The following is a 70229-nucleotide window of genomic DNA, read 5'->3' as shown; positions in this document are numbered from 1 at the left end:
TGACAGGAGAGCATGGGCTGCTATATTTTTTTTTTAACATTCTGTCCGGCATGCAGAGGTAAGGTGTGGCTTAGTCTGGCTGAGTATGGGTCTGTCATGGTCATTATAATAGTCTAATGTTGTTGTCTAACATGCTGTGACAATATAATATTGATTGCTTTGTTGTGTTATGCAGGAATTGACAAAAAGGAGGCTGCTTTTCAAGGTTTGAAACTGTCATGGACAGATTGTGTGTCTCTGGTTGTGTAGGGCTGCCGGTGGAAGGCTGGTATAGTTTATGGTGTAAATACTGTGTAGCATTTAGGAATTTGTATATACAATATTTAATATATATTTGAGATGTATTTTGCAAGTAGTATTAGGTAATTGTATGTATGTTTGCAAGTATAATCTTATGTATAATTGTTGTAAGGAAAATTTCTTGTAATATATATTGTAATTTTGAGTTGTATTGATTTGAGAAGGGACTTGGTATTTCTTGAATTAATGTTTAAATTATATTCTCCTCATAGCTTATGTTTAATCGAAAAAAAATAAAGTATTAATTTTCCAAATCGATTTCAAATTTCGCTTAAGAATTTATACTCGTAGGCCTATAAAATCGAATTCAATTCACTTAAAAATTGCATCTTGTCGCGTGAGTATCGTGCGTAGAAATTCGAAACTTCATTTAACGTAATTATCGAAAAGATACGCGCATTCTAAACGTTCGAAATTATTATTTAATCTGAAGTTAACGACGCGTCGACATCCACTACACGATTATCTAAGTAATAATTATCGAGTCGTTACACAGGGAAAGAGTTGATGACTATTGATGGTTACAAAAACTACATGTAGTTCATCATTATATTTCTTCATCGTTAATTCGACAATTCTGAGATCTTCTCCTTCATTATATTTCTTCATCGCTTCTTCGACAATTCTGGGAAGAACCCAATTCATTAGAAACTTCTGATACATCTTCATCAGACCAAGCTCATTTTTTTGGTGGAGAACCAAAGTTTCAGTCTCCATTCTCTCAGAATCTGGGTTGCTTCCTTCAGACTCTGTGTTGCTTCCTACTCATTCATTCCATTCATCCTTTTATTTTAAAGGATAATGGAAAATCACATGTGGGCATCAAGAGGTGTACTTACAGCTGACTCTAGCTGATCTAAGACCTCATGTTGATCCCATTCATCTTTTTGTTGGAAGACGGAGTAGTTGAGCTCATTGGTCCTTAACAAGAAAAGGATCAACGTGTATTATTGACCCCCCTTCTTGTTGTTGAGAACCTAAATGCTGGCATACAAGAAGACCTACAAACTGCATGGGGCAGTTACAATCAAGTGTAGTATCGGGATACATTTGGCCAGCGAAAAAGAAGAAACTGATGATGTAGTGACCAAACTTTCTCGATTAGGTCAATTACGCGAAGGAAGATATTGGGATGAGCGGTAAAGAACACATGGATCGGAATGGAGTATTGGTGTACATTTGGAAACATCACACAATTCACTGACTCGAAATGTGAAGTACCATAAACTGGGATGATGTCTCCAAATGTACGCCAATAATTCACTCGACCTCTGCATCCTTTACCACCCATCGCCATACCTTCTCTTAGCGTAATTGACCTATTCGGTCTGATATTACCACGTCACTGTTGCTTTCGCATGGCTATAATGATAGAAAAATGACAAGAAATCAGTGCCAAGATATGTGAATTGGAGATAAAACCTAATCAATCAGGTCCAAATGAACCAACTGTCTTACATCAGAAGGCAAATTATGCAAATGAAATCGAAAAACAGAAAGAGGTAAAGTCATTTGAGCAAGGGAATGTGCCACCTTGTTCAAATCCCTCTTTACAAAATTATAAAGAACAGAAGTAAAACTACTTGAAGCCTTGGACTTAATGTCCTCAATGAAATCACTAGCAGGCGAGAAACTTTCAGTAGTCGAATTTAGTTCAACAACCAGCGCCTTGGACTTAGTGTCCTCAATGAAATCACCAGCAGGCGAGAAACTTTCAGTAGTCGAATTTAGTTCAACAACCAGCAAACGACAATCTCCTTCCAGTATTATATGCGGTAACCAAGTTCTTGTGCCAAATCCATAGCTTTTACAGCTGCAAGTGTCTGAACTTGGAAAGCACTTTCAACACGACCCAATGCACCTGACACCGCCGCAACCAAATCACCATTATGATCTCGTGCAATAATCCCATACCTATTTGTCAAAGACCCTGGTAGGAAACTAGCATCAAATTCAACTTTATCCAACCCAAATCAGGAGGTTGCCATTTAACACCACTCACCTCAGTCAACGGACCATGATCAACATGCACAGATAAGTCAATCAATCTTTGGCTCTGCATCCATTTGCGAAAACCAGACACCGAACAAGAAGGGATACCACACTTTCCACGAAAGTCACTGTCATTTCGGTTATTCCATAGCCACCATGCCGCTGAAATAAAGACCCTGAGATGACTTAAGGTGATGAAAAGTTACTCCCTCCGTTTCACTTCAAGTGTCTCGTAATAAAAGTTATAAATCTTAAGAAAACAATTAATAATATAAAAAATTAATTGTCTGTCATTATAAATTATTCAGAAGTAAGGGCAGTTCAGGAAAAAATAGTTCAAATATGCATAGATTTCATAAAGAGACACTTAAAGTGGATCAAAGCAAATTTCATTACGAGACACTTGAAGTGGACCGGAAGGAGTACATTAGGCTTCATTCTCATGAATTTACTGTACAAACATTACACTAATTATAAGGCTGCTAATTCAGTTCATACTACTCAGAATCAATTCATCAATAAAATAGAGAGATTTATTTACTCTGTTTCTTGCAAATGAAAATGGAGCTCACCTGAGCTGTTTCCGATCATCGTTTTCTGAAATTCCGTTGCTTCTGCCCTATTTTCAGGCAATTCTGACTTCTTGGAAAAACCAGCCATTGACTCTTATCTACAAATATTACACAAATAAGATTTGACTTGGCCACTCAAGTAATAATAATCTAGACCTTTATCAAAGAAAAAAAGCATACTGCAATATCAATTCGGTACGCAAATAACTAATTTGATAGTTGTAGTTTAGAAATGATTCATAAATCCTAATTTAAAAAATTGTGGGTTTTCTACGTCCTTTGTTAAGTCGATTCTTTTAAATGCTTTTATTAAACAAAGTTTATAACTATCTGAATTGATTTTTGGCATAAAATTGCTTGCTAAAGAAGTCATGAATTTTGGCTTACAAGCGACTGAAGATTCCTGTTGCAGTTACAGAAGCCGTAGATGGATTTAAGTTAGGAAAATAAGTCGACATGGTGCATGGTGCTGATGTATGAAATTTCTTCAACGACTTGGAATGAAATGTTGCAAAATAGAGAGGTTGAACGAGGGGGCATTAACCATAGGATCTGATCTCATCAAAGCGATTGAAGATCCGAAGCTCTCTTTCCGACACAAGGAGCTTCGAAGAACTTACTTTATTTTTTATATTTATTTTTTATGTAAGCAAAATTCGAAGAAGTTGCTCGAAAAAGAAGGTCAACTAAACAAAGACAAATGGAGAAAAATAAACTAAACATTTTCTAGGAAAGTTGTTAGGAAACATTTTGTTAGCTTGTTTTAGAATTAGTAATCACTTTCGGAGAATATGACTTTAAAAATGTCAACTAAAGGAAGACAAATGAAGTCCTTGCAACTGGCAATCTGGTATGTTGTTTTAAGAAGAAATGATTGCAATGGCTTCCCACCAGTTCCATTCAATCTTCTTCTATATCCTTTTGAAACGGCTGATTTTGGCTGAACATAACAAATCTACAACTCGAGAAGATCGGGAGTCTGCATACAAGGTTACGACTCGGGATGCGCTAAACAATACTAAAACTCTGGACGGAAGCTCTAAACAAGGTTACAACTCCAGAAGATGTAAACAACCCTACAGCTCGGGAGTGGTTAATTTTCCTACAACTCGGGAATGATCTCAACAAACGTACAATTCGAGATTCTATGAACAAGCCTATCTAAGCTATCCACGATCATGATCACAATTCACAACTGTTCTCTATCTAAGCTTGGAATAGGAAAACCTAATTGAGGATACACTGCCGATTTGGAAACTGGAGATTTTGGGAATCAAATTGAGTACATAATTAAGGGTTCAGCTGCTTTACAGACGAAGCAAAAAAAGGAAACAAAAATAATCCCAAATTATATACCAAGTATCAAATGAGGAATTAGAAGAACCAAAGCTTGAAGCTTTACAGTACTGGATTGATTGATTAACTGATAATGAACGTCGCTTTAAGTTGTTTGATGATGACGATATGTGGGGCCCAATGGATAGAGCTGCAGCTGCCATTTTCATTACTATAAAAATAAATAATGAGTTAATGTTTCTGCTTTAGGAATAACTCAGGATGCGCTAAACAATCATATAACTCTGCTAAAAGTTATAAACAAGCCTGCATAACATAACGATCCTACAAACCGAATACTCTAAACAAGCCCTCAACTAGGAAATGCTGCTCTAAACTAAACGATAACTCGGATACAAGCTCTTACATCATGAGTTGTCTTCATTTATTCATAACACAAGATTTCACACACCATGCAAAACCCTCAAGAGTCAGAAGTGATCAATGTGATTTGCAATGTTGATGAGCCCTAATTTAAAAAATTGGGGGTTTCGTAATTTCTGCGTCCTTTGTTAAAATTGAGTGTCAGCAAACCGGAGAATGGGCTGTTAAATCTGCAAGTCAGGCAAAAATATACTAGGTCCCTTGTATGAAATATATTAGTCAATCAAGTCCTCAAACAATTTTGTCCCCTTATATTATAATCTGACACTGCCGTCGTGTTGAAAATTGTTTTAAAGAAAAACGGACGTTGACCTCTGCTTCTAAGAACAAGCGGACGGTTACTTACAACTCAAACAGAGGTTCTAAACAAGTTACAACTCGAGAAGATGTAAACAAACCTACAACTGGGATGCTCTGAACAAGCCTACAGCTCATGACTAGCTAAACTAGCTTATAACTAGGTAATGATCTTAATAAGCATACAACTCGGGATTCTACAAACAAGCCAAACATGGAATGATTTAAACAAGTTTACAACTAGAGATTCTCTTAACAAGCCTACAACTCAGGAATGATGCTCTAAACTAAACTAAAACTCGATTATAAGATATACAATTCTACAACTTGGTAATTCTCCATCCCGAGTTGTCGTTTGTTCATTCATAATAAGACGAGATTTAATGCGAATTCCTCAAGACTTCAGAGAAAAAGAAATAAGCCCCCACAAAATTAAAAGATAATTGAGGATACAATGCCAATTCGGAAACTGGGAATTTGGGGATTCCCGGCCACTAGGGAATCAAATTGGGAGAATAATTAAGGGTTTCGGATTTGTAATTTGATTGGATAATAATGAAAAGGGGATTGTGAATTCTAAACGCGAGGATGTATCGGAGATGAATTCAATTTCTTGCATAGGAAGGAAGGCCTCAAATGTTAGCTAGTGACACCATTTTTTAGCCAAATTACTGGATTAATCATATTCCTAGTGACGGCAAATTATTGAACATGCTAACATATAATTTTAGGTTTCTTCCATTATATCATACGTACATAGAGAAGGAAATTTACCCGCAAATTCATTGGCTCGCTTTCGGAACAATTAAATTTGCTAAATATATTAGCGATTTCCACGAATTCATCCTGGTTTATAATATATTGCCTGCCATCCTGAAAATGGGACCCATCACTTTGTTTATGTTACGAAATTTATTAAAAAAAAATACGAAGTTGTCAGGAAAATGTATGGAAATGGAGAAATTGCTGACGACCTGTGATTGCGATGTTTATAATTTCAACGGTATTGCAATCGCTGAATCAAACCCAAGGATATCTGTAAATACTTCCGAAATCGCAGTATACGAAACATTCTCATCATTCACTGTCATCTTCATCGCATTTTCCTACAGTGACATCAAAATAAACACACCAACATAAAAAGGACATATTTAGATTAAACAGACTAATTGCCCTTGATTTGACTATAACTTTGAGGCGCATAAACTTTGCTTTCCAAAAGACTAATCGTCCCTGTTGGAACCTTCCTGAGACCGTGATCACAGGAAGAAGGACACTGCCAATCACAGCTCAGACAAACAAAAGACAGATGAAGCTGTGCTCACAGGAAGAGCAACACAGAAACTGAAACAAGGACAAACACAACCCAGAAAAACGAAATGAAGAAGACGAAGATTAAGAACACTGATACACCAAAAACAGAATTGTAATCATATCCATTTGTGAAACGATTTGAAGCTAAACTTAATTCTAAGGCTTAACGTTGGTATCTAAATTGTTTGGGTCCTAGAAAACTAATTTGGGTTTCTGGAAATCTATGGTTTCTCTCACCAATGCAACCAAGCTTTTAAAACTGTAAAAAGAAGAAAAATGGCGATTTTCAATTTCTGATTTCTATTGATTCGCACACTTAACTTTTTTTTTTCAAATAATAGAATGACCCTATATATATATAGTCGAACATACTCGACTTTCCTAATTAAAAGGTAAAGCAAATTACAGCTTGGATTTTGGAAAACCAGAAACCATTAATAGTAAAGTAAAAACTAAAAGTGGTATTCTCCCACACGATTTCATTCCTCTTTTCCTATCACAACTGTATTTTTACTCTAGACTTAGTCATTAACGCGTCTTCGAGTAGAGTAGCACTGTAAAACTGTAAAAGCGCAATTTGAACTTCATCTTCTTCCTTGCGACAAAAAACTCCATTTTTGTTGACTTTTGGTTTGACTTTTGTTCTGAGCTCAATCATGGCTGAATCTTCTTCTAAACTTCATCTACCTACTACTAAGAACTTCATTGAACTTTAACTTGAAAGAAAACAACAATAAAATTTGAATTTCGCCGTTTACTTGACGGCCAAGCTTTCTCTTAGCTACAGACCCATTTCATAATTGCTTTAGAACTTCAATGTAAACCTTCAGTCTCCTTCAATGGAGTATTCTCATCATTTTTCAGTCAATGGATTCAATTGCCATGCCTTAAATCGGAAACGCCCAATTTCAGTTCTTCAGTGGACAACTCGAACACACATTGCGACTTTCAGATCATCCCAGACCAAATTGAGCATACCAACTTCTTCGTTTCATCAAGACGAAGCTTCCCATCACGCTAATTTATTGAATACTGCAGAAATTAACTATTTAGACTGAAATTTAAGATAGAACCCTAACCGAATTGGGGCTTTTCGATTCAGGGAATTGCGAGTCAATTGCTCGAAGAGGTATTGTAGATGACATCCTTCTGAGCATTTTGGTATATGCCACGACCTCCGAATTTGCTCCGGCCGGTCCGCAGATCGTCTGGAATGATTTCCGTCGAGTGACTTTCTGAAACGTCTTTTGAGTCCCCAACCTTTCCAACAGGTACATCCAAGTCCTTCTGTTTTTGACGATGTGCTGTTTCGTCCTTTCTGCAGAAACGCTTCTTTTCAAAACTGTTCGACCTTCCCGTGCACAGTTTTGCTTCATTCTTCTTTGAAAACTCGACTAACATCTTGTAGAAGCTTTCAACGATCGAATTGTCAAAGGCAGGTCCTTCTACAGTTGGCTGCTTCTTCTTCAAGTTTGGTTTCTTTTGCTGGAAGTTATCTACAGCCTTCAATTTCTTCTTTTCTTTCTTCCCAGCTACAACCTGTGCTTCAATGACCTCAAGCTCCTTGAGATGACCTACTCCAACAGTCCCCACAATCCTTATCATGACCCAAAATAACTTACACGTAAATACTATATAATTAATTTACAAATTCTCTAGATTGCTTTAGGGCTACTATTGTCATTTGCACGCTCATCTTAGGCAGGCTTTAGAACACTTTTTATGTTTCTACAGGTAGAGAATTGCTTTAGGGCTATTATTGTCATTTGCACGCTCATCTTAGGCAGGCTTTAGAACACTTTTTATGTTTCTACAGGTGAAGTACGTAGAATATCTTAACCCCTGTTGTATAGGTTTTCCTTCTACATATACACAATGAACTAGTAGGGCGAATCACAACGAATGTTTTGAAAAAAAGACAGCATTAAAGAGGTCAGGTACAGGAAACATGTAGCGTAAAAAAGAATTCTAGTTAAAGCATAAAAAAGGGAACCACTAGCTCGGAGAAGAATTCGAATCAATGCTGTCGACATGTAACAATAGCAGCAGAAAATCAGTGATCAGGTTCCTCACATACAGATATCAAATTCTCAATCAATAACACCAAAAAATCAAGCCCACCCTAATTCGAGATCGCTGACCTAGTGCACGCCCCTACACTAGCCAACAAAAGAAAAATCCTAACAATGTAGTCTACCCGGAAGGCCGAAACATTGTTGGATTAGCTTGTTTCAAGAAGCCCGATATGCAAGAAATAGTTGAGAGCCAAGTGCTAAAGAAAAACCAGAAAAAGTCTAGCTTGAAGAAGAAAGAAAATGGAAGGGAGCTATATGTGTTGGAAAATCAAGCTGGAAAATGGCTCATGAAGGTTTTAATGGAGCTAAACAAAATTGTGGAAGCAAAACTATGTGACACAGCATTGAGCAGAATTGATTATGGGTTCTACAGCAAAAACATAGACTTGGATGAAACTGCACGCATGAAAAAGGTGATGGACCTTGCTATAACTAGTTTAAAAGACGGGGACACTGTCAGAATTGAGACAAAGATGCTTGCCGGAGCTACAGTTGTGGCAGAGCTCATATGACATATGGAAATGCTCGTGATGATGTCTTCTATCCATCCAAGACGTCTAATTACATTGCAATTCATCAGAATGAAAAGCCCCAAATCGTTAGGGTTCTAATGGTTGTTTTCTGCAGTTTTGGGAATCTTATATCTCCTTCGTTTCTTGATGGATTGAGACGATTAAAAGCTTCATTTAGCTTGAAAATGATGCTATAGGTCTAATTTTGAAGTCAATTTTATCGTTTAACTACTCTAGAATAAATTGGCTGTTGAAATTATCGATTGTTCCTATGTGACTGCTGCGAATTGGGGTTTTCTACTATATCTCGTTTTTTATTGGGATTTTCATTCAGTAAATAGTTTACTTTACATGAGCACAACATAGCCTGATAACAAAGTAGAGGTTGAGGGTTTCAGTTTCATAATTAAGAGGAAGTGAGATGATTAATTTGTAAAGCTCTTTTTATGTTCGAGCATCTTCGGATTCACAAGGACCGTACGCCGTGTGGCGCCATCCCTCCACCACTGCCTGCTCATGCAGAAGAAGTTGATGATGACGTCAATGTGTGATGGAAGTGCAGGTTGTGCCTAGACTCTTAGAAATTGGCAATAATATTAAGGACACGTCCCCTTCCACCCCTTCAAAGAGATCACTTGACTTGAACAAAATTCCCTCTAATAAGGGCAGTGATGGTAAATATCATAGTGCTTAGTTATTGATTCATCACAACATACTTGTTTTTTTTTTTTTTTAAAGAATTATTTTCAATTTGTATTCCTTCTATGAATTGTTGTTGAGATTTTATCACAATACTTGTCACGTGTTTTAAAAAAAGAATATGAATTTCTATTAAAAATATTACTATGTTGGATGTTGGTTGTACTATGGTATTTATTATGAGATTTAAAATAAATATGAAATGTCATTGATATTTTATGTGGTGATGGTGATACTATTGGTTTTCACTGTGGTATTGTTTATGTGAATTAAATAATAATATAAATTTATATTGAATTTTACGTTTTGAAAATTATGTTGGTTGTCATATGGTGTTATCCATACGATTTATAAATATGACTATCATTTTTAATGAAGTTATGAGCCATTAAAAGTGTTTTAGTTGTACAATGCTATTTTTCATACAACTTTATAAAGAATATAAATTTCGATTGAGATTTTACATATATAGTGAATCATTTTTTTTTCCTCAAATCTTCAACGAATATCGTATAGTCAATGGTGTGGTCAATCATTGCTACGTGGCAACGAAATAATGGCATATACCCAAATATTAAACGGCTCAAGTTTAAGTGACCATATTACGTTACTTAGTATATGACCAACATAATATATATATATATATCAAGATTTAAAAGTATTTTTTGCACCGCCGTAGCAACATAATATTCTAATTATATCACTTAGACATACTAATATTTTCATGATAAGTATAAAATGATAATTCATCACAATCAAAAAAGGATGAAGAGATTAACTAACAAATTAATGACCACATATTAATATTATACGTTGATTCTCTTATCTTTATTGCAATATGAGTTAAAAGTTAATATGAATTTCATTTCGTATTTATGTTGTGAAATTAACATTGGTTATGGTTTGCTATTTAAAATACGACCTTAAAAAGAAATTATATGTTATTGAGATTTACATTATGATTTTATATTGATTCAACTCTTCTCCCACTCCAAGCTTGTGGTGGGAGAGGAGTTGGTGCCCATATTGGTGGTTGTGGTGGTGGTAGTGCCCATAGCACTTGAAATGGTGGTGGAACTAGTTTGTAATTATCCCACAATAATCGATGTTAGTGATAAGACTGTATACCATCTTTAAAGTTGTTATGTATAAAAATTTATACAACACATTTATTCGTGGTATGTTTATGTATTATTAGCTTAATACTTTCAAAAAAAGAAGATATAGCGAGTCTTGACTATTGAACTGTGTCAGAGAAACAGCAGAGGAAGATTTGGACAGGGATGTTTCAGGACTGAAAAATGAACACGCCCGTTTGTACCAATTGGTACAAATCCGGCGATAGTTGGACAACTCTTCGTTACCAACATCGATAGAGATCAACAACCCCGCATTCTCACTACAAGAGTACAATTAAAGAATTATTAAGTCAATTAAAACAAGACATTCCAATGGGAAATGATTTGTCAAAGAGTTTTTGACATAGACACTGATGTCCCAAGACCCGTTCCAAGGATACCACAGAGGAAAGTCCCAATTCCCTGAGAGAACAAACATTTTGTAGATCCTTGAAGAGCTCCGATTAATGTTTGAAATCATATTAGCTTATGCTAGTATATACTATACATTCATTCTAAGGGTTGTAAACATAAAATTGAATAAATATAAATACAATACATTCTATTACTTCATTTACTACTCATCTTTTTTTTTTTATATATATTTTACATACAACACATTTATTCATGGTATGTTTATGTACTTTTTAAAATTATTTACACCATTTGTACATTAATTTTATGTTGCTTTTCAATGTTTTTTATTTTGGCAGGCGAGGGACACCTACTTGATTGGAACATCACGATGAAAAATGTCTTGGGTGAACATGACAGAGTATACATGCCCGGAAAAAATTATTTTTCTTCTTCTTCTTTTCTTCTTGTAAGTTGTTTCTTCACATAATATTTCGACAATGCCTGATGCACCATTAAGCCCCAAACCTTCTTCTTCAGAACATGTCAATTTTCATTCAGGGGATTTAGGAAGAAAAATAATTAATCTTACATTTATTTCTCCTCTTTTGTTGCTAACATATTTGTATTTCTTCTATTTTAGAGAAGATTTCAACAAAACCACCGTAGAGGAGAATTCATGGATGCTTAATTCTCTTCCTATTTTCATACCAACAACATATCAAGAGAAGCTTACAATTCAAGAGAAGCTTGAGGAGGTTGAGGAGGATAATGAAGAAAGAGGAGAGGAGAAGAAGAAAAGATTCGAGAGTGAATTGGAGAAGCTCTTAGAAATAGAAAAGAGAATTCCTCCCGCAGAAGAATTTGAGGTTAGGTATGGGCAGTGCCGGCTCAATCATTTTAGAGGCTCTAGACGAAATGAAAGAGGTCTTTTATTATATAATTTTTTTTATAAAATATGTATTAAACTTATAAGGTATAAAATATTTGTACGTTTGTACTATACTAAAATAGTGATAAAGTCTTACTTTATACATTTTATTACTCCAAAAAATAATAATTAAATTTTAAATTATTTAACTAGAATGTTATAGTAAATTTTTATCCAACATATATATAAATATATTGATAAAAAGAAAGAGAAAAGCCCTCAGCTACAATGGCCAAAGAGCAAAATACAGGGAAAAAGAACCAAACTAAAACAATGAGCAAAACCACGGCTGCTTAAACTGTGGCCATAGTTAAATTTTCGCCACGTTTTTTTGGCCGTGGAGACATATGGCGTGGCGTTAGCCCTGTTTTTTACTATTTAAATTATCCTGAAACAAGATCCGAGCCATCAAAGATGATATCTTCATAGAAAAAATGAAACATGATGCAAGATTTCAATAGGCCTAGGACCAACTATATATATAATTTTTTTGGGGGGCCCTAGGCTATCATCTATCTTCACTAATTCAAGTCGACCTTGGTTATGGGGTTGAGATTGATAACATATGTATGTGGGTTATTGAGATCAATTGCATAAGCTTGGATATGTTTTTTTTGCACCTTAACTGCTGTTATGGTGTCCGCACTATGCAAAATTTACAAGCTCGAATATAGTTTATACTGTTGTTGCAAGGTTCACTTCTGATATTCCTTTTACTGTCCAAAACAATGTCAATGGCCAGTAATTATTTCAACTTGTTTATGCAACTTCACAGGAACACTTTGAAGAATTTTTTTCCTTCCAATGATTGTGGCCAATGGGTTGAAGCTGCATATAATTTGGAATACATTTGTAGATGGAAATAATTAATTAAAGCTGTACATTCTACTCTACAAATTGAAATACATATATGTGCCTTGTTAGAGGAAAAAATAAAATAAAAATTTCAATTAACATACACTTGTTAGTTTTTATTTATTATTATTATTATTCATTTTTCACTACACAGCGGGATAGTCCTCCCTACTCATTAGAATTTCATAATGCATATCGATCCCTCAACTTTTAAGATGAAAACAAAAACTCGTCCAAATAACTATTTGGCCACCTACAATTCGGTGTTGTCAAACAAGCCTACAAAAGGATGATCCTAAACAAACTAACTCGGGATGATTTCAAACAAGCTATAAGTCAGGATTGTTGGAGTAGGTCATCTCAAGGTGCTTGAAGTCATTGAAGCACAGGTGGTAGCCGGAAAGAAAGAAAAGAAGAAATTGAAGGCTGTAGATAACTTCCAGCAGAAGAAACCAAACTTGAAGAAGTGTTTCTGCAAAAAGGACGAATCTGCACACCGTGAAGAACTAAAGGACTCGGCTGTACCTACTGTAAAAGTCAGGGACTCAGAAGACATTTCAGAAAGTCTTGCGACAGAATTCATTGCAGACGATCTGCGGACCGGCCGGAGCAAAGTCGGAGGTCGTGGAATACACCAAAATGCTCAGGAAGGTGTGGCCTACAACATCTCTTCGAGCAATTGACTCGCAATTCCCTGAATCGAAAAGCCCCAATTCGGTTAGGGTTCTATCTTTAATTTCCAGTCTAAGTTGTTAATTTCTGCAGTTTTCAATAAATTAGTTTGATGGGTAGCTTCGTCTTGATAAAACGAAGAAGTTGGTATGCTCAATTTTGTCTGGGATAGTCTGGAAGTCGTAATGTATGTTTGAGTTGTTCTGAGAAGAACGGAAATCGAGCATTGTCAGTATAAGGCATGGCAGCTGTGTTTGTTGACGGAAAAATGTTGAGAATACTCCATTAAAGGAGACTGAAGGTTTACATTGAAGTTCTAAGGTGATCGTGAAATGGGTATGTAGCTAAAGGAAAGCTTGGCCGTCAAGTAAACGGCGAAGTTCAAATTTTACTGTTGTTTTCGTTCAAGTTAAAGTTCAATGAAGTTGTTAGAAGTAGGTAGATGAAGTTAAGAAGAAGATTCAGCCATGATTAAGCTCAGAACAAAAGTCAACCTGAAAGTCAACAAAAATGGTGTTTTTCGCAAGGAAGAAGATGAAGTTCAGTCTGCTTGTTTTACTGTTTTACAGTGCGGATTTACTCGAATATGCTTTGTGATCAAGTCAAGAGGTTAATTACAGTTGTAATTGAAGAAAAGAAAAACGAAATAGCGTGGGAGAATACCACTTTTAGTTTTCACTTTACTGTTAATGGTTTCTGGTTTTCTCCAAAATCCAGGCTGTAATTTGCTTTTTCCTTTCAATTAGAGACGTCGAGCATGTTCGACTATATATATAGGGTCTCTCTGTTATTTGAAAAACAAGTCAAGTGTGCGAATCAATAGAAATCAGAAATTGAAAATCGCCATTTTTCTTCTTTTTACAGTTTTAAAAGCTTGGTTGCATTGGTGAGAGAAACCATAGATTTCCAGAAACCCAAATTAGTTTTCTAGGACCCAAACAATTTAGATACCAACGTTAAGCCTTAGAATTAAGTTTAGCTTCAAATTATTTCACAAATGGATATGATTACAATTCTGTTTTTGGTGTATCAGTGTTCTTAATCTTCGTCTTCTTCATTTCGTTTTCTGGGCTGTTGTTCTAGTTTTCAGTTGCTGTGCTTTTCGTCCAGTAAGCACAGGTTCATCTTTCGTCTTTATTCGTCTGAGCTGTGATTGGCAGAGTGCTGTGTCTGCATCACCTGTGGTCACGGTCTCAGGAAGTATCCAACAAGGATGATCTTATAAAAGAATGACACAACTCGAGAGATGATCAACTCTTAAACAAGCATGGTTCATTTTCGGTGTTTATATACTTATATATAATAAATATATGTTGTTGCAGGGTAATAATCCAACTAGAGGAGATTAAAATGATTAAATTGAAGCCAGGGTGGAGGCAAGGGACTAAAATTACATTCGAAGGAAAAGGAGACGATCGAGAAGCCAGGATCCCTCCCGGTAGAGAACCGACAACTTAAAGATTGCGGCAGAGATTCCGTTAGTGAAGGCATCAACTGGTTGTTCACTCTCCATTCCTCTTTTCATTAGGAGGCGAAATGATGAGCTTACCAGTTATGTCAATTATGTCAAGAGGATTAATAATCATTTACCAAACAAACGGACGAAATGTTCAAACCTGAAATGACTAATTAATCAATCATTAGCAAAGAACCCATTATTTGAAATTTTAATTAGGAAACCAAGTACATAAAGTTTTCCAGGGAGAGTAACAGTGATCCTAATCCTAGCCACGATAATGATAAGGATAATCCGGAATTACAACTATTATTATCTGAGTCCGGAGCTATCCATGATCACAGCTGTTATATTAGCTTGGAATAGCAAAACCTAATTAATTAGGAATCTGAAATTTTGGGGATTTCCCATGGGGAATCAAATTCGGAGCATTATTAAGGGTTTGGGATTTGAAATTGGATTTGGTGAGCGAGTTAACTCACTGGGTTAGTAAGTTGAAACATTTCATGATTCGGGTGGTCAACTCGCGCGCCTCGACTTGCTAAACGAGTCGGAAACAGTGTGGTGTTTCTCGATAAACACAGATCTCGTTGAATCCTATCAGGAATATTCTCACTCCTGATTAGATGATCAGCTTGTTGAACTACGATAGATCATGGATCTATCTCATCAGGAATTGGTCTTGCCAACATCTTCTGGGTTATTAAAAGTTAAAACAAAGTTTTCGATTCACAGAGAACAAAATTTACTCGCTTATAATTCATTGGCTTGCTTCCGGAGGAAGAAACATGGGAAGGAAACTTACCAACCACGCCATCATCCTGCTCTTTATTAATTGGAAGTATAAAATATTGCCTGCCATCCCACGATCATTTTATTTATCTTAAGAAATAGCTTCCAGAAAAATAGAAATAATTTATTTATTAGGAATTCAACCACTGACGGCTGGTGATTTTGATGGTTATACTTTATATATTGGAAAAACTAATCAATGATCATGGCTTATAAAATCGTTGATTCTAAAATATCATGTTAATTGAGCAATAAAAAGGAACGAACTAATTTCAATGGCTTCACCGAGCACCAATAATAGATCTTCTTCTTCTTCTTCTTCTTCTTCTACTACACGTTATAAATATGATGTTTTCGTGAGTTTTAGAGGGGACACTCGAAAGAATTTTGCAGATCATTTCTTTGCAGCTTTGCAACGGAACGGAATTTATGCTTTTAGAGATGATCAGAAACTTGGAAGAGGGAAATTCATCGGTTTTGATCTTTTCAAAGCGATTGAAGAATCTAGGATTGCGATTATCCTTTTTTCGGCCACTTATGCCAGCTCTACTTGGTGTTTGGGTGAACTTGCCAAGATTATGGAATGCATGAAGGAGATGGGACAAATAGTTATGACAATCTTTTATGATGTTGATCCATCACAAGTAAGAAAACAAGCCGGATGCTTCAAGGAAGCCTTTTCGAAACACGAAGAAGCTTTTAAGGAGGATCCTGAAATAGTACGGAGATGGAGAGCAGCTATGAGTGAAGCAGCAAACCTAAGTGGGTTTCATTTACAAGATGGGTGAGTCAAAATAGTTACTCCCTCCGTTCAAACAAATAATTGAATTAATTACTGAATTTCCTTTTATATATGTCCATAATTAAATATCACACGGTTGTCGGCTATGAGATATCCGGGGGAGACATAAAAAAAATTAAATATCACATTTGCTATTTTTTCTTACTCTTTTACATTGCTGTCCTCCCACTCAAAAGTCAAACTTTTTGTTATTACATTTTTTAATCCTATCAAACCCCAAAATGTGTCCAATAAAAGGACGGAGGGAGTACTTATTATAACCTTGTGAATGTATCCAGTTGTGTTTGTGAATGTATCCAGTCGGGTTAAATTTCACATTAAGGGATTCATATTGATTTTATCATGTTTTGGTATTCTTGTCAGTTTTGCTTACAAGCTTTTTACATAAAAAATCATTATTCTTTGGCCTTTAACAAATTGAAAAAGTTCTTGATCGATTTATGGCTTATCGTGTTTTTTATAGGCACGAATCAATTTTTATCAAGGATATTGTCAAAGTGATATTAGGTCACTTGGGTCACATACTTCCAACTGCTAGTGGAGACTATATTGGATTAGATTGGCCAATAAATGAACTAATAAGTTCGCACATTTGTCTGGGTAATGATGATATTCGGTTTGTTGGTATTCATGGAATGGGTGGTATAGGGAAGACAACTTTAGCAAAAGTTGTTTTTGATCAACTGTCTGTCTATTTTGACGGAAGTTGTTTTCTAGCAAATGTCAGAGAAATTTCGGAAAATGGCCGAAATTTAATTTCCTTGCAACAACAACTTGTTTCTGACATTTTGGAAGAGAGTGGTTTTCGAATCTGCAATGTTCATAATGGTATTAACACTATAAAAAGCAGGTTATGTCAACAAAAGGTTCTTGTTATCATTGATGATGTGGATCACATCGAACAATTAAGGAAACTTGCCGGAAATCGTGATTGGTTTGGCTTGGGAAGCAAGATCATTATAACTACAAGAGACAAGCATGTCCTTGTTGCACACGGAGTTGATAACATCTATAGCGTTGAATGCTTGAACAATGTTGACGCTCTCCAACTTTTCAGTATGAAAGCCTTTAAAACAGACAGTCCTCTTGATGGTTATCTAGAGCTATGTCAGCGGGTAATACGTTATGCAGACGGCCTTCCGTTGGCTCTTGAGATTCTAGGATCTTTTATGTGTGGTCGAAGTAAAGATGAGTGGATTGATGCATTGGAACGCCTTCAAGAGGATTCTGAGAAAGAAATTATTGATAGGCTTCAAATATCTTTTGATGGATTGAATGAAAAAGAGAAAAGTATATTTTTAGATATCGCCTTTTTCTTTAGAGGGCAAAACAAAGATTATGTCACAAAAATACTTGACAGTTGTGGTTTCCGGCCAAGTATTGGAATGAAAGTGCTCATTGAGAGGTGCTTAATACATGTGTCAGAGGAGGGGAAAGTATCAATGCACGACTTGTTGCATGAAATGGCTCAACAAATTGTCAAAAAGGAATCGTCTAAGGAGTTTGGTAGACGAAGTAGGTTAGTGAATGTAGCAGAGACTAGTTTTGTGCTGTTGAGGAATACGGTAAATAAAGAACCTCTATTTGATCTTCTAGTCAATTAATGTATTCTATTGTTACTTATATTATGCTATTTTCAATTAATAGGGATCAGAAGCAATTGAAGGCATCATCCATGATTTTCCAGGACCAGAAAATATCAAATTGAATGCCAAAGCTTTTTCTGACATGAAAAATTTAAGGGTACTCAAAATCTCTGGTGTCTCACTTCCACATGGCCTTAGTTACCTTTCTGACGAAATACGGTTTCTTGACTGGATGGAATATCCATTGAAATATTTTCCGCCAAGTTTTAATCCAATGAAAATTGCAGCCCTTAACCTCCACCGTAGTCAGATTCGACATTTATGGGACGGAATGAAGGTGAATATCCAACATTTTAATGTTGTCTTAATGTTTTTGTTTCTTCTAACATCTTTTTTTTTCCTTCTTTTTGTTTCTCATAGCCTTTCAACAAGTTGAAATTCATTGATATGAGTCATTCTCGATACTTAGTCAAGACTCCGGATTTTACGGGTGTCCCAAACCTCGAAACCCTGATTCTAGAAGGTTGTATAAGGCTATCAAAAGTCCACCCGTCTATTGGAGATCTAAGGAGGCTTATTTTGTTGAACTTGAGAGATTGTGTAGGCGTTGTCAGCTTACCAGACTTCAATAATTTGGAATCACTTGAAGTTTTCATACTTGCCGGATGCTCAAAACTCAAGAAGTTTCCCACGATCAATAGTGAAATGGAATCTTTAAAGGAGCTTAATCTAAGTGGAACCACAATTGAAAACTTTCCCCTTTCCAATTTCCATATGATGAAAAATCTTGAAATATTATTCGCTCGTGGATGGAAAGGAAGCTCGCCCACATCTCGGCAATTGCTCTCTCTGTTCAGAATAGAACAACATGTGCCTTTCAGGTTGCATTTGTTCTCAGGTTTGTGTTCATTGATGGATTTGGATCTAAGCTATTGCAATCTTGAAGAAGGAGACATCCCCGATCATCTTGATGGCCTATCCTCATTGAGATTTATAGACCTTAGTGGCAACTATTTTGTTAACCTGCCCTCAAGCATTATTCGCCTTCCAAAATTGTTGTTTTTGAACTTAACAGAGTGTAAGAGGATAAAATCATTGCCAAAGATTCCACCTAGGATCGCTTTTACTTGGACAGGCCCTTGCCTGTTGGCATCAGAGAAGTCCAATATTTCAAGTTTGTGGAAATTTAAAACCATGATGAGAACATTTCTCCCGAATAATTCATTTCCCACACGGTCTAGCTTAGTCTGTAGTCTAGGAAATGGTCCCTCTTTGGTGATGGAGCAATGTCCACCGTTCTTGGGTGTTGATGCTCGAGAAAGTGAAATTCCCGAGTGGTTTAGCAATCAGAGTGAAGGGAATTCCATTAATGTGGAAGTGCCGAAAAGTAGTGAGAACAATGAATTTCTCGGACTTTGTTTTTGCTGCATCGTTTTCATTCATGATGATAATCAACCAGTCCCCTTAAATGAAACATGGTGTAGCATCACAGTCGAGAGTGTTTTCTTACGCCACGAATATTGGAGAAAGCTTCAAGTTATGTCTGATTACATTTGCATGATTTGTGTCCCTCGACACTCACCGCTCCTTGGAGAAAATTATGAAAGATACTTCAATCAAGAAATTAAGTTTTCATTTCCATCTGGTCGTCCTAGCGTTGAAGTGAAAAGGTGTGCAGTTCGGGTACTTTATGAGAAAGATATTGAAGACCTTTAACCAAGAAAAGACTTGAGAACATGTATTATATTTCAGTACGAGCAGGCCACCTTGATCCAGCGTCCTCCTCCCCATTCTCAATGTCCGGCTTCGTGGAGCGGGCCTCCTCCTAGTTTTCTCAAGCTGAAGTATGATGCCGTATTTGTCTTCGGTTCTGGGCATAAGAGCTTTGGTTTTGCAGCTAGAGATGCTAATGGCTCACTTGTCCATGCTGAAATGGGTCTCCTAGGAGCAGCTGAAGATTGTTCCTTGTGCATTGCCTTGCATGCGGCATGGCGTGCTGTGTCGTGGGCAGCAAGCATGGATATTCCCTGCTGGTATTGGAAGGAAAAGTAGGGTTCTTGTCGAGGAACAAAAGTTGAAAGCTGGAGTTCTACTGCTGCTGGCTTGCTAGTCGAGCAAATTAAAGGCAAGGCCTTCTCCTTTAATATTTGTTCTTTTTCCTCTTTTGTAAAGGAGGGTAATAAATTAACTCATAGTTTAGCTAGACACGACTACTACTTATTGTCGATTTTCTACTTGTTTTTCGTTTAGCGATTTATCCGGGGTGTAGCAAACTTTATCCGTTTGGACGTTTCGAGTAAATGAATGCTGGCATATCCCATTTATCATAAATATAATATATATATATATATATATTCCAGATAATTGTTTTACTTTTATTTTGTACTCATCTACTTTACGAAGCTTTCTAAAGTTAATACTACCTCCTATCAAAATAGTTATCTTTTGCATTTTTAGCTTCAGTCATTTGGAGGATTCAATTTCAATGAATTATAATGCCTGGAAAATGATCGGAAAGTTGGCAAATATAAAAAGTGCACAGTTAATCGACATTTCCAAGTCCTCTAAAGATTGCAAAGGATTCCTTCCAATCGCCTGATTATATTCGTAAATTACTGCCATGGCTCGATTGTGTTTTAGGATGATCAAGTCAACATAATCATGAAACATTCATACACACAAGTACAACTTCACACTAAGATGATATGTACTTCTAATTACTAATTTGAATCACTCATAGCCTACATTTATATAATTTTGTCTCACAGTCACAGACTTTAGAAATATACATTTGTTAGGGTTCGTCTAAATTAGTTTATTATTATTTCAGGCTAGGACAATGTCGATGCCACAAATTGAACTACTCCGAGTTGCTGTGAGTTCCACTTCCACCAATGGATGACATGGAATGAATATACGTTATATTATATAACTATATAAGAATCCTGATCCCTTGCAAAATTGTTCCAGATGATTGTCTTACTTTTATCTACTCTGTTACTTTATGATGCATTCTAAAGTTAACAACCAATTTCAACGACTTAATATGGAAAATGATTGGAAAGTCAGCAAAATAAAACTTGAACAGTTAATCGACTTTTCAAGATGCGATGAATTTCACAGAGAGCTTTTTGGTGCTCTGGTTGCACACAGCCACTGCCTTGGTCTCTAAATCATTGTCTGAGAACGTGCGTACATGCCAACTGCCATTTTCCGACTCCTGAACTAAACATAATCAAAAACGGTTGTATGAGCATTTTAAGAAAAAAAGGACAAACCTCCCTGCATTAAGGCTTACTGCTTTTGGGGTATGAGAATTTTAAGATTGTGAAAGTGGAAAAAAAATTTAAAAAAAAATAAAAGGGGGTTCAAGTTGCCATTATCACCTGGATAACTATAGAGTATGGCGGCGGCAAGTGTAACTTAACTCCCTCCCTCGAGACAGAAAGTTGAATCTGCAAACACAATAGATCAAACACAGATTAATACTTGTGACACAAGTCTTGAACATGAGAATTGTATCTAGTTATTTGTTTGTCAAAAGATAAAATCGGCATACAAGTATAATTCTATGTGCTAAATTTCTGGGGAAATTTAAATTAATTACCTGATATTTTTCTTTCCATCTGGGGAAGAAGGAAGTCCCAAGCAACTGGAACAAATGGTCTCTCATTTCGTCGTTTGTTAACAATAAACATTTTGAACTAACAGCAGCATACAGCCAATACCTGGCAACATCATTAAACAACACAAACTTAGGCAAATGGTAATTAACTGACAGCATATACATTTTGAGTGATTAGGCTAGAAACTTCCAACATGGAACTTTTACTTACCAATCATCATTTGAACCGACTGGAGTAGAATACAATGCCAGATCTTTTCCAAGTTTCTAAGAACTTCTTGTTATTAGGATTCTGCGCCGGACCACCAGTTGCCCGGCTTCTATGCAAAATGACAAGTGGTAACTTCTTCGACAGACTCATTTGACGCAGTTGATTTACAACATTATTAAGCTACAATCAAGGGAAAACACACACACACACACATGCCAACTTATATACAAATATCTTGTCTTTTGAGGAACTGGATTCACAAAAGAAAGGTAGTTTGGTCTGACATTACCTGGTTGAAGCTTAAATTTTTCTGATTGACAAGTCCAACATTGGCGCCATCAATAACTGCATCAAATAGACCATGCTGACGTAGCCATCCCTGCTCGATTAATTACACCTAAATCAGTCAGGATTCATTGCATAACTTTGATTGACTAAGCAGATAAAGTTTTATACTTTCTTATCTCACATTATGTTAAGCGAAGAAGGGTACCTGGAAACTAACAAAATCGCCCTTCACTTCCTTTTTACAGACTAAGTTAGCCAATGAAGTGGCAAAATTCTCTGTCTCTCCTGGATCAATATCAATACAAACAAGTTTCTCACCACAAGACTGACACACACCATTTTCATCCATACGAGTCCTCACCGCCTTCCACTTCCCACCACCTAGCCATCCTTGGCCGTGCCACCCTCCACCGCCCCTCAAAATTCCATCTGTAACCCTGCTGACGTCCCATGCATTCATTCCCGCCGTCGTAGCACTCTCTGAGTGAAACCATTCCTCAATAATTCCAAAAGTAGACTCAGAGACCTGTCTCACCGAGGCACGTAATCTATGCAACGTCTCGTAGACCTTTTCCACCTTATTCTTATCAGCACTAAGTTTTCACAGAGCAGAAAGCTCAGGCTCTTCAGGAATCACCCCAGATTCTGACATGTGGACGTCTACTTCATAAGCTTTGTCTGTATCTCCCTTATTACAGAAACCAAACAATGCCGGTCCATATGACCTCAACTTCGGCGGGATACCGAAAGCCTTCATCTGCTTCACCAGATCGAACGCCATATCCGGGTCGTCCAGTGCGGCTGCAAGTCTGGCAACGTTAGTGAAAGTAGCCTCATTCGGACAAACTTTTTCGGCAACCATATGCTTAAATACCTCAAATCCAAACTTTGAGGCATTAGAAGAGCATAAATAGAGCATGCATTGTAATGCTGTTGGCTAAGGTTGACTCCGTTATTCCAAGCCTCGTCATATAGGCTGAGAGCTTCAACAAGATCTCCATGCCTAGAGCACATATCTAGTTTGCGTCTCAGTTTACCCTCTGGTGATTCTCTGCGTGCTTTCTTCTTTGAATTGTTGGATTGTGTTTGAGCAACAGAGGTTATCTGCGAATTATGAATTGGTGATGCTGCTGAGGTGGATAAGTTTTTGAGATGCATCATTTTGGGAATAGGACGATGGCATGCTTTAATGTTGGAAATCGGCTTTGCCATGGTAGGAGGACAGTAATGAAGACTCAAAAGAGAAGGCCGGCAAAAAGTGTGGCACATTGTAAAAGTTGGAACTTTATAGTAGTACGAGAATAGATTAGACGTTTTCGAGGTAGAGAATGCAAATAAGCTTCCTCGCAACATCGGCCTTACTACAGTGATATAGCTTCTCATAAGGGCAATGCTAACAATTTCATATTCTGCAATGGCAATGCTACACAAATTATAAAGAGCAGAAAGTTCCAAACAAAAATAATTAAAGCCCAAACATTTATATTGGTCTCCTGACAATTTCAATTCAGCCACAAAAGGAAAAATATGAACATAATACCAAATGATCAGACACTAGCTCAACACTCAAATAGACGTCAAAGGGAGAAAGAGAGAGAGAATGAATACCTGCCGGAGAGCGAAAGAAACACCAAGACGCCGGAAAAAGAGGGCGGCGAAGCTACCCAACCGCCGCCGACGGTGCAATTGAGTTAAAAAGTTGCTTTTTGTTTGAAAAAATTTCTATCTTTTGGCGGCTCTTTCTTTTACCACGAGGGAAGAGATTCACCGGAGCTTTAACTGGAGCAGCTTGTTTCGTTAGCTGTAACTGGCTTTGGTTGTTGTTGGTACTTTGGTAGTCCTTAAGGTATGAAATTATGTATGTTAGTTCTAGACATTTCATAAGAAATTCTTTTTCGGTGATTTCATAAGATCTCCGTTCGATGACATTGCATAAATTATTAATGCAAGCAAATAACCAGGGTCCAGCCCCATGCCCCAGAGATGGCGACTTTTCTGCCACATTGACTTTTATAACGTAGGTATCAATTTGAGTAGTAAAAGGAATTTAGGGCCAAATCTTGTAAAATTGTTAAACTTCGGGGAAACAAACCATTGAACAATTAGTTCTATAATTTTGACATTTGTAGCAGTTTTACCGATACAAAAGAGAAGAGACGGAGGAAATGATGAAGACAATTTTCCAAGAGGCATGTTTGGTGTATTTTGTAACGTACAATCGTGCTATGCACATGATATATATTCGTACACAAAATATACTATGTGCTCAGCCATAAATACAAGCATAAGACAATCTGGGTTATGATTTTGAATTGTAATAGCAATCAAAAGAATCCATAACTACAACTACATCTCCCAACTACCATTTGAGTCAAGATTACTTTTTCTTCCATTACCTTAGGCAGGTCAAACACTAATTGACCTAGCACTTACAAACAAATTCAGGACTTCACAATTTTTCGTCTATCTCACTATATTTCTCTCTAAAAAATTCAAGATCTTACCAAATGGGTCGACCAAAAAACACACGATCTTGAAGACAACCATCATATCAGTGTAGCCGATATGTGCTGTAACCACTCAGACCGATTCAAACATCAAAACCAGGCATTGCAAACTGAGTTGCAAAAGCTTCAACACGAGTCCTGAGTTCTAAAATGTCCTTGTTGTTTTCGAGACCCTTGAGAAAAGTCTTTTGCAACTTTCCATGCTCTCGCTGAATCATACTGGCAACATTTGCTGCTCTGAGGAGAAGTTCTGCGATTGTCTCGAAATCGGCTTCTAAGCAGCCTCTTGATGTCATGGCAGGAGTACCTGAGAAAATGTAAAAGTAGAGTAATTGAATATGATAAAAGGACAGATGTTGAGATTTGAGTACTGCTAGCTTTAAGGAATCTATCTTGCACTTACCGATTCTAACTCCTCCAGGAGTCATTGTGCCATTGTCACCCAAAATTGCAATTTTATTTAGAGTCATATGACATAACTCACAGACCTTCTCATAGTTCTTACCTGAAAAAAATAAAGGGGCAAAAATGGTTGATTAGTCATGCTCAGACAAAATAATAAAGCAAGAACGAGAAAGAAAGTAAATCATATCCAATAGAACATGTAATCTTATGATAGAAAATACTTATGACTACAGAAACATCATCCAGGGCTAATACTGTTTCTAAGAATGACAATAATTTAAAGGCACCAACTCTTTCCGGAGATCAAACAGTAACTTCGGCACAATTTTACAATTCCCTTCATCATTTTCAAGTTGTCATGCCAATAGAGCTCCAAATAATTGAAAACAGGGAGAAAAGTTTAGACTTTTACTACACGATAGATATGGGTGGGTCTAAATCCACTACCCACCCGATAGATATATATTCAGTTTACTTTTTCTAAACGTGATACAGAGTGGCCAACCATTCAGAAATGTGCAACCTGGACAGTTCCTAATTTATGAATAAATGAATTTCAATATAAAGGCTAACTATGAAAAGGGGGAAAAAAGTGTGTATTGTACCGACCTGTTAATCCCAGTGGTCTTAGATCCCAAAGTATCAAATGGTTATCTGTGCCTCCAGTTACCAGTCTGCATTTTCTTTTCAACAAAGCCGATGCTAAAGCCTGAGCATTTACTTTCACCTGATGCATATATGCCTTGTACTCAGGAGTGGCCGCTTGCTTCAAAGCTATGGCAAGAGCAGCAATGTGATTATTATGTGGTCCACCTTGTAAAGATGGGAAAACGGCAAAGTTTATCTTTTCCTCGAAGTCGTACTGGTCACTTTCCTTCCCTTGATTTAAAAGCATCCCACACTTTCTTGGCTTTGGACCTTTCTTGTAGAAAATTATACCTCCCCTAGGTCCTCGAAGGCTTTTATGGGTTGTTGAAGTAACTATGTCACAGTAGTCAAACGGACTTACGCACTCCTATCATCAAACAAACAATAAAATGAGAAAACTGACTAGTACTACCACACAACATCATAACCAATTTGCACTATAACAAAATGTTTCTTCAACTAATGTCAGAATAGATGCTGTAATTCTATGTAAATCACATTCGCTGCCAAAGCCTGAGAGTAAAAATACTATCAACCAAGTGTGAGCAATATACTATAGCAACATATACAACCAAGTAATCGAACATGAAACATGCAAATGAATATTTATACATACCTTAGCAGCAATAAGTCCACTAATCTGGGCCATATCACACATCAAAACAGCACCACACTTATCTGCAATCTGTCTAAACCTAGCATAATCCCACTCCCTTGGATACGAACTTCCACCACAAATCAAAATTTTAGGCCTAAAATCCAATGCTCTCTCCTCCAACTTATCATAATCAATATACCCTGTCTGTGGATTTACCTTATACGGCAAGTTTTCAAAGAAAATGGAGGCTCCAGACACTTTCCTCCCATTTGGAGTATAATACCCATGACTCGTATTCCCTCCAGATGGAGTGTCGAGCCCCATTATTCTATCTCCAGGCAACATCAATCCTGTGTAGACCGCGAAATTCGCCGACGTACATGAATAAGGCTGTACATTTACGCCCCAGGTGGATGGATGAAGACCAAAAGCAGCTAATGCACGCTCCCAGCACTTGATTTCAATCTCATCAATGAATTGGTTTCCAACATAGTACCTTGCACCTGGCATACCTTCAGAGTATTTATTCGTCAAATGGCTACCTAACGCCTCCATAACCGCCTTGCACACGAAATTCTCCGAAGCTATCAGCTCAATTCCTTTATACTGCCGATCTCCTTCCTTCTCAAGAATAGCAAAAAGTTCAGGATCGGCGATTGGCAGCGGTTGATCTCCCCATGCTTTAACAGCAGCTCTCCGCACATCGAGATTCGAAGACAAGGAAGGCGACGGCTGCGGCTGAGGTTCTCGTTTTCGCTTCAAGCACATAGAGTGACCTAAGATTCGAAACTCTTCGACTTCTTCTTCTTCAACGTTTTCTTCTTCTTCTCCTCCTGTCCGCTGGTTAGCGTCGCCGCCGCCTCCGCCGAGTGCCGCTCCGTTCTGATGAATACCGTTTACATCGTTGTGGACGTGGTGGTGGCGATTCTCCAATAACTGAAGAGGGATCGGTGGCTGTCCAGCTGTGTGGGTGTTCCGGTGGCTTGAATTGAGTTGAAGAGGGATTGAGTCGTCGGCGATTTGTGACCGGTTGTGGATCGACGGCGATGGAGGAGACGAAAATCCTAGAGAGAGATGGTGGTGGTTGGCTTGAGAATTCGACTCTGATAAATCCATTGAACTGAATTTGGTTGCAGAGCGACAAATCTTTTGAGCGGGAGGACAAGGAGAAGAGAGAGTTATCGGATATGGCTACTGAAAGATTCTTTCCGGTGGCTGTATAAAGGTCCAGACTTTATCGTATGTAATTAATCAACAAACACGTCCTTAATGTTTTTGAAATGTGGCATAATATCCTCAAGGTCCCTAATCATGGTTTTTTTAACCCCCTAATGTTGGTTTTTAACCAAGCTAGTTAAGAACAGGTGATGTGGATGAAATGATCAATAGTCATTTTTTATTTTGTTTCGCTTTGACTTATTACTATAATTATAATATATTTAATTATATTTTAATCATCCATTTAACTCATCCAATCAATTAAAATCACACTTAATCATTTCAAATTGATTAAAAAAAGACGAGTCTAGACGAAATTAAAAAAAAAAACGGAGTAGAGTTTTTGAAGTTATTGTTTTGAAGTTAAACCGGAGCAGAGTTGATACATTTTATGTGAGTAGAACCAAATATTTTCAGAATAAAATTTAAATAAGTAATACCTCTATCTTGGTATAAATGTCGTTTTGACTTTTTTAATTCATTTTAAAATAAATATATTTATTCATTATTACTGTCTATTTTATTCTTTTTTTACCTCTTTTTTTATTCTTTTTTTTAAAATAATGTAGTATGGAAAATGTCATCCTTTTTTTAATGAGTAGAGCATGATTCTTCCTCTTTTTTTATTCTTTTTTTTTAGCGACTTGTTTGCTAAAACAAATTTGTACTTGAATTAAAATCTAAGCAAATTCAAAAATATAAAATTGAATTATGAATGCTGAATCCAATTTATGTAATGCATTAATCTTTTTCTTTCTCGTAATTGACCCCCTTTTTGTTTTAAAGTGCATAGACTTCATTTTATTTATACAAGAAAAATAAATTAAATGAAAAACTTAAATGTCCCTCAGAAAAAAGTAAGGACTAGAAATTAACAAAGAAAATCCTAAACAGGAATGGTCGGGTCGAGACTATTTCGCTATGATGAGCCTGCCCAGCCCGAAAGTGTATAAGCCGAAATATACAATTGTTAATTAAGCTCAAAACAGACAGTTTTGGGCCGACGAAAAACAATACCAAAATCAAACTTGCAATTGCAATTGCAAGGAAACTACACTGGTGGAAGGAAAAACAAATTCCACAACTGAGATAAATTATATGATATAGGTAAATGTAATTCTTTCGCTTGCACATGCATACTTGCATTGCACAGTTGTAGTTATAATTAATACTCTTGCTCCTCAGGGAGAAATTTGTAGGTATACGTGACGTAACATTTCATCCGATCTTAATTGTTCGATGTTAGGTATGAACATTGTAGAAACAAGTAGTTATGTCAGGAACAAGTTTTTATTGCAAGGAAACTAAATTTCGGCCATTTTCCGAAACTTCTCTAAACATTTGCTAGAAAACAACTTCCGTCAAAATAGACGTACAATTGATCAAAAACAACTTTTGCTAAATTCGTCTTCCCTATTCCAGCCATTCCATGAATCCCAATCAACCGGATATCATCATTACCCAGACATATGAGCGAACTTATTAGTTCCTTTAATATTTGCCAATCTAATCCAACATATATAGTCTGGAGTAGCACTTGGAAGTATGTGACCCAATTGACCTAATATCACTTTGACAATTTTCTTGATAAAAATTTATTCGTGCCGGAAAAACACGAAAAGCCTGAGGACCAAAATGTCAGAACTTCAAATTTTGGAGGACATTTTAGAAATGTTCCCGACAAGAGTGAGCACAAAACCTGGTTATACTGATCAATCACTTTTCTAGAATTACAGTTAAGAATTAGTTTATTTAGCTTTCGTTACCTGAAATTGTCCTTGGAAATTGAAGGATAAGAAGCTTCTATTGATGCACATGTGCTCCTAACCAGGAAGAAACACAAGTACAGATAGAACAAAATAGAGAAACAAGACTATAAGACCAAAAACCTGTGACTGAACAGATGATAATCGAATTTGTGCAAGATTTGAATCAAAATCAGAGGCTTAGTATACGTATCTATTATGTTTGGGTCCTAAAAACTAATTTGGTTTCGGTTTAGTTCTAAGGTAACACTCAAAATACCAATGCAACCTAAAGGCTATTTGAAACGACTGAGTTTTGGCTTGCTCTTCACTTCATTGCCTTTCTTTTAATCTTCAAAATGAGACTGCAATCAACTGAAACGGAGATTTTACTTCATCTGCATATGAACTTCAAATTTGCAGAAGAACACACAAAACAACAAATGGTTGACTTTGTATTTGACTTTTGATTCAGTGCTTCAAATGACATAGTATCAATGCATAAACCTTTACTACACTACTATTGAAATTTTCCAATTTAAACTTCTTCATTTGATTGACTAAAAACGAAACTGGGATTGAAATTGCAGAAACTAAGGTAAACAGCTACTTTGAGTACCATGGTCATTTCTGAGCTCTTTCATCACAAGGTTTGTGTACAAAACATCTTCACAGTCACCAATGTGTACTTTCTGAATCAAAAAATCAGTCAAAAATAACTTGTAGTAGAAATCCCTAATTCTGACAATAGAAACCCAGAACTCAAGTTGATCGAGCAGACATTTTATTCATTACTAGATAATTGCTAAAATTGACTTCATAATCAGATTTAGAGCATCAAGTCGACCCTCAATGGTCTTTTGAATCATCGAAATCCATCACGAATAGCAAAAGATAAGCTAACCCTAATTATTCGGAAGAGAGAGAAAGCTGAGCAATGAAATAGTAACCTGAAACCCTAGATGAATGGGAGCTTTTTGATCTGGGAAATTGTAGAAGAATTTCTCTTAGAGGTGTTGTAGCCGACGTCTTCCTGAACATTCTGGTATCTCGCCTGAGCTCTGACTAGTCGCCGATCGCTCCGCAGATCGTCGATTTCATTCTCAGTCGATAGGGTCCTCAACTTTTAGTGCAGAGACAACAAGGTCCTCAACCTTTTGACGATGTGCAAAATCTTCCTCGACAGTCCCTAATGCAGAATCAACTTCAATCTTATCTGTATTGTCTCTAATCGACCCAGTCTTGCTTCCATTCACTTCAGAGTTATCCAAGCTTCCCAGGAGAGTTTTGACAAATGCATTGATGCCGATTTTGATGGCCTTTTCCATTGTATTTTTCTTTTTCTTCATCTGCAAGCTTGATTTCTTCTTCTTCCTTTGAACTTTCTTCTGTTCCAAGCAAAATGAACTATTAGAATGCAGGCTCTGCTAAACAACCTCTTCCAACAGCTTCTATGTCCTATTTCATTAAAGTTAAAAGTTAAATTTTGGACATTACCATTAATGTTGAAGATGTCAGTATTCACTACTCAGTTTTCATTACAAGTTTCAGTTTTCACCGCTAGAATTTCACTTTTTACAGTATAATGAAGTCTGTAAACTTTCAGTTCTCTCTCTTACCTCTAGGATTATTTCCTTATCCTTTAGCTTAAAATAGTTTTGGACTCAGCAATCATCCCTATATGTAAATATATGCTACTATAGTTTTGGATTATTTTGGATTACAGGTGCACATCATGGGGGCAAAAATACAAAAATATTCCTAATTTATAAATATTTTGAACATTTGAGGGGTATTTTAGCAACTTAATATAGTTTGGTATTCCGCAAAATAAGCATTAAAATCACCGGTCATCATTTCTAATAAATAAATTATTGTTATAACCACCTTATCTTTTAAGAGTGGATGTCAATTACGATTCTTCTTAATCGAGTAGTGGGAGTCAGTTAGAAGTCTACCCTATTAGTTACTTAGCCATCAAGTATTATGTAGCTTATAAATAGGCACATAATGTATCTCCATATTGAATAAGAAATACACTATTTCTCTATATTCTTTGTTTTAATTCTTTAGTTTACAACACGTTATCAGCACGAGCGCTCTTTTGGAAACTTCGCAAGATCGGCTAGTATCATGTCAAATCTCACTAAGCTTGAGTTTGAGGCTCTCGATATCTCTGGCAAGAATTACCTAGCTTGGATTCTTGATGCTGAAATCCATCTCGATGCCAAAGGTCTTGGATACACTATCAAAGTTATCAATAATGCATCAAAGTAAGAAAAGGCTAATGCAATGATTTTCCTCCGTCACCATTTACATCAAGGGATAAAAGCTCAATACTTTAACTGTCAAAGATCCACAAGAATTGTGGACTAGTATGAATGAGAGGTATGATCATCAAAAGACAGTGATATTGCCCAATGCTCGTTATAACTTGATGCACTTGCGTTTGCAAGATTTTAAGTCTGTTAGTGAATAAATTATGCTATTTTTAAGATTAGTTCTCTAATGAAATTGTGTGGTGAGAACTTAACTGATGAGGATTTATTGAAGAAAACTTTCTCAACCTTTCACGCCTCTAATGTGCTCCTGCAGCAGCAATATCGTGAAAAAGGTTTTAAGAAATATTTAGAATTGATATCTTTCTTACTGGTAGCTGAGCAAAACAACGAGCTATTGATGCGAAACCATGAAGCTCGTCCAATTGGTGCTGCTGCATTCCCAGAAGCGAATGATCGTGGTCGCGGCAGAGACTGTGGACGCGGACGTGGTCGCGGTAGTGGACGTGGCCGTGGAAGAAGCAACAACTATCCTCCATACCACCAGAAGTGGAATTCTTGGAATGCCGACAAGGGAAAAGGCAAAGAGAAAGAAAGTGATGCGAAGGTTAATCCTCCGAAAACCAAAGAGAATGTATGTTTTCGATGCGGCATGACAGGACATTGGTCACGCATCTGCCGTGCGCCTGAAGCCATTGTTATGTCTTATTAGGCTTATGTGAAAGAGAGAGATCGGGCTGTTGAAGCTAATCTTACCATACAAACTAATGATGTGGAGGTAGACTTTGCTCAAAAGGATGATATCGCAAATAATGCTGGTACGAGTGGAACTCAATTGGATGAAAGGTGACTTTTACTGAAGTCATGGAAGATGGATTTGAAGAATAAAGTGTCGGAAGACACTATGCTATTTCATTTTATTTCATTAGTTTTTTTTGTTTGTTTTTCGTTTGTTGCATTTTCTTTTAACGTACTTTTTGATTATGTTTCTGGATTGTTGGATTTTCTATTTGGTTTTAATTTGAAGTTATTTTTATAATATGCTTTATTTTATTTTGTGAAGAATATGAATGCTTCAACATCTATGATTGGACTAATGGCCAACAAAAAAGATATATGTCTCGTCGATAGTGCTACAACTCATACTATCTTAAAAAGATAGGAAATATTTTTCTGATATAGTAATATGTAATGCTAATGTTCATACAGTTTTTGGTAATGGAAAGATCATTGAAGGCTCTGGAAGAGCTACTTTAATACTACCAAAGGGGACAAAGATTACTATAAATGACGCTTTATTTTCCCCCAAGTCTCTACGAAATTTGTTGAGTTTTAAAGATGTCCGCCGACATGGATATCATCTTGAGACTATAGATGAAAATGATAAGGAATATCTAAACATTAAAATGATCATAAATGGCGAGAAAGGTATTTTAGAAAAGCTACCATGTTTATCTTCTGGCTTGTACTATGCTAGCATTAGTACAATTGAAGCAAATAATGTCATAAATCACAAATTTATTGATGACCATAAAATAAACCCGAAGTTTATAGATTTTACTATTTGGCATGACCGGTTAGGCCATCCCGATTCAAATATGATGCATAATATAATCGAGAATTCAAATGGTCATACTTTAAAGAACCAGAAGATTCTTCAATTTCATGAATTCTCATGTGCTGCTTGTTCTCAAGGAAAACTGATTACGAGACCCTTACCAGCTAAAATAGGGTTTGAATCCCTTGCATTTCTAGAGCCTATTCAGGGTGATATTTATGGGCCCATACACTCTCCATGTGGACCATCCAAGTATTTTATGGTTTTAATAGATGCATGAACTAGATGGTCACATGTGTGCTTATTATCATCTCGAAACTTCGCGTTTGGGAGATTGCTTGCTCAATTGATCAAATTAAGAGCACAATTTCCAAATCATATAATCAAGAGGATACGTCTTGATAATGCCAGTGAGTTCAGATCTCAAAATTTTATCGATTATTGTATGTCGATTGGAATAACTGTGAAAGAGCCAGTAGCTCATGTTCATACACATAATGGTCTAGCAGAATCACTGATAAAATGCCTCCAACTGATTTCTAGACCAAAATACTTATGAGAATAAAGCTCCCTATCACAGCATGGGGATATGCTATTTTACATGTAGCAGCACTAATATGCATTAGGCCAACAAATTATCATAAAGTCTCTCCTTTATAATTGGTTCATGGTCAAGAACTAAATATTTCCCATCTTCGAATTTTCGGATGTGCGGTTTATGTACCGATTGCACCACCACACCACACAAAGATGGATACCCAAAGAAGAATTGGGGTATATGTTGGGTTTGAATCTCCGTCTATTATCAAATATCTAGAACCTCATACGGGAAATTTATTTACGGCACGGTTTGCCGATTGTCACTTTGATGAGATAATTTTCCCAGCAATAGGGGGAGAGAATAGAGAGTTGGATAAAGAGATTGCATGGAAAAATTTATCAATGAATTATCTAGATCCTCGTACAAATCAAAGCGAATTGGAAGTTCAAAAGACAATTCATTTGCAAAATATTGCAAATCAACTGCCAGATGCTTTTTCTAACCCTAAGAAAGTAAGTAAATCTCACATACCAGCCGAAAATGCTCCGGTTCGATTTAAAGTCCCAGAAGGACAGACAAACGAGAGTAAACCACAATTGAAGCGTGGTAGACCATTCGGTTCCAAAGATAAAAACCCCAGAAGAGAAACTGAGCAAATGATCAAGATAGTCAAGATATGGAGGTGGGAACTCAGGAAGAGTCCCAGGGTGCTTCTGAAGAGACCCTCAACATAACTAATCAAAATATCCTAGAAGAAGTTCAGGTACCTGAAAGTGATAATAATGAGATCTCGATAAGTTATGTTTATAGTGGAAAAATATGGAACCAAAATGATACCAACGTCGATGAAATATTTGTTTATAATGCAGCTGCTGAAGTTGTAAATGAAAGCAAGGATCTTGAGCAAAAATCTATCAATGAATGTCGACTTCGAGATGTTAAATGATGTCGTCATCAAGGGGAGTAACATGCGGTCTGTACTCTTTTTCCTGACTTAGGTTTTGTCCCACAGGGTTTTTCTTTGTAGGTTTTAATGAGACAGACTCATGTATGTATGTCAACATCGGTGTACTCTTTCTTCTATCAGGTTTTCTCCAGCAGAGTTTTACTAATGAAGTTTTAATGAGGCACGATTCTAAATAGACATCCAAAGGGGAGTGTTATAATCACCTTATCTTTTAAGAGTGGATGTCAATTACGACTCTTCTTAGTCGAGTAGTGGGATTCAGTTAGAAGTCTATCCTATTAATTACTTAACCATCAAGTATTCTGTAGCCTATAAATAAGCACCTGATGTATCTCCATATTGAATAAGAAATACACTACTTCTCTATATTCTTTGTTTTTATTCTTTAGTTTACAACAATTTCTATTTTTTTGGAAGGTATTTCTTAAGATAAATAAAATGATCCTTGGTCGGAGGTTGACCGGATTCGTTTAGCAAGTTGAGGCGTCTGTTTCAACGGGTCATCTACCCAACCCGTTTACCGAATTGACCCTAAGATTCAACTCACTGACCTGGATACATAATCGTAAATCCTTTTGACATAATTGCCAAACGCAAAATTTTCCCATTTGGATTCATTCATATTTTTTATTTTAAGAGGAGAACGCCAAAATGCAACTATAATTAAGAACCTTAAAAATAAAAATAAAATAAAAAATCCCAAAAGGCAGTGAAGATATACTCATATAACTTGTTCGATTATCATTAGCTAACAGAAGTTTTAAATCAAACATTTCATTGTTCTGAAATCCCAAAATAAAAAACCAACAAAGCCAGAGAGAAATCCACTAAAGTCTTGTTAATTTACCTGACATTAGATCCTGAATGTTTCTTTGCCAATTTTTACACACTCTTCATAAACCACTCCAATTGCGATAAGTGAAAGTAAACGGTTGAAGAAACTACAACAATACTTTTCAGACCCTTAGCAGTAGTTGCTACCTTTGCACATTGCTGCATGCATATTAAAAAATATCAACAAGTTGTACATATATAGAATAATCGGTAGCCATTGTACATTGTTTCAACTTGTAAAATGAATATAAAAAATGAACCAATCTTTTTTTTATAAAGGAGGAAAATTTTTATTGATAAATTAATAAATGGCCGAGCAAAATCATGTCAATTTATCGATAATCCTCGGGTGCAATAGGCTTGACATAAACATTCTCCACCTTTATAAACTTCAGAGGATATAAAAGAGTCAATTTCCACCCAAGCCGATTCAGGTATGACAGTATTCATATCAAGGCGCAGCAGAAAATGAGCTCCGTCTAACCTCGACCTATGAAGTGTTTCCTCTTCAATCTCTACTAAATCTCCCCATCGACCACAAAGCTTGTGAAAAAAAGCCTTTTTCCATGCATGAAAAGGAATTCCTTCAACCTTCAACCGAAGAAACCTTTCATTAAGCAACAAACCCGGTCTAGAATTCCAAACTTCAACCTTCTCAAATTAATCCAAAAATCACCATTGTTCAAAACACTCCTTATCCAGCATACTATAAAAAGTAATGAGCAACAAGGTTGAGTTTACCATTATAAGCTTGACATTAACAGTTATCACCTTAATCAATCTGTCCATTGTATCCACCACTGAGAATTGAGGCTTCACATGCCCCAAAACACTGCGACCAAGCCACTCACGATCGCTCCGTCTCAAAGCTGAAAATTGGCTTCTTTTTCTCCACCCAAACTTTCTTGACTCCAAATTTGCGATTGTAATTGGGATAATTATTGCCAAATCGTGTAAACTTGTTACCATTATTAGCACCACCTTGTCGTTCTACTTCGACTGAATTCGATTCTGGTACAGCAAAGCTAACAAAGATGTTCCCATTTCCAATATACTTCCCATCCAAACCTTTCACAGCTTCAACCGCTTCATCTCTCGAAAAGAATGAAACAAAACCAAATCGACATCCTTTCTGATTAAGCTTGAATGATACATAAACCATTGCGATTCTCCCAAAAGATTGGAACAGAGAAAGCAACCATCCATGGTTCATATCCAACCTCAAATTCCCCACAAACAACTTGAATAAAGAGTGAGATGAACGATTACCAGCTTGATTTTGGAATTGAAAATGACCTTGATTCCGACCACCCCTACGGTTGTTCTGATCGACACCACCAGAAAAAATGCCTCTCAAATCCGAACCCACCATCTCCAACCAAATCCGATGGGTCAAGTGAAAATCCGATCGACGGGAGAAATGTTGGAAGAGGTTATTTAGCTGAGCTTGCATTCCAACAATTCATTGAAGGAATGGCTTGCTTTGAAGAGAAGAAATTGCCAAGAAAGAAGAAGAAAGGAAGCTTGCAACTGAAGAAACAGAAAAAATGCAATGGAAAAGGCCATCAAAATCGGGATCAATGCTTTTGTCAAGGCTCTCCTAAGTGTTTTAGATGATTTTGAAGTGAATGGAAGCAAGACTGGGTCGATTAGAGGCAATGCAGAGAAGATTGAAGTTGATTCTGCATTTGTGACTGGCGAGGACGATTCTGCACATCGTCAGAAGGTCGAAGACCTTGTTGTCTTTGCACTAAAAGTTTAGGACTTTGTCGGCTTTTCTGAAACCAGTCGAGCCGGAATTCCGATTTGCGAAGGTCGTGACGTAGTTGGAAATGATCGTGACAACCTCCGGAACAACGACATTGTGTTCAATTGCTTCGCAAATCAGCCGATCGAAAAGCCCCAATTTGCCTAAGGCTTCAAGTTACTGTTTCATTGCTCAGCTTTCTCTTTCTTACGAATAATTAGGGTTAGCTTATGTTTTTCTATTCTTGATGGATTTTGATGATTCAAAAGGCTATTTAGGGTCAACTTGATGCTCTGAATCTAATTATGAAGTCAATTTTAGCAATTATCAAGTAATGAATAAAATGTCTGCTCGATCAACTTGAGTTATGGGTTTTACTGTCAAAAATTGGGGTTTTCTGTAGAGTGGAGTTTTCTTGTTCCTTTCGATTCAGCCAAGTTACATTATGCATTTGGAAGTTGTTATGGAGGTTTCTGCAAGATTTCAGCATGAGAAGATGAAAATGGCTATTGTCTTAGTTCATTTCAGTTTAAGTCCAAACAAGTCAAGTAGTCATCTTTATTTCCAGCAAAGAGAATGAAAAAGTGAAGTTGTAAAATCGTTTAGAATGTCATTTAGAGTGTTTCTGCAATGGTTGTTGCTATCTGTCATGGCTGCATCAGAAGTCAACTCCAAAGTCAACATTTGAAGCTTCTTGTGGATTGATCCACAATTTGAAGAAGAAGAGAAGTTTTACTGCAGATTATCTACCATTTTACTCTACTGAATGAGTTAAAACTTTTGGAAAGGAGTGGTGCTCAAGAAAACTGATCTGTAATAGCTAGGTGTCATTTTGTTAAAAGTGGTCCCAAAAGCAGTTTTATTTTAAAATTTCCTAGCTGTAATTTCTTTCATTTCCAGTATTGTAAAACTCTTTTATGACGTCTAGGATGATTTTGGATCAGTACATAAGGTCCTTAACTTTACTCTTTTTCGTTTATGGGCTTTTAGGTTAATGAAAAATAAAATCTGCAATTTCTTAAAAGTTCATCATCTGTTTATTTTTCCAGTTTTCAAAAGCCTTATTTTCGGTTGCATTGGTTTGGAGTAGCTTTAGTACTAAATCTTAACCAAATTAGTTTATTAGGATCCAAACACCTTAGATACCTTAGTTTAACCTCAGATTAGATTCAAATCCTTGCACAAATTAGATTATCATCCATTCGGTTACAAAATCACAGTTTCTGTTATCTGTTTATTCAGTTTGCAGAGTTTTTTTGCTGTGTTCTTGTTCTTTGTGCTTGAGTTTCTTCCTGTTTAGGAGCACGGGTGTACTAACAGTGGTATCGAGAGCTCTGGGTAAGATCTTGGGAGAAAAAGAAGAAGATGGCTTTAGTTCCACAAATTACAGGTAATGAAGCTAGTAGAATAGAAAAGTTTAAGGGAAATGATTTTGATATGTGGTCGGTTGTAGCTAAGGATCACTTAGATGTAGCTGGTTGGTTTAGTGTTATAGAACATGGTGTTGCTGAGTTGCCAAAAATAGATCCAACAGAAGCTCAAAGAAAGAAAAGACAAGATGACTTAGAGAAAGATAGGAGAGCACAGATTTGGCTTAGAAGTATGATAGACTTGAGTATGCTGAGAAAAGTTGTAGGTTGTAAATCTGCCAAGGAGATGTGGGATACTTTGAAGTTAGAATATGAGGGGACTATTCTGAGTAGAAGGATTAGGTCTAAGGAGGTTGAAAAGCTATTTGATGAGTACAAAATGAAAGATGAAGAGGATGTCAGTGGAGGTAGAACTAGGCTAAATGAGATTTTGCAGCAAATGAGGATTCATAATGTAGCCTGGGATGAAGAGAAGTTGATAGATAGGCTGTTAGGAAGAATGCCAAGGAGGTTTGAGTCTGTCATTTCTGTGCTAGATGGGGAGTTCAATAGAGATTTAGAGTTGGTGAGTCTAGAGGATTTCTTCAATATTTTAGAGATTCATGAAAGCAGATATGGTATTAAGGAGGAGAAAGAAGAAGTTGCAGCATTCAAGAGTGAGAGATTTAGACAATTATAGACACCACCAATCACCATACCAGCTAATGAATACCAATCAAGCTAAGAAACCAATCCTGGAAGCTCCCAAACTTTTAACCAAGCACAACAAGTCCAAGTCCAGCCTGTTGCAAGACAAATGATACAGCAACCAATGCCACAAACCTATCCAGCCTAGCAAAACACCTCATACTAGCCTAACCAAGCTTACCATAACCAATCCTACCAGCCAAACTACCAAAGGCCACCAAACCAGCCATATCAAAACTAGTTTTACCCATAGAATCAACCATGGAGGCCTAGATGAAGAGGTTTCAACAACTTTTAGGGACAAAGACCACAAAATTTGGGAAACCTTCCAGAATGCAGACATTACAAGAAGCATAACCATTCATAAGCAAACTATTTTTGGCATGAAATGGCAATATGTGGTTACTATGGGAAGAAAGGCCACACAGATGCAGTCTGTTATAATAGATGGTGTGATGACCAACAGAATCCACAAAGTAGACAGTTTGGAAAGTTGCCACCAATCCATCCATTGTAGAGGCAGAATCAACAATACCATCATCCAAGTCAGAATGCTAACTTCACTCCACCTGGACAATCTCAGCAACAATAGCCTGCAACAACACAATACCAAGCAAACTATGCTTCAACACCACACTTTCAACAATGGGAAGCTCCAATGAACCAAATGCCTTACCCTGCAACACAAGCCATCACAGGATATCCACCAATGCCTCAAATAGCCTATCACCAAACCTGTCCAAGCCCAACCAGCCCTACAACCAATCATGGAACACCCACAAACCAACAAAATATCCCAAACACACAAACACAAGGATCTAGAAGCTCTCAAAGCAGTCAGAAAAGTAAAACTAACATTGAAGAAAGTGCATTTGAGGTGGAAAGTTATTCTGTTGGAAGAGTAAAAGAAAGGAAGAATACCTGGATCATATATAGTGGTTGCTCAAACTACATGACCATGAAGGAAGAAGCATTTATAGAAAAGAAATCAAATGTGGTGGCTACAGTCAAGTTTGGCAATGGTGAAATGGTACATGTGGAAGGAAAAGGAACTGTGGAGTTGGAAATAAAGTCTAGTAAGTCCATTTTGGAAGATGTTTACTACATTCCTGAGTTAGATCAAAATCTAATTAGTATAGGACAATTACTTAAGAAGAAGTATGATGTATACTTTGAAGATGGAGAGTGTTTGATCTTTAACTCTGAAAGGGAATTAGTGCACAGAGTTCCACAGATAAATAGAATGTTCAAAATCAGAATGGAAGATGTTGAAGGTGCATTCTATGGCTGCATTACTAAAACTACACAGTTGTGGCACAGAAGATTTGGCCATGCTAAACTTGATAATATACTGGCAATACAGAAGAATGAGGTTGTACAAGGCATTCCAAAGCTTTGTGCAAAAATGAAGAAAGTCTGTGAGGCATGTGCAAAAGCCAAGAGTCAGAAAGCATCCTTTCCATTGAGTCATTAGAGATCAACACATAAATTACAGCTGGTAGACACTGATGTTTCTGGTCCTATTGAAATGCCATCTGTTACAGGCAACATGTATTATCTGGAATTTATTGATGATTTCACCAGATATTCCTGGATATATTTCATAAAAACAAATGACCAAGTGTTTGGAATGTTTAAGCTATTGAGAGCACAAGCTGAAGCTGAAGTAGGCTGCAAATTGAGGTGTCTTAGAAGTGATAGAGGTGGAGAATACACTTTAAATGAAATCAAAGCATATTGTGAAAAGGAATGCATCTTTCAGCAATTGAATGTGCCTTATTGTCCAGAACAAAATGGTCTTTCAGAAAGGAAGAATAGAATAGTTGTGGAAATGGGAAAATCTCTAATGTTTGGGATGAATGTTCCTAGAAAGTTTTGGCCTGAGGCATGCAACACAGCTTTCTATTTGCAAAACAAACTACAAACCCAAATCTTTGAAAGGAAAAACACCTTTTGAGATGATGTTTGGAGAAAAGCCTAAAGTACATCATCTAAAGGTATTTGGCTGCATTGCTTATGATCATATTCCTGAGCAAAGAAGGAAGAAGATAGAAGAAAAGACTGTGAGAGGAATTATGATGGGATATAGTTTAGGACAAATAAAGGGTTATAGGATTTGCGATCCAGTGAAAGAAAGGATGATAATAACAATGAGTGCAAAATTTGATGAAAATTCTAAATTTGAATGGAGTGAACCAACTGTGAGTGAGCCTGGAAGAGTGTTTGTGAGATACCAATGCAACCAATTGTTGATGAGATTCAAAGTGAAACCTCATCTGATCATGAGGAATCACTTGAATCTCCTAATGTGTTTGTTCCATCTATTTCAGGTACACCAAGCTCAACTCCAGGAGGAGTTAACAATGTTACTACACCATTGTTAACATCTCCTGAAACTGAAGGAGAAGGTAGTAGATCAAATAATGCTCCTGATTCACCAAATTCAGGAGGAGAGCTATTGTTCAATGAAGGAAGTCCACAGAATCTTGGAATTCAAGCAACATACATTGATACATCTACTCCAGAAGATTTGCAGACCAACAAGAAGAAAAGCTTGAGTGAAATCTATGAAAGATCAATGCCAGCTCCTGATCCAGATGTGTTAGAGTTCATTTGTGTTGCTGAGGACTTCCCAGATGCAGAAATGGAAGAAGTAATATCGGTCAGCATTGAGCCTAGAACCTACAAGCTAGTTGAGAAATCTGCAGAATGGAAGAAAGCAATGAAAGAAGAGAATGGAACATGGTTTTCTTTGCAACAAACCATCAGAGAATACAAAGGTCATTGATACAAAGTGGGTATTTAGGTACAAACTAAATGCTGATGGAACAGTCAACAGATACAAGGCCAGATTGGTTGTGAGAGGCTACAAGCAAGAGTATGGTGTTGACTATGAAGAAAAATATGCACCAGTTGCAAGGTTGGATACTGTTAGATTGTTATTGGCAAAGGTAGCAAATAACAACTAGAAAATATATCAGATGGATGTAATGTCAGCATTCTTGAATAGAGTACTTGAAGAAGAAGTGTTTGTAAAGCAACCTGAAGGCTTTGTAGTTCTAGGAGAAGAAGGCAAAGTCTACAAGCTTGTCAAGGCTCTTTATAGCCTAAAGCAAGCTCCAAGGGCCTGGTACTCAGGAATCAGTTCCTATCTACTACAAAATGGCTTTGAAAAGAGTCAGAATGAAGCAACCTTGTATGTCAAGCATCAAGGAGGATAAAAGTTGATATGTTCACTCTATGTGGATGATTTATTATTCATTGGCAGTGCACTAAAGCTTGTTGAAGATTTCAAGAAGATGATGGAGTCATAATTCAAGATGACAGACCTTGGATTGATGAAATATTTCCTTGGTCTTAAGATATAGCAAAGAGAAGATGGAATCTTTGTGCACTAGAAGAAATATACTCAGGACATGCTGGAGAAGTTTCAAGTGGAGAATTGCAATGTGATCTCTACACCAATAGAGGTTGAACTAAAGCTGCAACCAACAAAGCCTGGTGAGGAATTTGATTCTACACTCTGAAGGAGCATGATGGGCTCTTTGATATATTTGTGTGCATCTAGGCCTGCTTGCATAGTTAATATGCTTGCTAGTTGTAGTTCTAATCCATCTTAAGAACATGCTATCTATGTTAGAAGAGTTCTAAAGTTTGAGAAGAGCCGCTGTGATTATGGTTTATGGTATGAAACTGGTGGAAAGGGAGAGTTGTTGATGTTCTATGATGCTAGTTATGGGAATGAAGAAAGATACAGAAGTAGGAGTGGATACTGTAGTAGTTTTGGCTCATAAATCTTTTCTTGGAGCTCAAAGAGTCAGAAGAGTATGGCACAATCAACTGCAAAAGTAGAATACATTGCAATCAACCTGACAGCTAAGCAATCTATATGGATTAAGAAGATTCTGATATATATTGGGGAGTTGAAAGAATTTTGTGTCCCCATCTATTGTGATTCCAGTTCTGCAATTTCTATGGCTGAAAATCCAGGTGATCACTTCACGACAAAGCACGTGAACATCAAGTACCATTTGGTGAGAGAGCTGATTGAGAAGAAGGAAATTAGAATGGTCTATTGCAGAACAAACTTCCAGCTTGCAGACATTTTCACTAAGTCACTTCATAAATGGATATTTGACTTTCTTGTAAAGTTAATTGGAATGCAGTCTCCACTAAACAAAGGAGGAGTTGTTGGAAGAGGTTGTTTAGCTTAGCCTGCATTCCAACAATTCATTGAAGGAATAGCTTGCTTTGAAGAGAAGAAATTGCCAAGAAAGAAGAAGAAAGGAAGCTTGCAACTGAAGAAATAGAAAAATACAATGTAAAATGCCATCAAAATCGAGATTAATGCTTTTGTCAAGGCTCTCCTAAGTGTTTTAGATGATTTTGAAGTGAATGGAAGCAAGACTGGGTTGATTAGAGGCAATGCAAAGAAGATTGAAGTTGATTCCGCATTTGTGACTGGCGAGGATGATTCTGCACAAATTAGATTATCATCCATTCGGTTACAAAATCACAGATTATGTTATCTGTTTGTTCTGTTTGCTGAGTTTTTTTTGCTGTGTTCTTGTTCTTTGTGCTTGTGTTTCTTCCTGATTAGGAACACAGGTGCATTAACAAGAAAGAAATTTCGAGAAATTCCGTTCTTTGCTAGTATCAAAGGTGAACCAACCAAGGGACTCCGAGCACTTGAAACATTGTAGCTGCATAGAAAATGGACCAATCTTATCCTTTATAACTAACCTGTATCCCATGAATATCCAAGAGTCGGTCCACTACCTCTGACATGTCTGGCCGCTCCTCGAGCGTGGAGCTTAAATAATACCTAAAATAAAAAACATTAAGAAGCCACATAAAATTAATATTAATATTGTACAAGTCGTGTAAAAAGGGCCATCTATTCCGATTTATTCTGTGAATCGAGAAAAATTTGTGTCATATCCTGATTGGAGGCGGCCGGTGGGGGGCGGCCGCCCGGCCGCAGCGATTGCATAGTTTTCCGACCGCTTCTACAACTTGTTGTTTATGGTGAAATAGAGAAAGGTGAAAGGCCCAGCATGTTTCTAATAGTTGAGCAAATATTTTGCAGCTTCAACTTTTCCTAGCCTCGTTTTCTGCGTGAAATTTAACAAGTGAACTCGTTATTTTCAAATTAAACAAATTATTTTCAAATTACAAAACAAAAGGAAAGAAAAACATAATAATTAGTACTTACCAGTAACTGGTCTTTTCTGCTGAATCGACGAGCCAGATAAGAAACTTGATAATGCATGAACATACATGTATAAATGTGCTGCAGATCTTAAATTTTGACATATAAAACTTTAAAGATATATAGTATCAGTCTAATCACTGACATCGATCATTGCGGCACCACCACCACCACAACCAATGTGGGGGTCACCTCCTCCCCCACTACAAGCTTGGGGTGGCCTAGTACCCATTCCTTCATTTCATGATTTCATGGTTCGGCAAATCCCGCTATTATCCGTGGTTACTTGATCCCTACATTAGCTTTAAGTCTTAAGTTGTAATAGAAATTAATTAGACTTAATAGCTAGCTAGTTGTTTTGTATGTTTCCTTCTTGTTTTCCAATGTGTGTGATTGTAATGGGATGCTTTTTTTTTTTAAAGGAAGAATACAATTACAAAAATTAAACTACAATATGTCTAGGCACCGATATGCCAATAGAATCTTCGAAGAGGAGAAGAGAAAACCCGGGAGGTGGAGTATCATGCCATATGAAGGGTGATTGATAGTACATCTAACAAATATAAGGTAGTCCACATTTATCCAAGTTTAAGAAGAGGCTATAGACTTTTTCGCTTCCATGTTGAAGTTTACACTCTCGGAGACGATAATATTAATTCTAATTGGCGTCGTATCGCTTCGATTCCTCCGTACCAATTGGATGGAAGTAAATTTCCCGCGATTGCCAACGGTCAAGCGCATTGGCTAGTTGCATTTCTAGTCGATTGGGAACGATCCAGATAATGCCGATAGCATAATAATTTATTTCGATTTCGGAAAGGAAGAGTTTTTATCGACTCCTCATCCGGATTTTATCACTAAACCCTACACATTTGCAACATCTTGCTGTCTATGTCCGTTCGTTTGGAAGGGTTCTTTGGGTATGTTATGTTTCAGTCCGTCGACATATGAACATTTTGATATTTGGTCTTTGAAAGACGATAAGGAGTGGGAGAAAAACTTGAAGCTATTCAAGTGTCCAGGATTGTGGGATAATTACTATTTACATTGGCCCGGTCCTTTATGTGCTTGGAAAAATGAAAATTTAGTATTCTATATACTTCCCGGTTAATTATGTACAAACCCTCGAATAGTTCCGAGAGTTACTTAGAAAATGCTCCTGACATATCTGATGATTCAACACCATTTTTCTGTTACACTCCCAGCTTAGTTCGACTCAGTGATTGTTAATGTAATATCATAGGGTAATTATAATTATAATTTAATTAATTTCATTTTTTTAATGAATGTTACTTAGTTTCATCCTTCATTTGTATATATGCAACAAAAACTTTGATGGATGTCCTTTCTTGAGGTGTAAATGACAACCACGACATGGTCGATTGGTTAATTAGGTACACACCTCCCCCTTGAGGTTGAAGATTCGAATCCCCGGTGAACTTATCAAAAAAGAGGTGTAAATTACAGCATTGGTATTTCCTTTCTATGTATAAATTCCAAATTATAAACTTCTTAATGAAAACAATAAAATATTATAATCTCCAACCCATTGATCTCTACCAATATGCTGAGAGAAGTAAATTCTTGAAAGTACCCCTGAGAAGTTGCATGCATATATGAATTTAATTGGGGTGTTATATAGAAAGAGCCGACTATTTTGTTGGAGTAGATTGTCTCAGGAAGATTGATTTTGCAAACATAATTGACAATTCCAATTGCTTGCAAGAAAAGTCAACAAGAAAGGTTAAAATGAAAGAAAGCTTGAAGAAGAAGAAAAGGAAGCTATCAACAGTTTCAATGGGTGAAGAGGATAAAAAATCTCTTGCTGTGACAATTCAGAATTATATGAGTATTGGTGAAGTGAGAAAGGAAAGGACAGACTGTGTCAACAGTATTAAAACTGGTTCTGCAGCAGAGCAGTACTACCTTACTGGTTTGGATCAATCTGTAATTCTGAGTTGGGAAGTCTTTTTACTGCAGTTTTTTTAACTAATTACTTTTTTCATCTAGAAAGTAAAAAGGAATGAGTGATGAGCAAGAAAAATCTGGGCAGTTTTTCAACCTTCGGCAGCTAGTACAACTGTCATTTTTCATTACTTTTGTTATTCTGTTTTTAGGAAAAGCTAATTACCAGCTGTATTTTTCCTTTTAATTCAGTAGGGTTTTATGGAGAGTACTATAAAAACTCTCCTTGTATGCAGAAACAAGTGAGCCGGAAATTATTATGAAAAATCACAAAAGGCTCCATTCTCTGTTTTATGCTTTTTCTTTTCATATCAGCAGCAATGTTTTCTGCAGAAATCAATTTATTCTTCATTTAAATCAACTTTTCAGTATTAAGCACAAAATCAGTTTATTAGATTAGTTTACAGTATTTTGAATGAGAGCAAAAATAAATCATGAAAAGAGTATAGTGATTCTGTTTTAAGTTTGCAAGTTCTGTTTTCCAGTAATTTTGTTTTCTGGGCTGTGTTGTTCTCGTTTCCAGTTGCTGTGTTTTTCGTCCTGTGAGCACAGGTTCATCTTTCGTCTTTGTTTAGCTGAGCTGTGATTGGCAGAGTGTTGTGTTTGCATCACCTGTGGTCACGGTTCAGGAAGTTTCCAACATATTTAACTTTTTTGACACACTTATGGTGTGATAAAGACAACCAGATAAAAAGGTTGCTTAGAAAAGTAGGCAATGTTTATTGAATTATTGAAACGGGACGTACTGTAGGATTCTTAAATGAGGAACCAAATCCATTGTCAAATCAACACATATGCGTCTACCACGCCCGAGGCATGAGGTGAAGAAAGAAAAATGGAAGGGGGAAGAACTCTAATTTTGAATACAGAATTCTGTTTGAAATAATAAGTATAGGCGAAAAGTATGTGCTCAATGAATCATAAGTTATGGTGACGATATACTTTGAAAACTCAGGAGGACAAACTGGGTAAACCTGAGGCTATTGTGGAAGTCCAGAAAGGTGACTCAAACAATTCTAAGGATAATCCTGACAGGGACGAGAAAGCCTCAGGAAATAAAGTTAGGGACCAAATTGAATAAAGTGGAAAATGTGGTGCAGAAGATGATCGATTATGAAATAAACTCATTGTTTTTGTCACAAGTACTACTGGCCTCCATCTTTGGTTGAGACTTCTCTAGTTTTCGTCCTGAATATTCAAACGATCATTGCAAATGGTCGCAAATGATCTCTATCTACACTTTGTATCCTAAACAGAACACATGATCTTTGATCAAATTCCTCCAGATTTGAAATGATAATTTCGTCTGCATTGTAGTCCAATTCAATTTCAAACTGAAACAGTGATGACACGGCATAGACTTTTGAAAATTGTGCCGACGTGGTATGGTGATTAGTGGTCAAGAATGTTACTCCAGTTAGCTTGATCAGCTTCCTGGTGTATGGCGATTTGTGGTTGTGAGACTAATAGTGTTGGTCCCTTAGAAAAATCCCACGTGTCAGTTAACATCCCATTGTCTCATTAACGGTTTGCTGCCATGGCATTAGCTACATGAAACCAACCAAACCCGACATTTTATACACTACAATTGCTGTCAGAATTGCGCATAAGCTGCCTTGAATTGAACTGGCCCATTATGATTTTTGAGGCACTTTCTTCTCTTGGCTATAAAACCTGTGAATCGATTTTGACTGTTATTATACGCTACAATTGCAGAATTGGGGTTGTCAAGTTAAGCTAGACATATTATACAGTTACTGTAGTATATTGAATAACCCTGAAGGATCGAGCGACTATAACGCGCAACTGACCTTCCTTGTTTCCCTTTCATTTACTAGAAGCACCAGTTTATACACCAAAATTGCCATCACAATTAAGCATAAAGCTGCCTTGATTTGATCTGAGGAAGCTTCATTTCTTGTCTGAAGGTCTAGGATGTCTTTCTTATACACCGCTCGAATCGCACACCTTTTCACTCCAATGTTAGGACAAAGAGGTTCAACCACAAGCTTAATTACTTGGTTGAGGCCTCTGTCTTTATTTACTCTAAGGAACGGCAGAGAAACAAAAACGCATGGAAATATGATCGGACTTAAGTTCTGGATGTATAAAAATGCGCGAATTGGAGATGAAAGCACCCTCCACATGGATTTTACACTATTTTTCAGAATCTGGGATTGGCTTACTCTCATCCTGACGGCCAAAGCTGAAGCAAACAGAAAGTCCAAGCAATTCACTATTCTCGCTAACCGTAGGCATTTCCATACTGATGAAATTCCCTTCTCTCTGAATGCTAAACCACTTTGGGATTTCACTTCCTGGAAAAATTACTGAAAAATGTCGCGACCCTTCCTTAATCTCCCAGGAACCATTTGGTCGCCAATACATAAAGGGAGACGGCATGAGATATGAATAGTTCAGAAGGAATGCTTTCATCATAGCAAATGCCACATTGCCACATCCTTCTAATTTCTCCACCGATTTTAAGCAATTATATCCCGACAATACTCCAGTAAAATTATTATTTTCCACTGTTTCCAACAAGTCGCAATTCTGTATCCCCAAACTAGTAATGTTTGATGGAAGTTCTGACGATGATTTTATTTTCTTGCAGTTGTTCAAATGCAAATACAACAATTTTGGTATCCTATAGATGCTTGTGGGCAGATTAACAAAATTGTTGCCGGAGAGTTTCAACCGCACCAGTAAGGATAAGCAATCAATATGATTGGGAATGTCTCCTTCCTCAAGATTACAATAGCTTAGATTCAAATCCACCAGTGAACGCAAAAGTGGCAACGAATAATGTATCTTCAAAGGCACAGGTTGTGCTATTAAGGAAAATTGCCACTTAGTCTTTGGCAAGCTTCCTAATTTGCACCGGCTAATATAAAATCTTTTAAGATTTTCCATCAAAGATAAATTGGATGAAGGGAAGCCTCCCATTGTAGTTCCCCTAAGATCGAGCTCCTCCAGAGTTTCCATTTTTCCAAAAACCTTTCGAAACTTCTTGAGTTTTGAGCATCCAGCAACTATGAAAACTTCTAGAGACTCCAAATTATTGAAGTCTGGTAAACTGACTAGGGATACACAACCTCTCAAGTTCAACACAATAAGCCTCCTTAGATCTCCAATGGACGGATGAAATTTAGACAGTCTTGTGCAACCTTGAAGAACTAGACGTTCAAGATTTGGGACCCCCGTAAAATCTGGAGTCTTCACTAAGTTTCGAGAATGACTCATATCAATGATTTTTAACTTGTTGAAAGGCTGTGAGCAACGATAAAAAAAATTAGAGAAAAAGGAAATGTTAGCAACATTTTTTGGATAGCCATAAATAAAAAGAATAAAACAGAGCTGAACGTTGAAGATCGCCTTGATTCCATTCCATAGATATCGAATCTGACTATGTTGCAGGATGATTGTTACAATATTCATTGGTTTAAAACTTGAAGGCAAATATTGCAATTGATATTCCCCCCACTGAAGATGTCGTAACTCATTAGAAAGATAACTAAGGCCATGCGGGAGTTGAACACCCGAGATCATGAGCACTCTTAAATTGTTCATGTTAAAGAAAGCATTGGCTTTTAATTCTATCTTTTTTGTTCCTGAATACCAATATCTGATGCCTTCAATTGCTTTTGTTCCCTAATTAGTCAATAACACACAATTGACACAACATAAGGAGAATACATGAATCAAGTAAAAGATAAGAAAGATGTTCTTATACCGTATTCCCTAGAAGCACAGAAATTGTCTCAGATCTGCTCAATAACCTACTTCGTCCTCCGAACTCAAGTGACTCCCTTTTAACAAGTTGTAGAGCCATTTCTTGCAACAAGTCATGCATTAATAGATTCCCCTCGCTTGACACGCTTATTAGGCACCTCTGAATGAGCACTTGTATTCCAATACTTGGCTGGAAACCACAACCGTCAAATACTTTTGCGACGGCATCTTTTTTCCCCCTTTGAAGAAAAATGCAATATCTAAAAATATACTGTTCTCTTTTTCATTCAATCCATCAAAAGATATTTGAAGCCTATTAATAATTTCTTTGTCAAAATCTTCCCGTAGTCTTTCCAATGCACCGATCCATTCATCTTTACTTCGACCACACAAAAAGGATCCTAGAACTTCAAGAGCCAACGGAAGACCATCTGCATAACGTATCACCTGTTTGCATAGCTCTTGATAGCCATTCAGTGGGTTGACCCTTTTAAAGGCCATCAAACTCAAAAAGTTGAAGAGCGTCATTATTGTTTAAGCATTTGGCTTTATAGATATTATCAACTCCGTGTACAGCAAAGACGAGCTCGTCTCTGGTGGTGATAATAATTTTGCTGCCCGAACCAAACCAATCATGTTTTCCAGCAAGTTTCCTTATATGCTCAATGTGATTCACATCATCAATAATAAGAAGAATCTTCCGATGACATAATCGACTTCGTATTATGTCAACACCATTATGAATATTCGAAATTCGAAAATCACTCTCTTCCAAGCTTTCACTAACAAGTTGTTTTTGTAAAGAAACTAAATCACCCTTGGAAGACGTTTCTCTAACATTTGCTAGAAAACAACTTCCTTCAAAATAGACAGACTTATCAAAAACAACTTTTGCTAAAGTTGTCTTTCCGATTCCACCCATTCCATGGATCCCAACGAACCTAATATCATCGTTACCCAGACAAATGTGTGAACTCATTAATTCCTTTAATTGCCAATTGTGTTAATATCAATTTGACAAGTTCCTCAATAAACGTTGATTCATGCCTAAGGAGGAAAAATCACAAGACATGATAAGCTGTAAAGCAACGAAGAAATTAATAGACTAAATAATCATTTTTCTGAAATCAAATAGCAATAATTCCTCAAAACCGGTAGCCGTAAATAATTAAATCAAAACCTTTTGGGATGCAAAAATCACGAAAAACAATACTGAAAAGAATCTCTATATATCCAATTCAGATTTAACCTAACTAAAAGTTTATGTGAAGTCACATGGTAGTAGAATAGACATTCACAAGCTTAATAGTTAGTGGTTATATCTATCTTTTAAATCAAACCCACTTAGGTTTGCCGCTACACTCATAGCAGCTCTCCATCTTTGTACTTTCTCAGGATCATCCATAAAAGCTTTTTCGTGCTTCGAAAAGGCTTCCTTGAAGCTACCGGCCTGTTTTCTGACATGCGAGGGATCTACACGGTAGAAAACTGGAAGAACTATTAGTCCCGTCTCCTTCATGCATTCCATAATTTTGACAAGTTCCTCCAAGCACCAGGTAGAGCTAGCATAAGTGGTCGAGAAAAGGATAATTGCAATCCTTGATTCTTCAATACCTTTGAAGATATAAGGTCCTATAAGATTTCCCTCTTTCAAGTTTCCGATCATCTCTGAATGCATTAATTCCATTCCGTTTCAATGCTGCAAAGAGATCGAGTGTCTTTTCCTCTAAAACTGACAAAAACATCATATTTCCATAACAATCGTTGCTTTTTCGGGGGATGATATGAAGGAGGAGAAGAAGATGCAGAGGATCTGATGGAGCTCATGGAAGCGATATTAACAGGTAAACAAAAGCTTTTTAATGTAGTAATAATGGTTGTTTGGGAACAAGATTAGTTTTTGTCTATAAAATTTCTAGAGAATTTGCTAGTAATTGTGTCACGATGGCTAAGTTTGTCGCCAAATAGTACTAATCATCCGAAAAATCAGACTTAGAGGGACACCTCAAAAACTTTTAACGTCGGGTATGTTTAAAGGACTAATTTTACCAACTAAGTATTAATATTAGGATCGAAATGCCATACATAATAAATGAAGGATGTTAAAGTCGAGGATAAAATGTGTTTGACCAATTTCCTATACATTTTCCAGAACACGGTTTATACAGAACACGCTTTCTAACTTCTAATGACATAAATAAATTCAGGGGTCCATTTTTTGGCCTTTTTAATAATTAAACAATGAAAATAAATAATTGAGTTTTTTTTTTTTGAAGTTTAAATAAATAATTGAGTTAATAATACATACTACCTCCAGTATTAATATATAGAAAAAACGATAATTAATTAGGGACTGAGGGAATTTATATTAGAGAGATCTACGACCTACGGATTAGAGTAGTTGACTTTTTTTGAAGATCATGGGGCAGTTGACTTGAGTCCTCGTTTCAAGCACATGTAAATAAAGAAATATTTATATTATATATATGCATATAGTTAAATCTCAACCGATGGAGTTTAAATTTCCCAACAGAAGGTAGCTAGTGTTCTTAAATATTGTTATGTATTTCTCTGAAAAATTATTTGGTAGTAGCATTTATATCTACTGATGGATTAGGTAGTCGACTTGGTCTACTTTCAAAAGATAGCCAACAATCAATGAAGGAAATATATACGTATAGTTCTAGTTTAAAGTTATGGGAACGAGGAACGGTTTAAGTTCTGAAAGTTTCAACTATTTTTAATTTATATTAAATATATATAGAAAAAGAATGATTGAAAATAATATTAAAAAAATTTAAGGATTAAAATTTAAAAAATTTAAAATTTAACAAAGCATGAGGTGAGAATAGTAGGAACGTAGTTCCTATCGATCCTACGTTCAGGAACTAAATTCCTACCCCTCCTATCCGTCCGTTTCAAAAGGTGAGAACTGGTGCGCCTTGACTACCATGATGGGGGTCTCTTTCTTCCCACCAATAAATATTTCGACACAAGCAACCTAATATAATATACTGGAGTATTTAATTTATGACTTTTAATCATAAGTGTTCCTTGAGAAGATGTCTCATTAGTCATTACTCATTAAAGTAAGGCTTTGTTATATTTGAAGTCCTTAATGCAAAACATCTAGTTTAAATTTTAGCTTCTTTTTCTTCCAAAATGAACAGAGTTTAACTGAAGAAGCTTTAACGATATATATTTAGAAAAGTAAAATTTTGATATTTCACGAACTCTGTTTCGGAATTTTGATATTTCACGAGTTCTTGTTAGTTGTATTTAAAAATAAATTCCTGACCGCAATTTGGTTTTAAATCCCTAATCATGTTAATTAGATTTTTTTCACCTACAAAACATTTCAATGTAATCAGTGGAAATCCATTTGAATTGTTTAGCAAATGGTTTGGCACCATCGGATTGAAAAAGTGAAAAGTCAAATGGGTTGGCCCCCATGTTGTAGGCCTGTTTAGCGAATCCCGAGTTTTAGGCTTGTTTAGAGCATCTTAGTTTTACACTTGTTTAGACCAGCCAGTGTTGTGTATTTAGAGCACCCATCATGATTTGCAGACTTGTCAAGAGCTTCCGTCTTGAATCGTAACCTTGTTTAGCACATCCCGAATTGTAAAGGTTCTTTAAATATTCCTGAATTGTAGGGATGTTTACATCTTAGCGAGTTCTAGGCTTGTTCAGAGAATCCAGAGTTGTTTTTTGTATTTTGTAGTCCTATTTTGGGTTGTTAACCCGAGTTGTAGTTTGTCAAAAGGATACCGCATTGTAGGTTTGTTACCTATTTGTAGGTTTGTTGAGAGTATTCCGAGTTGTAAGCTTCTTGATATTATTCGGAGTTGTAGACTTGTTGAGAGCTTGACGAGTAGAGTAGTGTAGGCTTGTTAAGAGGATATCGAGCTGTAGGCTTTGTTGAGAGCTTACCGATTTGTAGTTTGGTTGAATGTGTATTTGGCCATGGCTTCCAAAGGATATACAGGAAAGATTTGGCAAGATGTTGAAGATTAAATGGATACAAAAGTTAATGACCGTGAACAATTGTTTGTACTATGAAACATGTAAAAAAGTCCTAGTATTGTAACTTCCTAGTCATATATATGATTGGTAAATTTCAATCAACTCCAAGAGGCATCCTAGTATGTGTTTATCCCTGCTGTTTATATTGTAGAAATAACCCCTATATAAAGTGAAATAATAAAAAGCGTTTCCGTTCCGCGTTCTGCATTGATTCAGATTCCTGCATCGAACTGGATATTCGTCGTAACTATGAGTTGGACAACTTAAAGAACGATCTCAACTAAATGATAAAATTTTCAAATTATTTGGTCACTAAACCCTAAATTATTTAAGCGCTATAAATACTAAAACAATGAGCGCAGTTTAGGCTTCAACCTTTCTTGTTAGCCGCCGCCATCATTTTTTACCTAATTAACGAACAAAGCATCGATCTCATCGAAACATAATCCCTGGCCCTCTGATCTTTACTTAAAATATCAAAGAATAGTCATAAAAAGATTGATAAATCAAGATAATCGAAGATAGTATTTCATGTACATTGGATCAACAATTTACCAGAATTTGTAAGTAGTTTGCATTCTACATTTTAACTTATCTTTTGTTTTTCATTTTCTTCTGATTCACCACATTTTGTTATAGCCAGATCTGGTTAGAGTTTAGAAATCAAAATCATGCGTGTTTTCTTTGTTGTATTTTTCCTGCTTAAAAGGGAACCTACAAGCTCTATGGGAACCTAGCACCTTTTGAGTTTTAAACTCATATATGTTTCATTGATTAAGCCATTACATTCTTTACAATGATGCGGCTTAACAGTTTGTGTATGTATTACTTTCACTATTTAGACTCGCTGAAGGAGTAGAACAGAACTTCCCAACTGTTTTGCATGGATTCCGTTTGCACCAATTGACAGAGAATTTCCATAAAGAGTTCAACAGCCCGATTCTTGTCAATCTTGTTTGGGAAACTGCCAATGAGCTCTCACTATAATGGAATTCGAAGGTAAAATGTTGGAAATCGAAGAGAGAAACATGGACGCTGCGTATTGGATAAGACGAGTCTCTCATCATCTGTGGGCGACGACTGATTTTGAAGGGATACGATTCCGGCATTTGATGGCTAACATAGTGGATAGTTGGATTTTAGAAGCATCTAAATTTATTAAATCAAAGGTTGTAAACCTATGATTTTGAAGACTGGTTTGAAATTATGGTTATTGAAATAAGAGGCAGAAAACATGAAGAAATGAGCACAAAGAGAAGTAGTGAATACGAAGTTCACAGAAAGTAAACCTAGTTATGACAGTGGCATCTGTTAAATTAAAATACTATAGCATATTTCATTATGTTACATATAAAGTCAAATCAGTAACATGAAGAGATAATAGGCTGATTCATATAGTTGCCTCTACTTGGTGGAATTAAGGTCGGAAAAGTCAAATCAGTAACTTCATTATGTTACATTGAACCAAAGTTCATTAAAAGCGAAAACCACATAAACAAATACTAGCAATAAGAGTGTCTACTTACTATAGCTCGCATTCCTCCCGATGAGACGAACAATGCACTTGCTTCACTGGATTGTTTGAAGGCACCCTCCAAGTCAGATGGCAAGCAGCTGAAATGAAACAAACACACAATCTTTCAACATTAATTTCGATTTATTATTCAATTTAAACACATGATCAGCATTGCAAACATCAAACTTACTAACCAGTCATCTTCTTGTTCGTGCTGTTCATCAAACTTGGCAAACTTGGCAAAACTTTTTAGTGAAAGTCTTCCATAGTTAGATAAGGGAAAGCGAGTGGCTGTGGATGAAGTTGGGATTATTGCTCATTTGTGGATAGTTTATTGCTCATATGGCAGCCTTTCTCACCCTTGTTCTAAAACCATGAATAGACTTAGGTGCACTTGATTAATCTGTTATTTGAGTTTCATGTTTGTTTTCTCCATGAATATTCTAGTTGTTTTATATTGTAAATTAAATTGTGAGATTGAGGACTTGAGTAAATTTAAAAGTGATGGATATTATTATGATAGTAGAACAGGAAGATTATGAGCTATGCTCTGTTTTTTCTATTGATGTAATTTTGTCTTAATTTTCCTTTCTTGCAAACTCCTATAGCTTTTGCGATGTCAGTTTGTCCCTGTATTAAAAAAAAAAGAAAAAAATGAGAGTCTTGTACAGTCTATGATCTACCTTCATCCTAGGAAAATGACAGAATTCATAAAAAATATATTGGAAAAAATTTCTTCACCATTTTGGTATATTCATTAAATGTTTTTATGTTGATTTATGCGGCTGTTGATGTGTGTAACTAATGTGTATATTTCCTTACTCTGCGAGTTATGTTTCATTTTCTGTTATCCATGTCCATCCATTATGATTCTAAAGCTTAGTTTAGGATACATTTGGGTCGCATTGCAGTTACAACAACATTACCCATGAGACTATATCTACATGCAATGAGCATTTGCAACTGAGTTCAAATAATCTACTCTCTCTTTTTTTTAAATGGAGTTCATTATTTTTCCTTTTTGTGTTTTTCTCAGTGGATATGTCCGCTGCAATGATATCCGGCGCTACATTCTCATGCAATGGTGGATTGATATATATTTGTTTTTCAGACGGAATGCTGAAAATTTTCGAGTCACCAACTCTTCAATTGCGGTGACAGATAAATCCTAGTGTCTATATCCCTCCAAACTCGGGGTACATGAAATAAAATTCTCACCGTGTGGCTTTTCGGATGGTGCTGTCCAAGAGTTTCAGCCGCTGGATGCCGAGGGTAGCTGGAACTGCTCACTTATCTACACAAAGGGAATGGGGCAATAATAAATAAGTAATATGTTTTAGCTTCTCTAGCTACTTGACATTTATAAAAATGTACGCTTAAATTGATGAAATCTGTCTTAGCTGATGGTTTAGCAACTCATTTTCAAGCTTTATGTACAGATCTTGTCTAGAAATTCGTCATATTAGAGGGACCAATAAGTAAAGAATGTTTCAGATTGAGGGTTTAATTGTAGGTTTTGCCTTTCTTACGAAAGAGGACTTTTCGATTCCAGCTTTCAATTTAAAAATTGATGCTTCCATACTGTTCTTAGAACCATTTCAAGTCTCACCATGCTTTTGATTCTTAAATTTCTTATGATTCGCGACCTTTTCATTTACAAACATTTGGTCGTTACAGTCAAGTTTTGCTACACAGATGTCCTCACCTGAAGCTTTTCCTTAACAAATTACAAGCATCATGATTATCTTTCACCAGCTTAATTTTCAAACTTTCTTGCTTTCCACTCTTCAGCTTCTCACTCAAGCAATTCATAATCATATATTAAACAACCATTTTCCTACTATTTTGGTTAAATCAGGCAGCTGCAATCGTATTTTCTTCTTTCAATAAATACAAAAATTAATGACTGTGCGTGCACAATTGTTCTTACTATTCAACAGGTAAAAAAAGTTCATGTATTGTAACTTCCTAGCCATATGAATGGTAAATTTGAATCAACTCCAAAAGTTATCCGACTATGTGTTTATTCTTTCTGTTTATATTGTAGAAATAACCCCCATATAAAGTGTTAAGGCAAAAAGCAATCCCGTTTCACGTTCTACATCGATTCGGATTCCTGCATCAAATCGGATCGATATTCCTCTCGTAACTATGATTTGGACTACTAAGAGAACGATCTAAAGGAAATTATAAAATTTCCTAATTATTTGATCACGAAACCCTAAATTATTTAAACGTTATAAATACTAAAACAATGAGCGCAATTTATGCTTTAACCTTTCTTATTAGCCGCCGCCATCATTTTTCTTAGCTAATTAACAAACAAAGCATTGATCTCATCAAAACATAATCTCTGGCCCTCTGATCAACTTCACTTCAAATATCAAACGAATGTCAATGAATAGTCATAAAGATGTTGATAAATCAAGATAATGGAAGATAATATTTTCCCGCACGTGGCATCTTCAACGTATATCGTGTGACAGCACGCATTGTAAAAGCTACGTGGGAGTTGATGTGCTATAAGTAAATGATTTGTACTATCCATACCAACAAGTTGCAACTTCTTTTCGGTAGCCCATCGATAGAAACTCTGCGGTTAAGCGTGCTCAACCTGGAGTAGTCGAGGATGGGTGACCTCTGGAAAGTTTCGAGAAATTTCTCAAAATTTCTCAGGAACGTCCGAGTGAGGACAAAAGCATGCTGGAAAGGCGTGTGTTGGTCTGTGGAGACAGTCTTGTCGATTCTGTGGTGACGCCGTGCCACCGGTGCTAGTGTCCGGTAAGTATGGCCACCGCACCGGGGGAGCCGGGTCGTTACAATATGGTATCAGAGCCGACCACGTACGCTTTCGGACATGTCGGGGGCCCCTCAGCGAGGACGCTGAAGTCCTAAGGGGGTGATTGTGACAGCCCACATTGTAAAAGCTACATGGGAGTTGATGTGCTATAAGTAAATGATTTGTACTATCCATACCAACAAGTTGCAACTTTTTTCGGTAGCCCATCGATAAAAACTCAACGGTTAAACGTGCTCAACCTGGAGTAAGATTTTGTAAGTAGTTTGGATTCTACTTTTTAACTTATTTTTTCTTTTTCTTTTTCTTTTTCTTTGAATTCACCACATTTTTTTATGGCTAGATCTGGTTAGGGTTTAGAAACAGAAATCTTGGTTGTTTTCTTTGGTCTTAATTAAAGGGAACCTTCTAGCTCTAACGGAACCTAAAACCTTTTGAATTTTAAACTCTTTGTTTTTCATTGATTAAGCCATTACATTCTTTAGAATAATGGGTTAATAGTCTTAGGGAAAACATAACTGACTCTAATATCCTAGATAGAGAGACTCATACTTATCAGGAGACAGCCAACAAAACTATAATTCTCACACCTATCCCTAATTTATTTTATGAAAAAAAAATTCCATTTCAATTGTGGCACGATATAAATGTATTTGGCCACATGATTGGAACAAGCCCGTAAAGAAGGAAACTTACGCAACCAGCTTCCGAACCTGGGAGTGAAACATACAGGGAGTGCTATTCCCACGAATTTTATTTCTATATACACGAAAACATGCTTTGGCAACAACAACTGTCATAACTGATGATATGAATGTTGAATGAAAAAAAATGATTTTCGTGGATTTAGAAAAAGAAAATCGTGGGAATAGCAACACCAAGATAACACACTGAGAACAAGTCAGCTGTTTTTCAGCTTACCTTACCTAATTACCTTACCCTTTTTTTTTTGTTGCAGGATTATAAATTCACACACTATAATTTTAACTCAATTCAATTTGTGGTGGTAGTAGTTATATTTCTCTCTCTAAAATCTACTTCGGGTAGTAGCTCGGCCATTTTACAGATTTTAATCAAGGTATTTCTTTGTTTATTTTATTTTTTCATTTCAAGTCATGTTTGTTTGCTGTTTTTTATATGATTTTCATTTTTATTTAATTTATGATAATCTCAATCAATTTAGTACACATTCATGTGGATTTTTCTCTCGGTTTAGCACTTTCTTAGGGCTTAGGATGTTGATCAGTAGATAAAGCATAAATTTGAACTTAGACGGTGTTTTGGATGTAATTGGATTTTTGCAAATACTTTTGGCATTTCATGTTTTTTAAGGCTCTATGCATTATTTATCAGACTGTCTCTTATCATTTGATTGAATTATGGTGCTATCTTCACTAAGAGTTCTGTTGTAAATTATAATACATCTTATATATATGAATGATTCTGTAAAACTTGGTCTAACGGACATGAAAATGAATACTACCTACATACCAAAATAGACGATGTTTTGTATCTTTAGGTTCATATTCACTAGATACATGTCCACTTGAATTAATGAACCTAAAAATACAAAACATCGTCTATTTTCATACGAAGGGGGTAAATATTATAATCTTTTTCTTTCTTTAATTTCATCAGTATAATCTTACCATGTTCTGCTTGTGAAATATCCAGTCCTATATTCCTTTTTGTTATCATGGTTTAGGTGGTGACTCATCTTCTAGAGCTTATCTTATGTTCTTCAGTATGCTTGACAATGTTTTCCCTTTATCATTGTCACCTTTTCTGATTTGGATTGTATGTTGTTGTGGCTGTATTGGCATTTATTCAAGATGTCAAATGAAGGGAGGCTTCGGCGCAACAATGCCTTGAGGGAAACCAGGAAATTGGGTCTTGCTGATAGAGACGTGATGCCTGTGCTTATGAGGCTTTTTACTTTATATGATCAGAGGTGGGAACATATCGAGTTCGAAAACTATCGAGCTCTGGTAAATGAATGTTTCGATTCCTTGGAATCAAAGGTACTTGAAAGTCTTGGATTCTTTTATAGTCTCTGTCAGTTCTTTATAGTTTCTTTTGATGATTGCTGTAAACTTCTCTATATTATATATATTCGTCATCACTTGGTTTTGTGCGTGTGTGTTCGCCTTTTTTATCTAAATTGATATGATGTTTGCATTTCAGGATACGAAATATGAAGCAAATGGGTGTGGCCATGACAACTCCGTACCTCCATCTAACAGAGAGGATTTAGGAAATGCATCAAATACTGCAGAAGTCAAATCGGCCGAGGAAGAAGGTATACCTAGCTCCATGATGCATTTTATGTCATATAGTAGAGTGAAACGATCAAGCTTACTTAGTTTGAATCTTATATATCTTCTGCAAAAACAGATAATGTGGTAATTCTTACTGAGCTTTACTGAGTTTGAATCTTATTAGGTCTCCTATATTGTTTGGCTATCTTTATTTTTTCCTTTCCATTTACTTATTCTTCTTCTTTTGAAAATAGTAGTACCAGAAGTTGGGAACATTACTGGCCAGGATGTGGTAGATCAATCGGGTGTGGCTCCCATACAACCGGCTGTGCCCCTCGAGCAACCAACTGGAGATGTCCCTCTCAATCAACCAGCCAGCGTTATGCCTCTCGTCGGCGTTGTGCCTCTCGAGCAACCAGTCGGGGGTGTTGCCAGCGAGCCACTAGGCTGCAATAGCGATCACATAGTTGGTGAAGGTGAAAAACCCTGAAAACGTTTTAGTTTTAGAAATAGTTAAACACCCTAATGTTTATATACCACATCTGTTGTTTTGGTATTTATCTCCTATACTTGTTTAACTAGTTGGTCTATGTGGGAAGTCTATGTGGGAGGCGATGGAAAGATGTGTTAAAAGAGTTGCTTCCTCGATGCTAGGAGTCTCCAAAGGCAAAGGAGTCGCACCAAAAGGATCTTGGTGGTGGGATGAGGCTACAAAGGAGAAAATTAAAGAAAAAAGAGGTTATTTAGGAGCTTGCCTAAATCTCAAGATGCCAATGCTTATGAGAGATATAAATTGGCAAGTAAGGAGGCAAAAAGGGCGGTCAAAGAAGCGAAGAACAAGTTCTTTGACGATTTGTATGAGAAGTTGGATACAAAAGAAGGAGAAATGGACATGTACAAAATAGCCCGACGAAGAGAGAGGGCTAGCAAAGATATTAACGGGATAAGGTGCATAAAGGATGAAGAGAACAAAGTTTTGGTGTCCGATGTGGATATCAAGTTAAGATGGAAGAATTACTTTGATAAACTCTTCAATGGTGGCCAAGAAGAGCATATTGAGGACCCTCCTCTAGAGGTAGATGGGAGGATCTGCTATCTAAGAATGGTTCGCTTTGATGAAGTAAAAGAAGCATTGAGGAAGATGAAGAATGGAAAAGCATGCGGCCCGGATGATATCCCTATTGAGGTGTGGAAGTGTCTTGGAGATATCGCTACTGTGTGGTTGACAAGACTGTTTAACAAGATAATGATCTCGTGTAAGATGCCAAATGCTTAGAGGAGAAGCACGTTAGTTCCAATCTTCAAGAATAAAGGAGATATTCAAGATTGCGCAAACTATCGAGGCATCAAACTCATTAGCCACACTATGAAGTTATGGAAGCGGGTTATTGAGCATAGAGTGCAGTCTACCACTACAATATCCGAGAACCAATTTGGATTTATGCCCGAAAGATCGACTATGGAGGCCATCTTTCTTGTGAGGAGCCTGATGGAGAAGTATAGGACAAACAAAAAAGATTTGCACATGGTTTTTATAGATCTTGAAAAGACATATTATAGAGTCCCTCGGAACATTCTTTGGTGGGCTTTGGCCAAACACGGTGTCTCTAGTCAGTATATCACCCTCGTTCAAGATATGTATGAGGGAGTACGGACTAGCGTGAGGACAAATGGAGGAGACACGTCAGATTTCCCAATCACCATAGGCGTGCATCAAGGCTCAGCTTTGAGCCCATATCTGTTCACGTTAGTGATGGATATATTGACTCGACACATCCATGACGATATACCATGGTGCATGTTGTTTGCGGATGATGTCGTCTTGATTGATGAGAGCAGAGAAGGAGTAAATGCAAAGTTAGAGTTGTGGAGGGAGACCTTGGAGTCAAAAGGTTTCAGATTAAGTCGTAGTAAGACGGAGTATATGCATTGCGATTTTAGTGGACAAGGAAGGGGTCAGTCTAGTACCATTCAGTTGGGAGGAGAAGATGTACCTAGATGTGATAAATTTCGATATCTAGGATCTATCCTACAACAAGATGGAGAGATTGACAAGGATGTCACTCATCGCATACAAGTGGGATGGGCAAAATGGAGAAAAGCAACTGGTATCTTGTGTGATAGACATGTCTCAAGTCGGCTCAAAGGGAAGTTCTATAGAACAGCAATGAGACCTGCTATTCTATATGGAAGTGAATGTTGGCCGATAAAGAAACAACAAGAGAACAAGGTTAAGGTTGCAGAGATGAGGATGTTGAGATGGTCGAGTGGACTTACATTAAAAGATAAAGTCCGAAACGAGACTATTAGGAGCAACCTTAAAGTTGCACCTATAGATGAGAAGATATGAGAGGGTAGACTTAGGTGGTTCGGGCATGTGAGACGTAGACCTATAGATGCTTCGGTTAGGAAGTGTGAGGACATAGATATAGGAACAGAGAGGAGAGGGAGGGGGAGACCTAGACTCACGTGGGAGAGGGTAATTAGGAAGGATTTAGAGTTATTAGATATTTCAAAAGACTTAGTAGAGGAGAGAGGGGAGTGGAGACGTAGTATTCATGTAGCAGATGCTTTATAGATAGATTTATTGCTAGGTTTATTTGTAGGGTATATATTTTAGTTATAGGTTAGTGCTAGTTATATATGTCTTTATGTTTCATCAGATTATTTCCTATATATATCTATATCATATTACATGTATTTTATATGCTTCGGAACACGGCATGTGAGTTACACATAGTCCTTGTGCTTAAAAGTTGAGGATGCATTAGCCGACTCCACACGGTGGAATTGAGGCTTGTTGTTGTTGTTGTTGTAAAGACATGACTTCCTTGTCTTCCCAAATGTAAACTTTGAAATCACAAAGAAAATCACCAAGTAGTTGACTTCTAACTTTACATACATTTTTCAAAAAAACTCCTTTGAATTTGTTTACTGCTTAATTTCGAGTGTAAACTCTTGTTCTATGATCAGCGAATGAGTAATGTTTGGTGTGGAGGCTTAATATGGCGACTCTGTCACTCATGATAATATAATGACAAGTGGTACGGAGAATTATATATTTCAATGTTATGTATGTTATATATCATAGATAAAATCTAGTCTTAATGAATAATATTAGAAAATCACAATCAATGCGATATTAATATTTCATCAAAAAAAAAAGCGATATTAACAGGTGAACAAAAGCTTTTTAATGGTTGTTTGGGAATAAGATTAGTACTAAACAAACATGGACACGATGGCTAAGTTGGTCGCCAAATGTAGTACTAATCATCCGAAAAATCAGACAACTAAGTATTAATATGAGGATCGAAATGCCATACATAATACATGAAGGATGTTAAAGTCGAGGTATTAAAACATTAGGGAGGATAAAATCTTGAACACGGTTTCTACGAAATCTAGAACACGGTTTCTAACTTCTACTGACATAAAATAAATTCATGAAAAAAAATTAATTAAACGACGGATTTAAAAATTACTCATCTTCCGGTTCATTTCAAGTGTTGCGTAATGAAATTTATTTTGGTCCATTTCAATTGTCGCTTTATAAAATCCATGCATATTTAATTGAGATATTTTTTCAGTCTTATTCTGTATTTATTTCAATAAATACTCCATTTTTTAATAAATATTTATGATTTTTGAATAATAAATAATAGGCAGACATGTAATTTTTCCTATCATTGTTTTTTTTAAGATTCGCAACTATCTTTACACTGCACTTGAAGTAGACCGAAAGGAGTACATGATATCGAAAATAACGGAATGGCAAGTTTCCTTCCTAGTTCCTAGGAAAATTAGCCAAGGAATGTGCAAAAGCATAACTTCCTAAGGAAGCTTAGATTAAAATTCCCTGCTTGAATAAATTCCTGACCGGAATTTGGTTTTAAATTCCTAATCACTGGAAATCCATTTGAATTGTTTAGCAAATGGTTTGGCACCGATCGGTTAGAAAAAGTGAAAAGTCAAATGGGTTGGCAGTCTGACCCCATGTTGTAGGCATGTTTAGCGAATCCCTGAGTTTTAGACTTGTTTAGACTTACTAGAGTTATAGGCTTGTTTATAGCATCTTGAGTTTTACGTACGCTTGTTTAGACCAGCCTGTGTTGTGGCCTTATTTAGAGCTTCCATCATGAGTTGCAGTCTGCAGACTTGTCACGAGCTCGTAACGTACAACCGTTTAAAACGGTGATGTGCATCTTTAATTGTAACCTTGTTTAGCACATCCCGAGTCGTAAACTTGTTTAAATATTGCTGAATTGTATGGTTGTTTACATCTTAGCGAGTTGTAGGCTTGTTCTCAGAGAATACGTAATTGTCTGTATTTGTATTTTTTAGTCGTATTTTATTTTGGCTTGTTAAGAGCTAACCCCCGTTGTAGGTTTGTTACTGACTTGTAGGTTTACCGAGAGTATTTCGAGTTGTAGGCTTGTTGATATTATCCGTGTTGTAGACTTGTTGAGACCTTGCCGAGTAGTGTAGGGTTGTTAAGAGGATACAGAGATGTAGGCTTTTTGAGAGCTTGCCGACTTGTAGTTTGTTAAATGTGTATTTGGTCATGGCTGCCAAAAGTAATTTACTATTAGTAGAGAGAGCAACCCGGCCATTCACAAGGATGCTGGTTTTTGTATATACATCAAAGGTATGCGCCATCCTTATAATAAAATGTTTTTGAACTGTTTCAACAAATGCATCTGAAAAGCGTTTTGTCCGGTCACCATTGACTAATAACAAGGAAAATTAAAGAAAGTAAAGCTTGTAAACTGAAAAGTAACTCTTCTATACTTCTCATTATTACTTATAAAATTACCTATATCAAATTTATCATTTCTTATTCTTGTGGTTTGGCTTAATTAAGAATTGGATAAATTTTGGTCGATTGTGTAATATTGAGAAAATATAGAAAAGGTGAATTATTTTATTCATCTGCTTTGTACAGTATTTATACACATACATTTGTAATTTGAATTGAATTGAATTGAAACTGCGTATCCCTGGGATCGTGTATAGGAAGATTTCTAGAGATTACGACAAGCTGGTACGATTTGCTTTGATTATAATTGATTTTCACATGTGATAAGTGAATGTCGTCTTGAAAAATTCTTGGGTGGGAACTTCCTACCTTAGGCATGCTAATCGCCTTTTGTCACGCGTGCATGTTAAAATTCCCCTCTTTGGCAGGGATCAACCGAGCAACACAATGAGAATTCCACTTCGGCGGTCAACCTGAGAAGCTCTTGGTCGAATCCTTGCAAGTAGTTGTATTGTTGTTACTTTCAAGCTTGTACTAGAAGGAATTGTGAAAAGGGTACGCACTCTGTGTCTGTGTCTGTATCTTTGATTTTTGATTTTATGAAGTATATATAACACTAGTCGATGAAATTCCATTGTGAATAAATAACTTTGTCTTGAGGTCAATTAACGTAACAATATGGTAGTTGTTATTTGTTACATCCTAAATATTAATTCGTTAGACAAAATCTTAATTTAATGTCATGCATACATGTATTCATCATATAATAAGACGCACGGTTAGATTTAAAATGAAATCGTATCATATTGTGAATTGATATGAATTTTTATAACTTTATATTAAAAATTAAATAAATGGAAAGACTAAAATATAATTTAACAAATTTAAAAATATATAAAATCATTTGATGAAAGTATGAGGATAGAATGAAAAAAAATGAATGGCCTAAGGCTTCCACCGAATGGTGGAAGCATATGACTTAAAATATATATATATATATATATATTATAAGTTTCTCCGGAAGCTTTAGTAATTAAAAAAAAAAATAGATAGAGAGAAGGCAGAGAGAGGAGAAAGAAGAAAAAAAGAAAGAAAATCAGATCGAAAGAAAGGAAAGAAAAAAAAATAAAGAAAAGAAGATTTAGCTTAATTAAAGTTTGATTTTGGTAAGAATTTCTTTAATCATTTGTATATATGTTTAATTTTTTTGTTAAATAAAATTTTAGTGTTCATAAAAATCCAATAAATTATTATGTATTTTGATTTTGAAGATCTTGGCTTAATTATTATGAAATTTTCATGTAATTATGCTTAATTGAGTTTTATGTTGAAGAATTGAAGAAGATGAGCTGTTTTGAAAAATTCAGATTCTGTGTCCTGTTTTTGCTGAGATTTTCGGTATAAATTTCTTGAGTTTTAGTATCTGTATTTTATATATTCAGAAAGGTATGTGTGTCTAGTTTAATTTGGTTTAAACGGATTGTGAATCGGATTTCTAGAGCTTGAGTTATGAATTTTTGAATGATGGAAGGTCAATCTGGCTGGGTAATATATTTGCTGATGCTCAGTATTACGTGATGTTTTTGGGCCTATTAAACTCATCCATATGGCATGTATTATATATGTATGGAAAGCTCTGTATGTCTATTTTACTATTCTTTAAACGGTTTGTCAATTGGAGTTCTATAACTTGACTTATGAAGGTTTAAAGATTGGTATATCATGCTGTGTAAGAGCTGCGAATTTCGTAACTTTGATAATCATAGTAAATTCATTCGATAGAATTAGATCATGTGGAATATATAATTACAAAGATAAAGAAGTCTTCTTGTAGTATCTAAAATTTGTTTAGCGATTGATTGTTGTATGAATAAATGAGAATTTTTGGTAGCGAATGTACTCGTCCTGAAATTTCAGATTTTATTAGTTTGTGGTAAAAGCTTGTTTGGTGATGTGTTGTTAAATGAAATTGTGTGCGTTCAACATGATACTTAGGATGCATATCACACACTCATGGCATCACATATAGATGTAAAGAAATTTGGTACCTCATTTTGAGAATTAGAAATTAACGAATCATTCGTCATCGAGTAGGTGACGTCAATTGAATGGTTGATCGTGATTAATCCTCTGCGTTTGGAATTGTGTCGTCGAAGAGGTAAGTACCCGATACACGATATACTAATATAACGGTTTTCTAATAAACCGTATATCTTTGGTTGCTATATATATATTTATATGCTTGAAAGATTTTTGAGGAACCTGGATATAGAGAATCAATTATTGCGTATTGATTTAATTGTCGAAATAATATTTCGTGCTGGCTTGATAAAATGTGATTATTGAATTAAATTTTGGAGTTTCGTTGATTAAATGGTTTTGAAGCCATTTCACCCATGATTTTCATATTAATTAATAAATTAAAAATGACTTTTAATTGGATTGAGAAATGACCGAGAATTAATTTCTAGAGATAAATTCAAGTTTATTGGTGTAAATGATTTTCATATAAATTTCTGAAAATCAATTCTGATTCTAGTTTTTGAGATTGGATTCGTGATGATTCATCGAGGGAAAGTATAATTACTTTCCATTGGCACACGTGTAGGTTATGGCCATAGACCGATTATATGGGACTATCTATTGTTGGGTGCCGTCACTGTCTATCATTGAGGGTAGAGTGACCGATTTGTAACGAACGGGCCCACGGTGAGGTAGAGGTAATGCTTTGTGCTAACCAAACCAAAAGACGTGGTAAGGCATATCGTTACTGTACCTAGATAGGATCTAGGTACCACGTGCCAACCGACCAACTTGGATAAATGTCGGAGCTTCACTGGATTAATAAACCATTTCGATTTTGCTAAATTCTGATTTGATAAAAACTACTTCAACTGGTTTGGATTTTAAAATCTCTTAATTGGATTTTGAAGCTTCTGTAGGTGTACTGTATATTGGTCTACTTTTATATTATTATATTTGTATTTGGTACTTACTGAGTGACCCTCACTCATCCCAAAATATATAGTTCTTTTCAGATTTTGCAGGACTAGGTTCGATACTCTAGTCTCGTCTACTCGAGGACTTACCCGAGAGCTTACGATCTTCCCTTTTGGTATATCTCCCATGTACATTAGCTGTTTGGGCTTGTAAATGATAAATGTAAATTCTAATATAGTTAAACTCCGTGTTGGTAGAACTGGGTTGTATGACTTACGATTTCTGGCTTGTGGATTGTTGTGGGCGTAGATGTTATAATACCGAATTTTGTTTTAAATTGGAGGTCGTTATGTAATTATTTAATGAAACCATGTGCTTGGTTATATTTGGACATATTTTGATATCTTGAGGCTTGTCGTGATCTCGGGTTGAGTGGATTACGACGCCGGTCATGAAATTGGTTTTGGGGTCGTGACATTATTGATTAAATGTGCTCGATAAAAAAATAAATGGAATATGCATGCCGGTTGGAGCTAAACACGGGCATTTTCACATATCGGGGGTAATTTGGTAAAATGCCCTTGAATTCCATATCTGAAACCTTCGATCGAAATGCTCAACAAGATTTGGGACGTTAATCCTATCAATTCAACACTATCATCCATATGGAATCTGTTTTTCCTAATCCAAAGTTCAAATCCTAATCCGGTGCTAATCCGAAACCCGTCCCGAATCCCATGAAATTCATCCATCGAACCAAACGACTCCTAAGTTCCGAAAGTTCTTACTATTTTTAATTAATATTGAATATATATATATATACATAATATATAGAGAGAGAGAAAAAGAAGGATTGAAAAGAATATTAAAAAAAGTTTAAGACTAAAATTTAAAAATTCTAAAACTTAATAAAACAAGGTGAGAATAATAGGAACCCAGTTCTTACTAATCCTACGTTCGGGAACCAAGTTTCTACCGCTCCTACCCGTTCGTTTTAAAGGGTGAGAACTGGTATGCCTATCTATGTAGGGACGTAGATTGGCCGATCTTACGTTCTGCATCGAGTTCTTGAGTACGGTGATGGGGTCTCTTTCTTCCCAACATTAAATATTTCAACACAAGCAACCTAATATACTGGAATATTTAATTTAAGACTTTAACTCATTAAAGTAAGGCTTTGTTATATTTGAAGTCCTTAAACTTCATTTTCTTCCGAAATGAATAGAGTTTAACTTAAGAAGCTTTAACGATATTTATTTTTTGAAAAGTATAATATTTTGATAATTCAATCATCCTTTCAATTCCCCTGAAATGAATTTAAATTTCCTCTTAAATTCAAGTTATTGACTATAATCTCGATCGATCCATCAAAAGGTATTTAAATTTACAAAGAACCTTTGGAAACTTCTTGAGATTTGGGCATCCAGCAACTATGAAAACTATAAGAGACTCCAAATTATTGAAGTCTGGTAAACTGACAAGGGAAACACAATCTCTCAAGTTTAACACAATAAGCCTCCTAAGATCTCCAACGGACGGATGAAGTTTTGACAGTCGTATGCAACCTTCAAGAAATAAACCTTCAAGATTCGGGACCCCTGTAAAATCTGGAGTCTTCACTAAATTTCGAGAATGACTCATATCAATGGTTTTTAACATGTTGAATGGCTGCGAGCAACGACCAAAAAAAAAATTAGAGAAAAAGGAAATGCTAGTATCATTTTTTTTAAAACCATAAACAAAAAAGAATAAA

General features: G+C 36.3%; 3 protein-coding genes and 1 pseudogene across 3 annotated transcripts; 1 reads left to right on the top strand and 3 right to left on the bottom strand.

Annotated features, from left to right (window-relative positions):
• Nucleotides 1-15933: 15933 nt before the first annotated feature.
• On the top strand, nucleotides 15934-20645 carry LOC139883565 (TMV resistance protein N-like). Its single transcript, XM_071867727.1, has 6 exons — nucleotides 15934-16442; nucleotides 16924-18025; nucleotides 18108-18383; nucleotides 18467-19729; nucleotides 19799-20079; nucleotides 20504-20645. Exons 1-6 carry the CDS (start codon nucleotides 15934-15936, stop codon nucleotides 20643-20645), a joined length of 3573 nt encoding a protein of 1190 aa, XP_071723828.1.
• Nucleotides 20646-21163: 518 nt separating this feature from the next.
• LOC139883568 (proteinaceous RNase P 1, chloroplastic/mitochondrial-like) lies at nucleotides 21164-23523 on the bottom strand. Its single transcript, XM_071867729.1, is given in 9 exon segments — nucleotides 21164-21212; nucleotides 21214-21266; nucleotides 21433-21501; nucleotides 21654-21774; nucleotides 21883-21918; nucleotides 21920-22062; nucleotides 22172-22261; nucleotides 22376-23091; nucleotides 23094-23523. Coding segments are annotated over 9 exon segments (1707 nt in total).
• Nucleotides 23524-24760: 1237 nt separating this feature from the next.
• On the bottom strand, nucleotides 24761-27444 carry LOC139883567 (serine hydroxymethyltransferase 6-like). Its single transcript, XM_071867728.1, has 4 exons — nucleotides 26347-27444; nucleotides 25692-26097; nucleotides 25081-25182; nucleotides 24761-24984 (listed from the first exon to the last, which is right to left on the bottom strand). Exons 1-4 carry the CDS (start codon nucleotides 27442-27444, stop codon nucleotides 24761-24763), a joined length of 1830 nt encoding a protein of 609 aa, XP_071723829.1.
• Nucleotides 27445-48608: 21164 nt separating this feature from the next.
• On the bottom strand, nucleotides 48609-52010 carry LOC139883564 (disease resistance protein Roq1-like; annotated as a pseudogene).
• Between the last annotated feature and the right edge of the window lie 18219 nt (nucleotides 52011-70229).

Source organism: Rutidosis leptorrhynchoides, unplaced genomic scaffold (genome assembly GCF_046630445.1).
Source record: "Rutidosis leptorrhynchoides isolate AG116_Rl617_1_P2 unplaced genomic scaffold, CSIRO_AGI_Rlap_v1 contig418, whole genome shotgun sequence".
Lineage (NCBI taxonomy): Eukaryota > Viridiplantae > Streptophyta > Magnoliopsida > Asterales > Asteraceae > Rutidosis > Rutidosis leptorrhynchoides.
Note: the sequence above shows the minus strand (reverse complement) of the source record. Positions and strands in the feature narration are given on the sequence as shown.

Excerpts from the sequence above, each read along its gene's own strand:
- LOC139883565 (XM_071867727.1), top strand. The coding sequence starts at position 15,934 with ATGGCTTCACCGAGCACCAATAATAGATCTTCTTCTTCTTCTTCTTCT. Across the intron at positions 18,026-18,107 it reads TTGTGCTGTTGAGGAATACG|GGATCAGAAGCAATTGAAGG; the intron begins GTAAATAAAGAA and ends TTCAATTAATAG. Across the intron at positions 18,384-18,466 it reads ATTTATGGGACGGAATGAAG|CCTTTCAACAAGTTGAAATT; the intron begins GTGAATATCCAA and ends TGTTTCTCATAG.
- LOC139883567 (XM_071867728.1), bottom strand. The coding sequence starts at position 27,444 with ATGGATTTATCAGAGTCGAATTCTCAAGCCAACCACCACCATCTCTCT. Across the intron at positions 26,098-26,346 it reads GTGGACTTATTGCTGCTAAG|GAGTGCGTAAGTCCGTTTGA; the intron begins GTATGTATAAAT and ends GTTTGATGATAG. Across the intron at positions 24,985-25,080 it reads TCCTGGAGGAGTTAGAATCG|GTACTCCTGCCATGACATCA; the intron begins GTAAGTGCAAGA and ends ACATTTTCTCAG.